General features: G+C 31.4%; 1 protein-coding gene across 1 annotated transcript; it reads left to right on the forward strand.

The window, feature by feature from the left end:
- Positions 1-24,597: 24,597 nt before the first annotated feature.
- Positions 24,598-52,573, forward strand: LOC136987033 (putative fatty acyl-CoA reductase CG5065). The gene is made up of 13 exons (XM_067284673.1): positions 24,598-24,617; positions 31,913-32,021; positions 34,137-34,250; positions 34,338-34,513; positions 36,240-36,312; positions 36,583-36,689; positions 36,763-36,940; positions 38,444-38,488; positions 42,321-42,439; positions 48,577-48,810; positions 49,818-49,947; positions 50,853-50,980; positions 52,400-52,573. The coding sequence occupies exons 2-13, from the start codon at positions 31,929-31,931 to the stop codon at positions 52,497-52,499; spliced, it is 1,497 nt and encodes a 498-aa protein (XP_067140774.1). The 5' UTR covers positions 24,598-24,617; positions 31,913-31,928; the 3' UTR covers positions 52,500-52,573.
- Positions 52,574-64,685: the final 12,112 nt, after the last annotated feature.

Below are 64,685 nucleotides of genomic sequence, written 5' to 3' on the forward strand. Positions count from 1 at the left end.
ATTTTGTAACTTATAATACCAGCAAGCAAAGGCTATACGGATAGGCTCATTACAGTCAATGATGTCAGCCATCATGGACATGTAACTAAAAAACTACTCGTATAAATTATAATAACTTAGATCGATTAAAATCCCTGATTTTATAAGGAAATATACAATATATGGTAAAGAATGGGTGCCTACATTTCTAGGACTGACCCGCCATTAAACCACCAGGATTCGCTTCTCATTCCTTCATAGGAGTAAGTTGATGTCTTAAATCCCTATACAAGATCTCCGTAGAAGACCTCACGTTCTTTTTACAATAGGTGAAGTTTACGCTTATTTTTATGTGTGTATATTTGCTTTTATAGAGAGGTCGTGGGTTCAGGCCTCACCAAGTGGCTAGCAACATGAACTTTTTTGGTTTTCTTTGCATGTACAACACCAAACTAGGAATCAGTTTCCCGTAGAATTTAGAAACGAATGGTTTATGATATTGAAAGTTGTGAAAAAGAACTTTAGGAAAAAAGTAAAAACATTTATGAATGATGCCATTGAAGTTTACTTTTAATTGTGAATCCGAACAGTTTAATTCATTTATTATTTACAGGAAATTACAAAGAGAAAGTTAATAATGAATTAAATTAGTACTAAAAGGTTTGAAAGAAAGCAGCGATTGTTTTTCTTCTTTAAAAGAAACGAATGCTTTGAGAGGCATTACTATCAGAGAAAGAAACTTTTGATCTATTGTGAAAAAGATAAATAGCAAAAGAAAGCTTTTATCTCTTCGTTTCCTTTGGATACTGAAAAATTCATTTCGCTGGGATAATGTTTCATTTATTATGTTTACAAGCAATGAATTAAAGAAATTTACACTTAAACAGCAGTTATATTTCCTAAAATTATAACTTTACAGTGAAGATCCTTTCTTCTCGTCTCGTGATCTTTACAAATGTTCCGTCCCGAGTCGTTCTTTACGCCTCGAGATTGTCCGTTTGATGGTCCGTTGAAAGTCACACCTCCACACTCGATAATTAGTTATATACAGTTTATTTACAAATATTTACAAAGATATACACTATGTAATAGCATTACGTACACTACAGTATCGAAGCTGTGATGCAGCACGTCGACTTAGCTGGCCTGGGAACACGAGTCACTCTTCCGGAGATGGCTTAACCTCGTGGCCGTCCGTCTCTACAACAACCTTTCTCCAGAGGACTTTCCAAGAGGAGAACACTCTCTCTATCCGCCTCAAAGGTCTGCCTGTTGTTAGAGACCGCCACGTACCAGGTCCCTCGCCCTTTCTCCTCGCTTTTTTGCCACCCTTCCAATTTAAGGGATTCTGGCACTGCCTCCTGCGACCAATCACTTCCTTCCCCTTCTTAGAGCCTTCCAAGACGTCCGCCCTATCCCCCGCCGACGTAGCTCACATTTGCGTCCGTGCTTTATTTATTCTTGTTTTCTCAAGCTGGCCGGCACGTGGCCAACACATTGTCCCTTAAGTGGAGACGCTCCACCTTTGATCCTTCCGGCCGTTTATGGCCCCGACCCCAGGTGGGAGCAATTACCTCAGTCGGGCGGTTTCTTTGACACAGGCCACCAAAGGCGACCTTTACATTTACATTCCTGCGTATGACCCACAAAAATTTCTAAAACACAGCATGAACACTTGAAATTGACTTTAAGACACAAATGCTGTATATGCAATTTGATAAACATTTCCTTTATTAGCTGAAATATATTCTTCAGTGACAATATGAGTAGTCTATAATGACAATCATGACAGGCGACAAGGCGACACTTGGGCGATCTGCGAGGAGGATGCCTCTCGAGAGACCATTCTATGGGGAAACTGGTTTCTATTTTGGTGTTACAAGGTGAAGAAAACCTGGAAAATCTATTCCTTTATTCAAACGAAAAATTATATTTATTATATTTAAAATAATTATTATATATTTTGAATTTTCAACTTAGTTAAATCGTAAATAATAATTCATTAATGTTAAGCATGATAATTTTTATAAATATACATTCTGCAACACGTCATCTTACAGAGCATAAATCGATTTAACAAAAAATAAAACCTTCGAATTTCTTTTAAAATTTCCTCAATATTTTGCATGACAAACCTGTTAAAGCGGTACGTAAAATTGTAAAAGTACATATTTCCATAATACCTTTTTATATTCAGTGGAAAATAATATTATTATGATCGATCCTTCGATTTAATTTTGTTCCCATGCATAGAAGTATTATGTTTATCTTACCAATATTTTTAACAAAGTCTACTTTTCATACAGTTTCGTGTGAATTACTGTTTCCCCCATTTATATAATGTTAAATTTATAAATATGAACTTAACTTTGAACTATCGATGTTAGATTTATCAATTTATGAAAATACTTTAAACAGTACTTGAGCAGTTTCTTTTTCCTCGTTTATTTTAGGAATTGCCTCCTTTAATAAGATACCTCCATCCCTCTTTGCCTCTTACATCTTCATCTACAATGCTAATTCTTATTCTATCTCTTCACCCCAATTTCTTCTCTATTATTTGTGTTTTCTTTTTCAATTTTCTATATTAAATGTACCATAAAATCTCAATTTTTCTTTCATTTTTTCAATCAATTTACTATTCACACTATTTATAGGTATTTTCGCCGGCCTGGATTCGATCCTGGATTCTTCTTAGAATTGTAAACTATCAACCGTAGCAGTTTCGCCCATAAGGCAATCTAATTAACTACTTAAAATTTGTTAAACTTATAATTGAAAGGGGGAATTCAGTAAATTATTCGTATGTAACTTAAAATCTTAATGAATCCATGCATAACTTTAACATGGTAAAGTTATGCATGGATTCATTAATGTTTACAATAGAAAAGTCACTAAATTTTGACTGTACTTGAATAAAAAGTTTTTAAGATTTTAAGAATAAAATCTCTTTACGAAATTGGAGCTGATATATCTGATATTATAAAACAAAATTTAAATCCATATCTATTATTAATTAACACAGAGTTTTTATCGAAGTTTTCAGATAAGCTATCGTACGTATCGATCCAAAGCACGCTGCAATGAATAACAAATTGCTTTTTAGTGAATTTTATGTATTTTATATGAAAAAGCTCTTCAAAAATCATATAATAATTATTAACACAAACTATCCACTTTCCTAATACGATATTTATATCTTGTTTTATTTACCAGCACATCGATTTCTTCTTTAGTTTCAGTTTAAACACCGTACATAAGAGAGTTCTATTTGGGAGATGTATTTCTTTTTTCTGTTTATGCAGAGAAATATAAATTTAAATCTATTTTCGAGTACATACTATTGACGTGTAGCTGCAGTTTTCATATATTTACACGCGACTAAATAATTGAAAGCGTGAAGGAATGCCTTTCAGAAGCCTTTCTATGGGAAAGTGGCCTCTATTTAGGTGTTAGACATGTGAAAAACGCCGAAAACCGGAAAACACATAGCCAGCCTGTTGGTTTAAAACCATTAAACACACAACCAGTGTTCATTGCTTTATACAGGCTGAAACTAGGATTGTCACGGATTTTTCCGACTGCCATTTAGAGACAGGAAAACTTTATTTTAAAAACTCTTCCTGCAATGAAGTATATTTTTCTTTTTCCACAATTTAAATTTATTTTTGCCACTGGCAGAGTAAAAATACACACCTCTATATCCTGGAATTGAAGTGTATATTTCGGGAAGAACTCGTCTTGTTCAGGATTTTATCCCGGAGTATCTGGCAATCCTAACTTAAATCGAGTGATGATAAATAAATTACCCCTATTAAACGCTGTCTAGAGAGATAATTAGCAGTCCAAGTGCAACCAAATCCGACGGGCTTGCAATTTAGTATATGCAGAACACATTTCTGTAAAAAACATGTTCCAAAACTTTCCACTAAAGGACTTATGGCGTTGAGAACGATATGAAAAGTCTTCGGTACAATTTCTTAAGATAACTCCCGAAATGTACTAGCAGCATTTTCATTATTTTCATGAAGCAGCTTTGCAAGATAAGCGCTTTCAGCGAGGGTTCGAGTTCTGCTTCAAACATGAATAAATATTCTTATTTCAACTGAAATTTGAAAATTGAAGAGAAATGCTTTTATTTCCACCCTACAATGCGAATTATACTACCCTATTATACTTAATCGAAGATGTATTAAAAGAGGAACCGGAGCAAATAGCCCTGTTGGCCTCTTCATAGAAGAGACTGACTTATTAAATTAAACAATTAATCATGAGGCAGAATGAATATTTTTAAAATTGTAAAATCCAGTAACAAATTTCGTAATTTCTCTGGTTATTAAGAAATTTTATTTAAAAAAAAAATTAACTTTTATATTTTCAATCATAATAAATAAATTTGCGTGCGGCGCCATCTGTTATGAGATTTTATTATAAAAATCCATTTACATAATTAATTATTATAAAATGACAAAAAAAAAACTTAATTTTGAGGGCAGAGATGAATTTTATAAAAAATTGTAGAAGCTAATAAAGATTAAAATCTTCATTACGTCTACCCCTCGAGATATGAAACATGACACCACTCTATCTTCTCACCCCTTGACCTTTAACTACCAAAATTTAATATAATTAATGCTCCTTATATTCAAGCTATCATGTCAAATTTCGTTCGTTTCTTAATCATCACTTCTAGGATATTAACGAAATGGATATGTATGTGTATGTGTGTATATATATATATATTAACTTGTTATATATTAAAATATGATATTCACAAAGTACAGCTATTGTTAAACGAAACGTTTCTTTTTAATGATACAACATGAAAATGTATGATTCTTTCCATTACGTATCTGATCTATTGCTGAAATATTATCCTATAAGTATAATCGAAAAGTTTATGTAACATCTTTCAAATAAGAAAGAAAGTTCAATGGAGGAAATGCAGAGTAAATAATACTCAGTAAACAAAATACACTATATCAAAAGGGTGTATCTGATTACTCAGATAGAAAATGTAAAAATATTCAAATTTTCAAACATTAAAACTTGATTGGCTGGAATTGGATTGATGGAAACATATCTGAGCGATCTGCCAAGAGGGTGGGCCTCGCGGAAGAACTTTCTATGAGAAAACTGGCCCTTGTTAAGTGTTAGATACGTGAAGAAAACTCGAAAAACAGCGTGGCCAGCCTCTTGGTCAGGCACGACCTTTCAAATCGGATTTATATTTATGATCTTATACTCGTATAAGAGGCCCTTCTTCTGCCAAATAATAATAAATTTAAAAAGTAATAGTCTCGTATTACACGGTTTTATAATCTTTTATTACCTGACATTACAGGCCCTAAGCTGTAGTTTTGTATTATCTCATGCTAAAATCTCTAAGTTGTGGTCTCTAATTATTTCATATTAGAGGTCTTCAGCTTTGGTTTATAGATTATATATAAACCTGTCTTCGTATACATATATTATTCCTTATTTTGTATCGAAATTTATGTTGAGAATGGCAAAAATTAGAATTTCTTTCGTAGTATCAAGTTTGAATATAGTCTAACAGATGAGTTATGTTTGGTATTACATCAACAGTAGGAACGATCATCAATCATACGAATTCCAATACTTTTATATGACCAAAATATCTTTTTAACCCCTCCGATCTAATATAAGTGTCTGACATAATCTATAATTGACCTAAATTCTTTATCATCAATACTTTTCCGATAAACTTTCATTTCTTTTATCTAATCTGATGATCTCTTATACAATCAGAACTAACTTTATAAGAATTTACATTGTTCGTATTGTATGTTGTAAATAAATGAATACAAATTACTTTAATTTCAAACTATAAATAAATTTAATTGTATTTTTATATCTTTTTAGTTTTAAATTTAACTTTTTCTAGCATTAAGAAGAGATCATCGCATGCAAGATGAATACCAAGAAGTAAGTCATCACCACAAGATATGACCGCAAAAGAGGAACCAAGAGACAATGGATCTCATAAGGATATAAAGAAGGCCTTTGTGGATTTAGTTAGGTTTGCAATGAGCATGGACAAATGGTAAAGGATGGGCCGAACATTTCCGGGTTAACTTACAAATGAAAATTTTTGAGGCGATTCGAACTCGATTCCGGATTCTTCAGTTCGGCAGGCTAGAACCATCTAATAACCATTTTCATAGCTTTAAAGATAATAATTGGTTGGATTAGATTGATGAGATAAGGCAACGCAACGTTTGTCGCTCTGTTCCTTGAAAGTCTCACAGAAAATTCCCATTGATAGTTCCTTAAAAATCCTACAGTGTTTCCCGTATAAAGTCCTCCCGGAAGAACTTTCTAAGGAAACAGGTCCCTATTTATGTGTTGAACATGTGAAAAAACCCGGAAAACTGCACATGACTAGCCGGTTAAAGAAAGAGATGTCATCCATTTAGCCAGGGATGAACTATTATAAATTGAAGAAATTCAAGTAACTTTTGGAAATAAAGTTCTTTGTAAGGAAGAAGAAGTTCCTATATTTTAGCGGAATTTTATACAAATATTACATAAATTAAATTGTTTCAATTTTAATTCTAAAAAATTTATTGAAATACTTGAATTTATAATAAAAAAATTTCACCATTTTGAAATACCCACCGTGTTTTCAATGATGCAATTTTTCTTAAAATTCTGTATTGATATAACCTTAAAATAAAAATTTAAATTATTAATAAATAAAACTTTAAATTAAAAATATTAAAAATTTCAGCCCAGCATACTTCAACATCAAAAATATCAAAATATTGATTACTAAGTAATTTTATGCTAGCAGTATTAATAGTTTAGTATTAAAAAACTCTTTAATGTTATAAAACTTTTTAATTTTCTCTAAAAATAATTTTAATTAAAACTGAATATTTTAAAATAATTTTCATTAATTGACACCAGATGGCACGACGTAACATTATTAATTATATCTTTTAATATTATACATTAAGTATTTCCAAGTTATTTTTGTCATTAATTTTTCCAAACATTTAATTATAAAAAATAATACGTATTTTTTTCATTTTTATCTTAAAATCCGATTGTAAAACGTAGCGTTATTAAATTGAATATTATTAGTTAAAGCAGCGTTGATTAACTACTTCGCCATCTAATGGATAGAATATGAACTAAAATGACATAAAGATTATTTTTCATTTTAACACTCTAAATAATAATAATAATAATTTGATTAAATAATTATTATAGAGAATTTTAAATGTTTTTAAAATATAAAATTATTCCTACTTTATATTAAAAAATGTTTTAAATAATATAATTTTCCTTCATGTTCCATATATTATATTTCTTCTGTTTAGTGTTCAACTGTTGCCAGTTGTCCCGATTTTTCAGGATTATCTTGGATTTTTGCCTCAAGTATCTGGCAACTCTGCTCCTATTTGTAATATCGAATTTAAAACTGTTCTTGCGAAAATTTAACAAAATTTAAAACGTTTTCACCTCGATTTCAATCAAGAAATCAATTCTTAAAAATTAGAAATAATTGAATAGTTACCTATTGAAGAAACTGTAAAGTTGCAAGTAAGTATTTACATGACATGTACAGTCAGGTTTCAATATTCGCGAAATTAATTACACTAAAAATATGGCTACTGTTTGATACATTCACATTGAGCTATGAGGTAGGCGAGTGTTCGAGCAGTGTATGATGCCAAATGCCTTGATGACTTACGAATACACGGTCATTCATGTAATGAAGTTGATTAAAATCTTGATATTTTTATCATCAAACACATCGCTTATAGCGATATTCAACAAGTTCAGACGAAAAAGAAAAAACACATCTCTTTACAATTTTCCTGAAAAATAGCTTTTGCATCAACTTCTAAAAGTCCTCATAATCCCCAGGAAAACGAGTTTTCGACAAGTTTCAGACTCAGCGAAGTCTCTCCTTCTCCACCCTCAGACTTTTTTTACTGACAAATATTGAATACTGTGTCAAATATTCGGATGCATGCCTTCTTCTTAACTATTCTTTGATATAGTATTTTCAGGAACACGAATCTATAAGTGTAATTCACCTGCATAAGACGATAATATTTAGACGTGCGTTGAAAATATCTGGAATTATTTGCACTAAAATATAGATATGCTAATATGCTAATAAAACTAGAATTACTTTGATGCAGGTAATTCCACTTTTAGTTTTAGTAAACTAAAACCAGTTTTACAAAACTAAAATCAAAGTTTTAGTCAACAAATATACTAGGTGGGTGGAAAGTAACTAGGCATTGAAAAATTGCTATAATTTCTACATTTCTAAAGTAAACGGGATGAAAATTATTTTTCTTGTACCTTATTAAATGTAAACACGAAAACATACCTGATAATGTTGGTACCGAGCCATCCATTAACTTTCTTAAAAGACTGGATATTGTGGTGTGTGTTACCGAACATTTAACATTTTTGTAAAAACAAAACTGTTAAATGTATGATGGCTATCGACAACTATATGAGATGTTTATTATCAGTGATGTAGTATTGTATGTTTTGTATCTTAAACAAGTGGATGTTGTATTGTACAACCTTTGTTTAAAAAATTGTAGACAAAAAATTCTAAGTGAAAAGAGCCGAAATGTATTTTAGTACTGGTCTAAAGGATGTATATGCCTTATAATTATTGTTTTATATAATGAAAGTTAAACAGTTCAACGTATGATAAGCTGTACGGATATAATAACAGTAATATAAAAAAATTTTAATCATAAAACAATTGCTTTTGTTCATTAGAATAGGGAACTTAAATGTTGAAGAAGCTCTAAAAGAAAATAATTCCGGTTTACACAAGTTTAACTGTATGACACTGTAATGTATGAGTATTAATTTATTATATTTTTGATACAACCAATATTTATATGAATAAGAGTACAAGGATGGTCCTGACACACAGGAATAAATAATTAAGAAGCCACTGAGTGGTCTAAATATCTAGGGAGTGAGTTGGAAAAGAAAAATTCAATGGATATCGAGATCAGAAGGAGAATCCAGAGAAATTCCGTCAAGATGTGAAAGGATTTTTATGGAATAAAGTGACAATGAAACATAATATGTTACTGTACAGTACGAATAATACATTATTCTAATATTGATTAACATATTGCTTGTCTTTAGCAACTGTACGCGGATAGAATAATGTGTAGAATGTAGGCTGTAGGAATGACGTCGGTGACAAACATAGCAGAGAATACTTGAAGAGATAAAATCAAGGGTAAAGAGTGTGATGAAAGCTTGGCCTTTAAAAGTTTGCTACAACTAATTAATAAAGATAACAATTCGGACGTGAAAATAATGAAGGAAGGAAGACTTTTTTGAAAGGGGTACGAATTTTCTTGCTTTTGTATGAATAATTGATTTAGAATCAAGGCTGTCGAAAGCTTTTATGGAGCCTGGGGTAGAGTGGATTCCTTAAAACTTTAGTTTTTACTTTCTCGGCGCTGTTGTAGGCCTATTTGACAGAAGGATATATGGCGCTCGATCGAAAAATAATCCACAATATTTTTGGTCTCAGGGGACCTTAAAACGTTGAAAAATGCAAAAAATTTCAAGTTTTTTTTCTATATATGGACGTTAGTGTTCCTTTGTTTGGGAGGCATGATTTTGTACACCCATTTTGAAGCTTAATAATGCTTGTTTTTTGTTTTGTTTTTTGTCGGAAATTTCTGAAATTTTGCAGGGAGGTTTCTGTATTAGGGAGATTGATGCTATTAAATTTTGGTGATTAAAGGTCAAGGGGGTGGGGAGATAAAGGAAGTCGCGCGTCATATCTCCAGTAGCGTCGGACTTAATGACAATTTTATCGTAAAAAATATAAAAAGGTTTTTTAATAAAATATTGTAACAAATGGCGCCACATACGCGTTTTTAAATGTTGCCGGGAAAGTTAAGCAACTCGTTGCTGGATTTTTTGAACAAATAAAATACGTAGAATGTTTCCGTATTAATGAAAAGCAACCTTAAAGATTTTATTAACTTTATGTAGGGAGTAGGAATAACCAAGAGCTCGAGGAAAAATCCTAGCCTTTCCCCGTCGACATGTGTAGAAGTAAAATTTCCACAAAATAAATACTTTGTTTTCGACTAAATAATAAAATAATTGGCTAATTGAAAACCTGAAAACGGTAGCTTTTGGCAATTGATAGTGATTTGTTATTGTCGTTGTATTATATACCTTATCATTTGATTTTATCACTGTAAATTTCGTCACATATTCACATATTTTTTGTTTTTTATTATTATTGAATGCTTCCTATCCTATAAAATTACCCTTATTATCTATAAAATCAGAAAAGGGAGAAAGAAATTGCATTATGAAAAGGTATATAATCATTGCTTAAACAATGGGTTACTTTTTGATTGGCATAGCAAATATATTTTTAAATTTTCTCATTGTAAAATTTAAGAGATGACCTCCAATTGACGTTAAAATATACACTTTCTTGGCGAATTGAATAGGTTTAACAATTTCATTAGGAATTTCCCTTATATTTTTATTGTTATGAAATAACCACGTTATTTTTCGCTTTTAATAAGTTATACAATGATAATTATTGTCCAAACAATATAATATTAATTAAATGATCGATATCATTTAATTAATATCAACGATTCCAAGATCAACTATTAATGCCTATTATTATGTGTTGTAAGTCTTCAATTTTTTTTTTCTATAAAATAAATACCTTTTGTGTTCGAAATGAATAATTAGTCTAGTCTTTGTTTTAGAAAAAAAAATTAAACAATTAAATATATTCTATCTTAATATAAATTTCTTAGGGAAAGGTCTATATTTATATTTTTTATATATTTATCTTCTAGTTTATGATTTTGGAAAGACAGGTAATGTGTATAAATAGTAGATTTTCCTACTCCTCTTCTCCTTCGAGTTATCCGAATTTGTTCTTTGAACTCGAATAACATATCCATAGTTCAACCGAAATTCATCAAATTCTGCAAAAATATGAAGCAACTTTCTGTCTTTATATTCCAAAAAACAACAGCTAAAAATGTCAAAATATCTCTTTGTTAAGCAAAGGATAACTTTGCTTAACAAAGAGATTATCCCTCAAAGATTTCACATTTACAACAAATTATCCAGATTTATAATTTTAATAGGATTAGCCAAAGTTGTAAGTCTGTTATTTACGTCAATATCAGTTTATTTCCTTGTATAATAAAAGTAATGCCTTTTCATTAAATGATATTTAATTATGTAATTATCTTAATTACAATACGTGCATTTCCTTCATTAGAAGTTGTATTTTCTTATTTTTATTGTTTGCTTGGATTCTACAGCATCGTTAAAACCTCTCCGATAGGTCTATTAATTAGGCAAAATAATATTTATTTTACTAATATTATGTCATCGTTCTAGATAAAATAACATAATATCGACATTTTATTGCTCATTAGAGCTGTGTTTTTTTAGTATTAAATATTCGTAAATAGAAAATAACTCTGTTTTCTTTATCTAATCACGTTTTTTTTATTTATTAATATCGAAATTTATCGCGGTGTTAACCATTACATGTCTAAAACCGGGTACACCCGACAGGTATATCGGTACATGTGTACCAAACTTAGAATACACAGCGTAATTAATAACTAATCATTTATATCTTGCTAATATTTTCCCTATTCTCTTTAATTAACAAGTTACATTTTATTGTTATTTGAAAGAATATAAACTGGTAGAAAACCTTGAAAAACTAGTTTCTTATTTTCCTGATTTTTAAAAGGTGGAATACAAAAATAGCGTTAGGATCAGAATTTTTAATCCATAGACCTAAGTTTAAGGTAGACAAATAACAGCTTTTTCTTATTTATTACAAGATAAATAAATATGTAAACAAGATCATAAACTATTCACACGTAAAACCATTAATTGGTCTTCAGTAACTTCTTGAAAAGTACACTTAACCCTTTCTTTTAAGTGGGAGTGACTCTTAAATCTGAATTAATGGTGTATTTCTTAATGTGAAAGCACGCAAATGATTTTACTGGTGTGAAACGTGGTGAAATTTGTCCTAATTTCCACAAAAATATTTCTTATTTGCAGTCAATAACGCTCTCAAAACAAGAATTTGTTTGACAGACTTAAAAAATATAAAGACTTGTTTACTGGTAAATAAGTAATTTATACATTAAATAATTTATTATTTGAGCCTGAAAAATGTACTCTTTGACGTCAATTTTATGTCAAATAAAAATATCTTGTATATTTAAACTCTAGAAAACAGCGTATAAACACACCGTCATTAAACGAGCCGTCGTAAACCGAACACCTAATTTTCCATAGACTCAGTGTTATAAATTAAGGTTTCGTTGGTGGAAAGAAATTTTAAAATATCTATTGCCAAAAAAAACTGGTCATTAAAAATATATAAATACTTAAGTATGGCATTTCGTATATCTAATTACAGTAGAAAATGTACTGTACATCATCGTTAAAGCGGGGTGTGTAAAATAGGCATGCACTGTACACCCTTACGCTTCCGATAATTAAAATAATATAAAGCTTATAATTTTATTTTATTATATAAGTGTATATAATGCAATCGACACTTATACGTTACATTATCGCACGATATTTAATATAAAATTCCAGTTTAAAAGTGTTTTTTCCCCATCATAAATAAGGCCAAAATCAAAGTAAATTTCGTAATTTAACCGTTCTAATTTTATATTATTCGTAGAGAATTTTTTAAAATTATTATTATATTTTATATTTTCTCATTCGTTTGTCCTTGGCGTTCCTTAAGACACCGTAAAGACGGTGTCTTAATGAACGCCAAGGACAAACACCACTTACTTTTTAATTTGCTTTATTATATTAAGAGTTACAAAAAATATGGTGGTCAAACATAGTCATAACTGTGCCATAAGTAGTAGTTGCACCCAACATAGTATTATAGTATACTGTAGTTAGGCCCTATACAGTATTTTTAAACATATATGAAGCTGAAGTATACTTATTCATCAATTTCGATGTATAAACTTAATATTCCTGACATTGTCTTTTGTTTTGTTTCTTTTTCTGGACATATCTGTTGGGTTATCAAGTAGAAAATTGTCCCAATGTGAATAATTTATAATACTGAACCTTGAAAAAGTCACGCAATGAATAAGAGAAACGGATTAGTCATTTAATGGTCATTTTGTATCCCACGTGATGATGGCCTTTACTCTGGCGGAAGGCGTTTTTATTTTGGAACAGTAAATCCGGAGCCTCATCTATGCAGAAACGGCAATTTATGGCGAGGGAATCGAACAGGTCAAACGTCTGTACGATCAATTCAAGCCCAAGGACAGTATTGTGAGAGCACCGAAGTCTAAAAGATTCGCATTCCTAACAGAAGACGTCACAGGCCCCTATCAACATTGCTAACAACAAATGGGCCTATCTATTAATGCCAACGTTAAGCCAACAATTTCAATTGACTTAAGTTGTCGATGTTAATGTTGTAGATGAACAATGGTGCAAGATGGGTAATGAATATTGGTACAGTGTTGGCTCTTATGTGTTAATTAAGGTTTTCACAGCATTGTCATTTAATTGCCATCCGACTTATGTACTGATATTGCTAATATAAACCACATAGTGGTAACCATCAAATTTTAGCATACAAAATAATGTACAGTACATGAAGGTCCTTCTACCTTATATTTTAAAATATAGGCCTATAGTTTTAAACAAGCTGCTTTACACGATCTGTACTCTAACTGACAGGACTTCTTAAACTTTTTTATGACTCTGATTTTTTTCGTGACCCCCCTAAAAAATAATATATAATAAAGATATATAAATATTTTTCAATATACAAATTTGCAAAAACAATAATGGTGTACCACAGTGGCGTGCCGTCATTAGAAGGTGGAAGCGGCGTTTCCACCTTCCAATGACCTTCCCTTCTATTTTATGAAATATAAATTTTCATATTTTAACGTACTTTTAATTAATTAAAATTAATATTTTATTATAACTGCATTATGTATCTTTTACAAATTTCTATACTACGTGTGAAAAAAAACGATAAGATTGCTATTGTATATTCGAATAATTCGGTGGCAAAAGGAATGTCGAAACAGGGTCAGTTTCCAATCAGCCAGATTATATAGGCATTGGCACATGCGCTTTACAGAGCACCAACCTCACCCGGTTTAGCTGGTAGAAGCGACACACGCATAAGCATCCAATTTTATATCCCGGAGCGGTTGTGGGCTGTTAGCCGCCTGCTAGATATTCGGCCACCCTCGCCCGATTATGTGAATCGTGAGCAGACTAGAACAACTGCGGGCAACCCCGCGGGCCAGCTACGGCTGGCGAAAAGTTTCTATCCGGCCCGCGAGATCTTTAATGGATTATTAAATTGGAAAAATAACTAATTAATAGTTATTTTTCCAATTCTTTGTAATTTTCGAAAACGATAAGAGAAATAAATGTAATAATTAATTATTTATTTATTTATTTCATATTTGCAGACTAAAAAAATTACGAGTCACAAGAAGGCGTCAATTAACTACTACGGCCCGTGGAAAAAACGTAAAATTTATTCTGGCCCATGTTATAAAAAAGGTTGCCCACCCTAGACTAGATTTATAACTTAACCCAACCGATAGGAGTTTACTGGCATGTTTTTATAATAGTTCTGTATAGTTGACAGGAGTTAAAAAAACTCCATTAAAATATTTGATATACCGTATTAGCCCGAATTTAACGCGACTCCAAAATTTTCATAAAGATATTTAGAAAAAAAAATAATACACATAAAAGAATTCAAAGAAAGTAAAATTCAATCAGATAAGCATTTATTTAGGTATTTATAGCTAATAACACAGGTTACATTCGTGTCAATAAAATTAAGTAATGTAAAACAAAATTAATATTACGTAAGTAACAACAAAAAACGGAAATGCTTATTCAGAATCTGAACTGTTTTCAGAATGAGAACTCATTGACTTCCGTTATTCATTATTGACTTTCGCGTTAGGGGGTAAAGCGGGTCTATTGACAAATTTTCTCGCAGTAGTACGAAATTTCTACTGACTTAACTTGAATGAGTCATATTTCTTCCCCATTTACAAACAAACCCGATGGCAATCGGTGAAACATGAGATAAATTACAGCGAGTTGAAATTTGATATGTTTATTTTTAGCGTTTTACGTATAAAATTACATTAAATTCGACACAAATAAAGCATTTTTGTCAATATAGAAATATTTTACATTGTTTAAAAGTAGAGAAAATAAAGAAAAGAAAGATGTAATAATAATTTTTCGAGCGACGCCAAAAATTTCACAATTTTAAGATATAAAAATGGCGTCTGTGAGAGCCCACGTGACTAAAAGGCGGTCGAAAAATCACGTGACTAATGAACTTCGAACAAGCGGAGACATAGCCTTACTATAGTAGCGCTATGCAAACAAAAGCGCAGGCCTACTAACTAGATCACATGGTTGTTTTGAAGTGGTCGGTCGAGCTAGGTCTGACGTTCAGTCGCGTTTCAATCTCTGTAGGAAAATGTTTTTGTTTATATTACATTCCATTACTTAAACCCCGAATTTAGCGCCAGTCGATTTTTTAACGGAAAATAAATGGTCGAAAAATATCGCGTTATATTCGGGCTAATACGGTATTTATTCTGCGTTTATTCCGCTCTCCCATCTTATATTACTTACGGATTTCAATGTTAAACCGGTGATATTACGATTTAGTATGTCCCATCTGTAAGGGGATGCAGAAAAACGTGTACAATTCCAATACAGTGTTAAAAAATTAACTGTTACTTTGGCAGCATCATTTACAACAAAATTTAATGAATGAGACATATAATGGTACAAAAAGAAGCTCTAGAATTTATTTTCGTTAAATTTACGATTTATATATCCATTGTCATAAAAATTTGTCTTTCCAATGTTTTCCCAAGACTACAGATATTCAAATACAAAGTAACTGGTTTCGACTTATTTCTACTAAGAAGTAGTTAAATAATTAAGAGATTAGGAAATGGGAACATAAATAAAACCCTGCCGAAAGAGCCAGAATTTTACTTAAACAAAAGCTTAACCGAACCAATTACTAGCTCAGTACAGTGGGGAACTGATTTCCGTGTACACCTGGTACTAAAACGAATTACAGTAGTTAGAAAACAAATGACTATTAAGTTTAACATATTTACATCTATGGTGAGAAACGTTTAAAAGTTACAACAGCCCTGTGGCGTCTTTCGAGATATGCTAGTGATGCGACAAAAGAGGCATTTGACATTGACCGGTATCGGCACCCTCGGGATTTGGCAGCCTGCGTGCATGCACGCGCCACACACCTACCAGGACGTCTCTGATTCCATTCATTAGCCACTCGTAGGGAGCTATTTCACTAAGTGGATTGTTTTAAGATTTAAAAAGGAAAGAATATTTTGTTATTTTTATGTACGTTTCTTCACAAAGTTATATTTAATTATAAGTTTCTTTAAAAGTATATTCGTACAATTGAAGAATTTTTTGTACTAGGTATGTATATTCATCACACATTTTGTTTTACCAAGTAAGGGTTGTTTCACACTGTCACCGACTGGTCCGACCGGTCCGACCCGACCGATCCTATAATCGGACCGACTAGTAGTAAAAGAATTCACACTGAGTACGATTATGTCGGTGGCCGACTCGTAAGGACCAATCGGAACGCGTCTTACAGGTCAGAACACTAGCCAATCGTGGTAAGTTTTTCAATTTTAAACAGAAAACATGGCCGTCATTGAAAGGTTGTCGTGTGTACGCGTGTTCGCGGGCTAACGACACCATTTTAGCATTTTTAATGTCGCTTTCTCTTGTAAATGAAATGTATTATGGTGAATTAAAGTAATTCGTTTTGTTAATATCGATGAGTGCCTGCGTATTTCTTAATAAAGTTGTTCTTAAACGAAGCAAATAGACGGAAATAAAAAATCGTTCGTAACTTTTAAACGGTTGATCGTAAGTAATATTTTTTTAATACCAATCGATTCAGCGTATCAAATTACATTTAGATATGTCTACGTCTATTCGTTAATATGAAGTTTAAGACTATTTTTTAGCTGGATACCTTTCGCTTTACTCTAACCAATTATTTTTTTCAATGTCGCCTTTATAATCGGCTCGCCGAATATCATAAAGCCATGGATATTTTCTGACTTCGTTTATTAAAGCTTCCGAGAAAACTTTACCTTCCGCCATTTTCTAACTTCGGATAAATCTAAACTCTGATTGGTTATAGCTTCGAAGCTCTCATTGGCTGTAGCTCACCGACTGCTCCGACGCGACTACAAATATTTAACTTTTTAAATCTGTCCGACTGGAACGACCAGTCGGTCGACCGACTGCTGTTGCCATGGCAATACGACTAGGAGTCGGACCGGTCGGCCCAGTCGGTCATAGTGTGAAACAGCCCTAAGTCTTTTTTATAATTTTAATTTTAGTCCTTATATCGTGGCTAGTGATTCAACAATTTATTTTTAAAAAGTTTTGGCTCGAGACCATATAATGAAAAAGAAAATATTATTAAAAGAGAAAGATCAATGTCTAAATTAAATATAAATACGTCGTCAAAAAATTTTGACATTTTGACGATAAAATTTATGACGAATGACGATTCTTTCGTAAAATTGAAGCAATTTGGAAATCAAAGCGGAATAGAATTTAACATTGATAGACAATATAAAATAAATATTGAAAATGATAACAAGATAATTACGATTAATAGATATGTCTAAATTAATAGATGTTATATGTTTTTTCTCAAAGCAAGAATTGGCATTTAGAGGGCGTAGGGAATTTATTGAATCTAATAAGAAAGTTCAATATAATTAATATACCTTTGTTATTTATTAAGTACGTCAGATAATCTACTAAAAATACATTTAAAGAAGTATACGGTTTTACTGGCTTATCGAACAAACGAATACGAACGGGCCCTGACGCGCAATTAATTGATTGCCCCTGTAAGTCGGCTTCTTACAGAAACACAGCTTCCCTATCATCAAATGTCACGGCACGCCACTGGTGTACTACCACAGTTCCCTCTTGTGTTACAATGGAACAGAGACAACTGAATACACTGAAAAGCAACAACACTACACTAGTTCACACTACAATCAGTGTTGCTGAATCGTTGTCTTGCTGCATCAGAAGTGACACAAAGTGCAACTCACGAAACCTACGACACAAAGCATGCCATTTTCATACTCTCACAAATTATTTTCAATATTTTGCATTAAAATCTCGTGACCCCAAGATTTCGCTAAGCGACCCCAAATGGGGTCGCGACCCATAGTTTAAGAAGCCCTGTTCTAACATAAACATGTATAAGGCTTAAAGTTAAGTCTTTTCGATGCATACTGGTTCTTTATTATGAAATTTGCAGAGAAGGAAGGTTATGAAGAAAAATCTGTGACATGCTTCGAAAGAATAATAATGTTCAAACTTTACATTGAATGTTTACACAATTTATTTTTAATTTATACATTACATTAGAAAAAGATAAAATTGAAATATCAGTATTTCATACACTGCATTACTATTAAAATATTGTATACGATTTTATAGGTTGTACACTGTACATAAAATCTGTACATGATCTAATATGTTGGTCCAATAAAAATTTGATAATAAAAATCGGAAATTGCACAGTGTCTACCAATTTTTAATCTACACAAGTCCTCTATCGAAGTTAAAGAAAAATTCTAAGGTAAAGATTAAGGATTACAATATTACTTTGACAGTTGATCTTGTGTTTTGTCAACTTTCGGCCAACAATCGTATTAGAATTGTTCCGGTACTGACTTAATTGATTTTCTAAGATGATTTGGCTGTAGTTAGTTGGCTGAAACGGTCGAAACGATGTTCAACCTATCACCAAATGTAGGCGCGATACCGAATTCTCTACGTAGGACATGGTTTGTGGATTTGGTGTCACCAGCCGGCGAGGAATTGGATAATTGACACTGGATGAACGAAGTTTGCTTCCAGAATAACGCATTTTGTGCGTAGAAAACCCATACGTGTTGCAGGAGTCTCCTCTACTCGCTGAGAAACTTGGTATCTGTTTCGCCATATTATTCCAACAACTGTTTATCAAATTTTTTCATGAAACAGCGAATAGTCACGTTGACTATTTGCTGTTTCATGCATTATTCATTAACGTTAGCATGATGCAAACAGTTTGTGGCACTCCATCTAAACAGATTTTACGAAACATGGTTTCACAACCTACACACCAAAAGCTTCCATGTCTTATCTGGTATTCCAAAATTGCTTGGCATCCAATGATCTGTGGTCCTCCCAGATCGCCCAACTTGACCTCACTTGTCTCTTGTAAACACAGCCTTTTGTTGTGTCCACATTCCACAGTTGTATACACAGCCTTTCAAGTAACCTCACAAAAAACATACACTTTTTGTGAGATTACTTGAAGGGCTATGCATACAACAGTCATCCTCTCTCAGGCATCCAACATCATGCTAACATTCAGAGTATCTTTAGTAATTACCATATAAATAGGGGTCAGTTTCCATAATAGACCTCCCAGGAGGCATTCTTTCACAGCAGATCGTACACGTGTCGTATTGTCGTATACAAGAAAAAACTATCGAATGAGGGTAAATATAATTTTTAGAACCAAACTCAGATAAGATTTTAATAAATTAAGATATTTTTTTAATTTTATGTAATGTCCAAAGATTTTCAAGGTTATATATATGACTTTATTTTTATATTTATTTCAATAGAAATTTATGTATATAACTTATATATAGAGTAAATTGGGGAAAAAAGTCACGCATCAGGGTTAGATGTCATTTTGAAAAATTTCATATTTGTCAACATTAAACTCGTTTGATCTATTTATGACCTGTTTACTTAAACGACAAATTTAGTCAACTTACCGATATAATTAAGCTTCTGTTATGATAAGAACTGTATAAAGAAAACGAATATTTTATTTTATTTATTTATTTCTTATTTGTTTGTATGCGACAACGCGACACGTGGGCGATCTGTCGAGGGAAATAGCTTCCAGAAAGACTTTCTATAAGAAAATGGTGCCTGTTTTGGTGTTACAAATGTGTCACGTGGAATTTACCAGATTTTATTCACGTAAATAGGGGCCATTTTTCTATAAAAAAAGATCTCATGGGAGGCATCCTCCCTCGGAAAATCTCCCGCGAATCACGTTGCCATAAACAAAAGTAATCAATTATCCTAATATTTTCGTTTGGGAGAAAGTGCGCAACGTATAGTTGGGCAAAGTTCCTAGTGTGCAACTTGCCGTTTCTAACTAGAACAAGGCAACTTACTGTTTGGCCGTAAATTCTGAATGTTTTCTGTATTTATTTTATTTTTTATAGAGTAATGAGGCGTGATTACAATAAAAGACTAACAGAGGAAGCTGGTAGGTGAAATCTCTTCAAAGCGCTGAATCTGCTTTTAGAAAAGAGAGTTAAGTAAATAATGACAACACGCTCTTGATCAGTTTGTAGAAATCGAACTCAAACTTCTTAACCATCTTTTGGACTTAAAGAATTCCCATTACTGTGACAGGCTAGTTCTCTTGTTCTTTCACAAAATGTCTTTCTTTTTCTTAGGTGCAAGACAACCCCCGTAAAACATGTTTAGTTTCACTTGTAGCAAGACCATCTTACATATACTTCCTTCGTTTTTGTTGGGGCAAATTGTGCACGATTGTATGCGTATTATCCCGTATACGAGGAAAATACATATTAACGATGGCTTTCGAAAACCGAATTTATGGTGTAACACTATAAATTTTCTTCACTACTGTTGTTTAACGAAGAAAGAATTTATGTAACTAGTTGATTGAAATCTCTGCATATTGCAATATTTTCCGCGTGTGGTGAAATGTTAATTGAACGTGAATTTCCCCAATCTACTCTATATTATATTAAAACAGCAAGATGTAATTCAATTAATAATAATAGAAAAGTATCATAATTGTTATATAATGTTAGAAATGTCGAATACACTGTTATTACATTTGTTTTCTTGTCAATTAATCTTTCGTAGATTACACTCCAAGAGCATTTATCGAAATTTTTCATAGATATATTGGCCGTTCTCGTTCCCATTTCCATTTCGTGCCCATCCCTTCAATTCCTTTATGATCCGTTTCTATTCTCCATTATAATGAAGAAAATTATGGACAGGATAAAACAGATGTTTAATCAGCATGTTCCAATAATTAACATGTTCTTTAAACAACAACAACAACACAAATTGAAACCAGAAAGCCGAATTTATAAAGTAATTGTAATCAACAGAACAAACGGTATTTTTTTGCATATCTACTGCCCAGCCCAAATTTGCCTCGTTGCAACGTGCAACATTCTCAGACAAGCTTTAACCCAACTTTAACTCCTTTCAGGATAAACTTTTTGAATTGAAATAACGTGACTTCCGGTGCAAACTGGAAGTGCTTATATAGTTAATAGAAACTTAGAGCAAAATAAAACTCCCCTTTTAAGCCGGGATGGCCGATGTAATTAAGATTTCATTCTATCGCTTCGGGGAGCCCGGAATCGAATCCAGGTGAGCAGTGGCGTAGCGTGGGTGTCAGCCGCCTCCTTATTTAGGTATCTCAACTTAAAAGACTAAAATATACAGTAATTCTAAAAAACTTTTCAGCAAGAACAATCATCATTATTGTGTATTGTACAGGTTCAAATTTTTACAAGATATTATTATTATTTATTGTGAAATTTTGCCGCCCCCTAAAAGTGCCGCCCCTGCCGCCTCCACTACGCTACGCCACTGCAGGTGAGCAACCACAGGAGTTTTTCATGGACAATCAGCTCCCTCCTTCATCACTCTGACACCCTCCATTTTTGCCTGTCAGAACTCGCAATGGGTAGGATTAAAATAGGATTTTTAGTACCCACAGGGAGAAAAAAATGAAAAATGAAAAAAGTTAATCTATCGGGAATGAAAATAATTCTAATTACAATGAGGGGCGCCAACTTCTCACGAAGAAAAAGACAAACTTCAATAAAAACAGAACTTCTCCTTAATTTTTCAGGACATTTCTGGATAGTTTCGCCCACCAGTGGTCGAGTAGATAACTCTTTGCATCCTATGGACATTACGAGGACATTTTCTACCAAGCTCACTATGAGTTCGACCAGGCCACAATCGAGCGGAAAAGTGGTGAGAGACGAGGTCCGACATACCTGGTACGGCCATTCCCGAAAAATTCCATAAAGTGCTATAAAGATTCGAGGACTGTCGCTGATATCCGAGTAATGCTTTACTTCATTGAGGTAAATGTTCGTTGAAATATAAAATTATTTGTAATATTCTGCCAAGACAAACATTATCATTGATAAAGACATTAAATTGTTTGTTTTTTGTGTACGGAAATGCCACGCGTGGGCGATTTGCCGAGGATAAATGCTTCTCTTTTCTATGGAAAACTGGTCCTATTTAGGTGTTACAAACGTGAAGAGAACATCTAAAACTCCACGTGGCAGGTCTATTGTAGGCAAGAACCCGTGACTAACTACCAGTATACAGTGGTTTCATCCCCTCGGCCTCTTAAATAGTAAGAGTGCTACTCTTACTATTTAAGCCCACCAGATCCTTCAGGAATGCCATGTGTGATTTGAAATATGTGAAACAAGATTATTCTTACAGCATATCTTCTATTTTTTATTAAGCAATCTAAAGGCATACCTCTTATTCCTCTATTATGTAATTTATCTTTTAATTTAGAAACAGACATTGATTCAAACGACTTCGATAAATCGATACACCTACTTACGACGATGTAAAAAACTATCCAAATTTAAGATTAATTTGTTACTAAGTATTCCACAGTACAGCATTTTTTTAAATGCAAATTTATTATGATTAATTACCTGGCATATTTTATTATCAATTATGTGATTAGTGAATTAAATCGAATTAATTAATAACCGGAGCTTCCTGGGAAATGTGATCAAATAACTAATTTAAATACATCATCGAAAATTACGTTAAAAATAAGGAAAAAAGTTTTTTAAACAAACTGTTCTATGTTAATGTTATGGATATTTTATGCAAATACAGTGGAAGAAACATTAATAATTCCAGCAATTTACAAAATATTTTTGAGTTGGGGTGTCTTCCCATCTCCCGTCGACCCCATTGAAAGTTAGATTAATTCGTTAATTAAAATATTTTAATAAAAATACATTTCTAAGAACAATTTCGTCTATTAAAGAAAGCATTAATAGATTTATCTTTAAAAGCATATCAAATATAACAGACAAAAAAAATTAGGTGTTGAATTTTCCTTATATTGTTAAAAGTAAATTTTTAAGTTTTTTATATAAACTAGGAAAACTTTTGCTTGTTATTTATATAAGTGCTGTGCATACGAATAATATACTCATTTACAATTCTACAGCCAGTTATCTTGTAAGTGTTTTACATTAGAGAAGGAAAATAAATGTAATTATAATAATCGAATCAATGTCAGGAAAAATGTATATATTTATCTATAAATATCAATTGTGTTGTTATAATAAATACGGATATTATTTCATTCCCTATTATATAATGATTGTCTAAATGTTCACTTATAAAAATTTTATACAATTGATCAAGCATTACAAGCGATTAAATTTTATAAGCGCATTATTTACTAGAAACTTTACATGTTATAAAATATATAATATATTTAAATTTTGAAATTTTTTACATAATTATTTATAATATTTTCTTATCGGGAAATAGATCTAAATTATATTATTAACCTAAAATAGTTGTAGCTAAGCATTTCTAGTGTTATAAACAATATAAATCTATCCCCTCGTAAGACACTTAAATAAAATTTATTTCAAATATGTACAGTTGAACCTGCAAAGACGACCATCTCTAAACAACGTATTTTCGGAGTTATTCTTTTATTACATATAAAATAAATTCCATAAAAGGTCACCTAGGAGCATCAATAAGTTTTTGTTTCCATCAATGCCATTGTTTAGAGATTTGACTGAATTAATATTATTGTATATTATTTACTACTTAATAAATTAAATCATACACTGTATAAATACACAGTGAGTATATTAATAAGTATACTTAATTTATTACTACAAATATAATGTACAAATACTGTACAGGTGCATGCTATGCATTGTACACTATATTTTATAAATTTAAGCATAAAATATTTTTAAAAAATTACTAAATTATTATTATTTTTTATTGCTTTCTTTCAAAAATAGGCATTAAATAATTCTACATTATTTTATAAATTAACTGTATCTAAGAATTTATAGTGTTATAAATAGTACAAAAATGAACCTACTCCTTTTAGAGTTAATTATTAAAAATAATTATTTTATTTGCCCTCTTATTAAGAAACTACTACAATGCTATGATAAATTATCGATAAATATAACTTGCTAAATATTAAAAGTGGAGGATGAAGAAACTTTCGAGATCTGGGACGGAGCCAAGTGATTATAAAAGCAACCAATCGCTTGTCACCTAGTTACGTAAAATTGGCTGTAAATTTTAAAAGCGTTACAGAAAATATTTGTTTAGCAACTAATACGGTAGGTTTACTTATATCTTAAAAAATAGATAAGAAATTATTAATTTTTTAAAAATATATCTCTAAATTAATTTGCGTGACTGTAGACCTATATATTTACATACGTAACGGAATGATGGAAAATGAAAGTAATCCATCAATATATTATTTGTAAAATTAATTATATATGCATTAATTTCTATGATTTAAACTTAATATATATTGTTATTGAATTGCTACCACTCATTCGTTGATTTCCATCGTCTTTGTCCCTGTTATTGTTGCTGTTAATCTATATATATAATCGAGGCGAGTTGATAATAATAATAATCAGCGCAGAGCCCAAACGGTTAGGAGTTGAAAGTTGAAATTTGGTACACAGTTAGGGTACGTCACGAGAATGCACACTAAGAAGGGATTTTTCGAAATTCCTCCCCACGGGGCAGAGGGACTGGATTAAGTCTTAACACTTCCATCAACAATAGAAGTGTTACGTAACAATGGAAATTGTTAAGAGAAAGCGATGTGCAAGACGCAGGTGCAGTTTTTTTCGTTTTTGTGGGAAATCGAACATATTTTTAGACCCATCTAAAAATTCTCTAATTAGTCTGGAAACAAAGGGACCCAATTCTTGCATTCTGTGAAAACGGGTAAGGTAATATTCTTAATCTTCGGTATCGTTACTTTTGCCCGAGCCCACCCGCTAGTTCTCATATAAGCTACATTTAAGTATGGAGTGAGAAAGTGGAGTAAGGAGGCATTAATTATGTATGTTATAAAAAATAAGTATATAATTATTTTAGAAAACATCTTCAAGAACCCGTCAATTAAATAGTACATAAAAGACAAAGTTGCACAATATTTAACCTTCATTTTTTCGTATTGTAGAATAAAAGGTATGGTACTTCACGCCTCAAGACATTTTCCCGTAATTAAAAAATAAATAGAATATTTAAAGTAAAATCATGTTTTGGAGTAGGTATGGAGGAAGGAATAAGGAAAGCGTCAACTAAATTGCGTAAAATAATTAAAAATAGATTGCACATAATCAATTTAAGTTTACCTTAAAAGATGGCATTGAAAAATTATTTTATTACTAATGAATATTAACCGATCTAATAATGTTTAAATACGGTTTATAAATTTTTCTACCAACCTCTTTTTTATCGTTTCGTAATAGGTATATATTAACTTAACTTCGTTCTACGTATAGTTTGTTACAGACAATATTACTTTTTACATGATTAAACTTCTAAAAACTATTCTATATCATTATTATACAATAGAATAACACACGGGTGTAGATAGAGAAAATGCCATAAGTGCACTTGATTGGGACTCCATGCACATTGAGACATCCAAAATTTAATCTTTTCTATAATAAAAATAAGAAATATGATATGAAAATAATATATATTAAAAAAATTTTTTTATAAGTGATGAAAAAATCTCGTTTTTATTTCTTTCGTTGATTTCATCACATATCTTTACGACTAGGTAATAGTGAAGTCCTACATCTGTGTCTAGTTCAGGCCCACTTCACTTCTTTCAGGCGTAATGAATGGCATCACTCCTGAAAGAAGTGAAGTGGAGCCTCATTTGTTTTCGTATGTGATAGGTCCAAATCTCGTCTGTAATCATTAAAGTAATATTTTAATATAAAAAAAAACAGTTTCGAGAATATAAAAAACTAGTTTAAACGAGAAAATTTATTTTCAGTTACAAATTATTATAAAAACAAAATACAGGTTTAATAATCATAACGTATGTAAATCATCTAGCATACCAGGAATCATTCGTCAGAATTGATAAAAATAGAAACCATTACCGAATGTAAATAATTTAATTTAAATAAAAATTAACCACAACTGAATCATTATTACCATAAAATGATTAATTAATAATGATTCGGTTCGTTATTTAAAAAGATTTTAATAGTTTTACGCTAATTACAAAATCAAATCTTATTCCTAAACAAGTTTTAGATATAAAATATAATATTTATTTTATTTGTCTTACGAAATAACCTATAAAATTTATTATTTTAACACTTATATAAGTCTCATAGTTTGTATTAATTTCAATATCCTTTTATAGCTAGGTAATAATAATAATAAGTATGCAAGTATTTCTGTATTCTAATTAAATAAATAATTATATGAGAACTTAATAAAATAAAAAAACTAAATATTATTTGCGTATAAAATACCTTTTTTAAATGTTATATAGCAAAATACGGTGTGGCCCAAAAATCACTTAATCATGATATGTAATTGTTCTAAGAACGGAGTTGACTTAATGACGAATTTGTTCTTAAGATATACCTCAGTTAACTGATGTTTGGTCCATCCTGTATATAATAATAATAAGCCAATAATTGTATAATCTTCAGAATAAAGAATATTAATTTGGATCTGTAAGAGAAAACATTTATAGACTATAATAGATTCTCCATATACAAAAGCACCTCCATATTTTATGAGGCGTATTGAAAATTATAAATGCGGAACCTTTTAGATTGCCGAGAATCAAACCCTAACCAACCGCGAGGCCCTTCTAAGGTCTTTTAAATGCAAAGCCCTGTTGAAATCTAAACGCGTGGGTCCCTGTAGTTCCCTGAAGTAGGCTCGGTATATATTGAATATAGAACGTTATTTTTAAAAATTTTACTTGGTATATAAATTATTCGTAACATAAAATAAGAAATTACTAATTTTTCTAATTATAATTATTATAATTTCTATTATAATTATAACAAGCTGACAATGACCCATTTTTTTTTTTTTTTTGTAATAAGTTTGCAAAATGGGAACTTAAATAGCCTTGTGTTATTTTTTTTAAATTTAATTATTTATTTATTCATTATGAAACATTATATGTGAAGCTACAACTTGGCTTACTTTCTCGTGAGTTTACTTTCTTGTCCCATTTTTGACATTTTATTTGTAGGGTATCGGGTCATATAACACATTAACATAATAATTCCTGTAAATCTTTATTGTGTTTTAATAATTCTGTATTATGATTTAAAAGAAATTATTATTATTTGTTCAGGTTACATCATCATTAAATAATTTATTGCTTCGTTCTTCCTTTTATTTATTAATTGATACATAATATTAATGCGTAGTCTTCACGTTCTTATACCCGGTATGTCTGTTATTTTATTATATACAATAAATCCGTATTTGTGAATAATTAGTTATAAACAATTGCAAAAGAATGTTATATCTAAAATAGGTTTTTAAATTCTAAATTACCATTCCATGGCCTTTCGATACATGAATTTTAATCGTTACCTTTATTTTTTAGGCGTTGATACGAAGGTTTATTTAAATTTTATATTTAAAAATAACGTGACTGTAATTAATAAGAAAGCTTATATATTACTTTCCCGCTGTTATATATAACAGAACAAATGACGACAGTCAAAACATGACCTCCTTTACCAATATTTTTACGTTTTTGGGCTTAATTCACGTCGATACGTCGAGAAATTAAAAAAAAAAAAAAAAAATGCGGGATTTTTCTATGTATGGATGTTAGTTTGTGTATAGGGGGGCGATTTTGTTCATTCACTTCGAAGCTTAATAACTCTTGTGTCTTTTGTCAAAATTATTTAAAATTTTGCCAGTTGGTTTAAGTATTAGGGGCATTGATCCTGTTAATTTTTGATGGTTAATTAATAGAATTCTGCTGTTTTAAATTTATCAATTATTTATTGTGACATCGTAAGGCTGTAATTTTTAACCATGTGTTAATTCAAAAAGTCACAATACTTTCGGTCCGGACGGGAGTTTGTCTGTTCCCTAATCTCTCCATATCTGTTTCGACTTTCATCTATCTAACTCCTTTCTCGAGATTAAAGAACTGACAGACAGAGGGACAACAGTCGAAATTTATAGGACTACAGTTTTTTTTTCAAATTACAGCCCAATAACATTTCCACAAAAGCGATATTTACAAAAATGTACTTCCACGTAGTTTATACAATCTGTTGCCAAAATATAAACATTTTATTATTACATAAAATCAATTATTCTGGCATTTTACAAGATTTTTTTTTATTTAAACAACTCACGACGAAGTCTTTTGAACGTTAATAAGATTAATAACCTCGATCGCGTGCGAAGCCATCACAACAATAAATCATTTCTCAAATATTAATAATAGACCAGTATTAATTAGTATTCGTCGATCATCCTCTCTTCCGGAAGAAGACCAACTACTACTTTTGGTCGAATTTACTTAACCCCCTTCCGCAACAGTCCCTTCATTCTATCGGACTAGCTGTATGGTGGCATTCTATATGGTACTGTGTCGGTGGCATTAGGAAAAATTGCATAATACGAAGTTACCAGCAAACACAAAATATGATTTAAGTTGTTTTCCGGGGTGTTGAGTTTAAATATTTGGTCCGTTTTTCGCGATTGGTTGGCAGATTACCATTTGATATTCGATTGTGAATGGTACAGTTTCTTAGAGTTAACATTAGGAAAAAATATACCTTAACAAATATTAAAACGAAAACCAATTTATGTTGTAGTGTTTGATTATACAAGGTAGTTTTAAACAGTTTCCAGAATTGGTTTATTACTTAAAAGTACTACAATTGATAAATCAAGCAATATGTCTTTCAAAGTATTGTCCTTCGGCAACCATACACTTTTGCCAATACTGGTATAGCTGCTAAAAACATTCTTGAAAACCGTGTCGCAACAGCGCCAGCAACGCAGGTGTCTCACTCTGTGTAACCTCATCCGCATTCTTGAAATGGCATCTCTTGATGGCATCTTTCAACCGGAGGAAGAGGTAGAAATCGCGTGAGGTTCACCGTGAACATTTGAAGCACCGTCTGTTAGCAAACACTGTGCATGTTTAATTGATCATGCAGAATAGAATGATAACTTTCAACCGAAATTCCTGCTGTCTTGGCGATCTGCTCAATTGACTGCCGTCTGTCTGACCTCACAATCTCGCATACAATCAATACTTTCTCCTCAGACTTTGATGTGTCGACGGACGACCACTTCGCAAATCAACAGCGATACATTGTCGTCTCTCATAAAAGCGTTTTTTTTCCAGTCAGAAGTCGATAAAGAATAAGTCATTTTGACTTCTAAAGTATGAGCTAAATTAATAAAAATATTTACGATTATCTACGTAAAAATACTGTACAGACAATCGTTAAGTTTAATTCACAAAAATTAAATAAACATAACGTTTATTTATTAATTAAACTTAACGATTATCTTCATTTAATAATATTACTCAATCATTAAAATTTCCGTGAATATTTGATGTAATATCATTTTAAATATTTTTGTAATTTAATTGCTGCAATCTAAGGTAATTTTTCTAGAATGTGCGAACAGGAATTCAGAGAAATTTTATATGTTGGATGGTTGTAATAGGAAATAATAAAATATGTATAACAAGGCAAAAAATCTGATTTATTTACAAAGTATATACTTGATTATTATGAAAGATAAATATCATTAATATGGAAGAAGTCCAACAGCTTTCAAGGAAAAGTTAGGAAAGAAAGTTGCCTTCTTACGTTTTCCTTTCGTTTTTTTTTTAATTACGATTTAATGAATCAACCATTTTTTTGTAAAAATTTAACTTCAGAACCGTTACACTGAAGTAACTACAATCTGCGCGATTAGAAAACTCCTCCTCTTCTTTAAAGGTAAGCGCATATTTAAGCTGGCGGACAGACAGCGAACGAACGAAGAAAAATCTACCTGTATTATAAGTTATGGACGTGCGCACACTACACGGTCGAGCGGACGGAGAAGACTAGTCGCACGGATGGAAATCCATCTTGCATTCTCCAAGAGGCAATACGTAAACCCGTCTGCCGCCAACCAACAAGATCACTAATCCAAGTATATAGGTCAAGATTACTCATCCGGGTATCCAGGTAACTCTTGGCACCCTACTCATTAATAAAATTCTCTTTTTTGAGGAGGAGCACTGTCGTTTGTAACCATTTGTTTTCCTATGACAGACCCGAAATTCAAATCTTATAGTGCAAAACTTTAAAGAATTATATAATTTACAGCATCCTCTTCTAATAGTAGACAGGTTACTATCTCTTTATGAAGGTTATTCATATTGCAAAAGCCGCCCACAAGTAGCCGATTGGATTTAGCACTGAACACTGGTAGTCGTCGGTTCGTGCCTGTCCAATACGCTGGCCACGTGCAGTTTTCCGTGTTTTCTTTACGTTTTTAACCCTTCCATACGAAGAAAGGGAATTTAACCCTTCTGAAATTTTGCAACAGGGTTCTCATATATTATTTCTGCAGGAAATAATATTTTTAAATTATAACATCTCATTTTCTGTGAATTCTTTTGTTTCCATCGCTTCCCATCGATACTTTCTTTAAGCTATTCTGAACTCTAATATGCAACAGGCGTACCATTCTTCTGCTCTATATATACAGTAGCTTTACGTGCCTTTCTCTCCATGCTTTAAAAATTTCGTTTGTTTTTCCTTATTTTAGATTCCTATAGTCAGAGGATCTCTTCGTATACATTATAAGCCCCAAAACACCAGCTGGAATTGCTATTTCTTTGATAGAAGAGTTTAACAGGTAACCCACGACCATGCAAAGTACCATGACTTCACTTGTAGAATAATTTGTAAGGAAAGTTTAGCGACTCTTTTCATATCCGAAATTCGTTATAAAACGGACATATTGTACACAGATTAAGAGAACAGCAACGCCAAATTTCGTCCTAGCGGCTGAATTTTGAAGTAAAATATCTCTCTCGAAAATCAAAACCTCACACTCTGGATAGTATATAACATATATACCAAATTTGATTAATCAATAGTTTTTTCTAGAAAACTCCCTGAACACCTGCTCTTAGATTATTACCTGTATTATTCATTTTACACGTGATTATAGAATTATAGAATATAGCAGATTAAATAACGTGTAATTAAATTCTTCTGTTGTATTTTATAATTCTATACTGTTCTACTGCTTCAATGACACATTATAAGCTAGACTACTTTTTCAAAGGATGTAATTATTTTGTAAGGTGAACGTGTTTTAGGAATTGCCATAAAACAGGTTACTTCTTTTGCAATTGATACGAATACAAAGAAAACTTTCATCGTGTCTTATATAGTTTATCGTAAGGCTCGTATATAATATAATAACAAGTAAGATTCAAGTCATATTTAACTATTTACAATTGTTAACTGGAAATTTTTAAAGGAATTTTGTTCTTCTTGTGAATCAATTTATTATTATTGAAGTTTTTATAACATAAAACTAATTTTTTAATTATTTTTTACAGTTAGAATATTTATATCATGATTGATATTGATAAGAATATCGGTGATGTTAGAGACTTCTATAGTGGGAAATCAGTTTTTGTAACAGGAGGAACAGGATTTGTAGGAAAGGTAATGTAAAATGATCTATTTTCATTTAAGAAATTATATATTTTTATAAATTTATAAGCATCTTAACGAAGCCATTGATATGTACAAACTTTCTTATCATTATAGCTTCTAATATTAATGAGAGAAAATTGTGGAAATATGTTGAGATTTCGTGTGCATTTTGATGAATGCTTTCCTTAAGTTTACAATTATTTAAGTTATATTTATTTTACAGATAGACAAATGAACTTGATTTAATAAAAATGTAGAATAAATAGATTACAGTATTAAATAAATAGAAATTTATCAAACGTGTGAATAATTCAAGAATAGATGGCCACAGTTTTTAAAATAAATAAATGTTTTAGTGTTAAATCAGATATAATTTATTTTTGATCGAAGTTTACTTAGCAAACATTTAAGAGTGAAAATGAATACACGTGCGGCAATAAAAAGCACTAATAGAAAATCATCGCATTGGCCATCTAACCCAAACAGCATGGGTGAGATGGCCACAATGTCAGTGACAAACTCATTTACGTACTGTGCAGTACAAATCGAGACTTGAGGGTGATTGTAAGTTATATTCAAAAGGACACAGTCAAATGAGTTACGTAAGAATGTTTTCAGATTTAACAAACACCATTTGTTTATTTTTTTCCACTGTGGCCACCGATCTCAGAATTGGTTTAAGCGGGAATAAGCTATAATTAAGTTAATATTAAGTGACCAAATAGCGTAATTTGGTCAAAAATTAGATGATTAGACTACATTTTTGCGAGTTATATTAGTTTATATTTATTAATCTTAGCACAATAGTGTTTCCTATCTGCCCATCTTTAGGCCAAATTACGTTATTCGATAACTGACTTATAGCCAGAATATAGTTCGACTTTATAGAAATTTAATAAAAATATATGGGTTAAAAAATTAATTTCGTTTCTGTCATGCCACACATTGAGCTTTCTCTGTTTGGTCGCCATTTTTGCTCTGATTATTGTTGCCACGTATCTGAACTTTTACTCTCAAAAAATTCTTTTATATTACAGGTTTACAAACCAACTTTTTATATAGATTATATATTCACATAAACTTTTTACATTGAAAAACAATTTTAAAGACACCCTTTATATGTCTGTGTATATTTTTATTACTAAAATTAATTTATGTGAATTTCTGAATTTATTTTCTATAACTATTGTAATATAGTGATTTTAATTTGTAATTGCAATATTTATGCACTATCCAAATTCTTTTACTGTAGAAATTCCTTAGGAGTAATTAAAAGAAATTTATTATAAATGCATGTAATACTAAATAATTGAGAAAATTTAATAAAACATGAGATTGGGTCTTCATTCGTATAATTTTAATTTTCTTTCATAGTTTAATAATATAAGTTATAACAACTTACAAAGCATACTACAAGAAATACTCGTTAGTTCGAAATTCAGGGGATGAAATAATCGCGACTTCGAATTATCGAGTTTTCGAATTATCCGAGATTTACATATTTCTGTGCATGCCAAATATCACGTAATCGATGTAATTTATTAAGCACGTGGAATACGGTTACTTATACAGAACACTACTTTCGTTAATTAATAATTAATAATATAATAATATAAATAACTGCAGGCAAAGAACACGTGTCCGGTGAGAATTTGACAGATTGTCAGATAGCTTTTATAAAAATAAAGCAGAATTCCTTGAAATGTATCCAAAATTGTTTTTAAAATGGCCCAAAAAGTACTAAGTTGTCCGAATTTAGTAGCTTAGAATCCTACAAATATCTCAATCTCTATTACTCGTAGCCTAATCTTGCAATCCCAAAAACCAGCCGTATTTTATGAGATAAGATCTATAAAAAGTAGTCCGTGGGAAAGATGACACCCGAAAATGTGTTACTGTAAAAGTAATACCATATTGATCAGATTAGAGTTGTTCTTGGTCTATTGTTCTCTTATAGCCGATTGGTCTGCAATTTTAAGATATAGCAGCCATATGAATTATATTTCAATAAAACTTTATAATCACTCGATAATAACAAATGTTAACAAATACAGAAGTGTTTTCAGAAAATAGAAGGTACAAAATTAAATTTTTTAAAGTCTAATATGTATTTTATTTTTATAGGTTTTGCTAGAGAAATTACTAAGATCGTGTGATTTAAAGAATATTTACGTACTAATTAGAAACAAACACGGTGTAGACCCCAATTCGAGATTGAGAAAAGTGTTTGATAATAAGGTACATATCTTCATTATTTTTTAAATAAATTATATCAAAATATATTATTTTAAATAATTTGATATAATTTTTTCAATGTCTATTTAGCTTTACGACCGATTAAAGAATGAAAAACCTAATTTCTTCGACAAAGTGGTGTGTATTCCTGGAGATTTCAATTCCGAGAATATTGGTATTAATTCTGATGATTATCGAATGTTACGTAATAATGTATCAGTGATATTTCATATTGGTGCAACTGTCCGATTTGATTTAACTTTGAAGTAAGTGAAAATATTCTAATATTTAAAATATGTATATTTATTTATATAATTCTTTAAAACTGGACTCAAAAATTGTAATTATTACTTAAATTTAATGGTATATTAGTTATAAATCGCTATTCCCAATACCTTCTTTTTTTATCACACATCGTTTATCGACTCTCTTCTTCAAGAACGATAACACTGAAGGAACATGAAACCTCAAAATGGCGGTCTAATTACTTTTGCCATCTCTGAACGTTTTACATTCTATGACATTGTTGCCATCCTGCAAAAACACCATATTATTAACTCTTATTAAAATTATAAAAGCTGAGAAGCTATGGAAAATAAACTCTACGATTTACAATAAAACACTATGTGTTAGAGGCGTTGCGAAACAATAGAAAAATGGCGGCCAGTTTTTACCAACGTATTTTATTATTAAATTATATTGATTAAATGTGTCAAAATTAATAAATTGGTTCTGTTACTTCGTATGCTCTTAATATTTACTGCTTCGACACAACAGAAATTTGCATCTGGGATTAAAATAGAGAACTAAACGACGTATCGTCAATTAAAGTGTAGAATTGTTCGGGGAAAACGAAGATGGCGAACGTAGAACGCCCACATGGTTCCATTTACGTCAAAAAATAGACGTAACTGAACAAATCTTTATCGTTAATAACACTGGAAAAAACTTCTCAGGTGTATTCAAACAGTAATGGTGTTAGTATAAATTTCTTCGTATCGATACAGAAGCTGCAGTAAGTTGCAGTATTCGGAGAGCATATTTAAGAAATTAAGGAATTTTAAGCCATACGTAAAACCAGAGTAAAACTCGAGGGATCTCAGCTTTAAACTTTCTCTTAAAAATTTCTCAACTTTATATGAAGATGAAACATGATGTTTAAAGGGTTATGAAGTTAGTTTAAAGATGGATACTGAAACTAAACCTAATTTTTGTATAGATAGAGCCTTCTCATTTCCTCAAAAGAGTAAGATAGGAAGCGAAATTCATGTAAAGGAATTTTGGAGCCAGTGAGCACCTCTGAATGGGTGGCTCCAATAGCACCTGTTGTTAAAAAAGATGGACGTATTAAATTGTGTGATGATTTCAAGTTAACAACTAGTAATGCGTTATCCGGTGATTCGTATCCACTTTCTAGAATAGAAAATTTTTGCTAACCTCTCAGATGATGTCAAACATATTTACAGTTATGTTTAGATAAGCCTTCTGAAGAATAGCAACCATAAACATTTTTTAGGTTCACATCTTTGCCTTATAGAAATGAAATAGCAGAAGTATATTTCAAAGAGTTTTAGTGAATTTATTGAAGAGTTTTTATGGAGTAAGCACTTTATTCTGGTGATATATTAATTATTGGAAGAGGTGATACGCGGCACCTGCAAAACTTAAGAAAACGTTTAGGAATCTTAAACGCTTTGGTTAAAAGCTCAATAAGGAAAAATATACATTTCTCTTACTAACAAATGAGTATCTTGGATTTAGAATCGATAAAGAAGGGCTTCATCCTGTTATGGAACTTATAGAAGCTATGTATTGCTTCTATAATCCCCATAGCATACAAGTTCTAGCACCTATGTAACATAAGTTGCAATAACTATTATTTTTTACATAAAATGCTGTCAAATCAACATTATTAAATAACTGAAAATTCTTTAAGTTCTAACTGAAAATGAACTATATATATAAATTGATATTTACACTTTATTTTTACAGAGAAACCCTAACGCATAATTTATATCCAATGAAAGTTTTGATCGACTTAGCGAAGAACATGACTCATCTTAAAGTAAATATTAAATGAAATGTTTCTAATTAATATTTTATTATTTTATTTATTTGTTCATTGAGTTTATTTTTGAAGTAACAAACAGAATATAATAATAAAATTTTTTCCAAGTAATATATTGTGGCCAAAAGTCAGTCAACCGAGACATAATTTTAGGCTTATTTCCAAATATATAAAAATTTATTTAATAAAATAATTAAATTTAATAGTGTTATTATTTTTATACTTGAAAGTTTTATAAAGAATAAAAATAATATTTACTTTTTGCAGGCTTTTGTATATGTATCTACAGCCTATTCTAATACACACGCAAAGGATGTTTATGAAAAAGTTTATTCTACCGATATTCCAGTCAAATGCGTTCTCGATTGTATGAGGTAAAATAAAGTTAAATAATATAAAAATTTATTAAACTTTTTTATAAAATATTATTCGGATTTCTTATATTAGTTGGATGGACAAAGACACATTTGAAGTGTTAAAACCCAAATTTTTATCTCGTCATCCGAATAATTACTGTTACAGCAAATGTTTAGCCGAACAACTATTAAAAGAAGAAGAGGAAAATCTTCCTGTTATTATTGTTCGCCCGCCATTAATTACGTCAACTTTAAAAGAACCAATTGAAGTAAGATTTTTTAAAGTTATTAATAAAATTTATTGTATATAATCAATAAATATAACTCACGTCTCCTGCATATTACGTGGTATCCATTACGAGCAGTCCGACCCGCAATGGAGTAGGCCAGCTTGATGAGGGAGAGGAGAATAATACCCAAATTTATATAACATATTAATTATTATATTTTGTCTCTAATGATTAATTGATTTAATTAATGCGGTACGTAATTAAGCACATTACGTACATTTATAATAGTATGAGTGGCGGATGGGAAACGTTATCCAAATTTTCTTGGCCTCAGAGGTGATTGATGCCTCTGAAGAATGTTCAGTCCAACTTGATAAGCTCGGGCCATGTTTTATTTATGGTTAGGATGCGCCTCTTAGGAAAGCTTCTCCTTTCCAGTGATATCATTCAAGTAGCACTGCACATTGCAATCAGTGTACATTACGTTAAACAGTGTGATCCTATATCGATACAACTTTCTGCATACGGATAATACCATTTTATAGTTAATATAGAATGCACGGCTTCCCAGAAACACCAACCTTTGCATGTCTATCTTCGGGTCAACATCCAATAAGGCCTCGACCTCCTGCACATTGATTTGATCGATAGGACAAGTTGCTCTAGACAAGTCATGGATTTCTGTCCGGTTCTTGTTAAATGCATCGGTCCACGTGGCTTCAGTTCTATAGGCAAGGCTTTATTCCCATAGACTTCTTATACTCCAGCATAAATTCTTGCTTTACACCTATCACATGTTCTCTGCATTTTTATGAAATTTTGTTGTTTCTGTCTCTTAAGGAATGACAGACAGCCGGGGAACTTATAGGTCTACAAGTTTTTCAATTTACACCTCAATAATAATGCTATATCACTTTCTATTTCTGTAGCTTTTAATTTTACATAATATTATTCTCTTGCTGGGTATGTTTGAGAAATCTCATCAACATAACATCTAACATGAGCGCTAGGCAGTTAGATTTTTCAGATAATTAACTTATTTACAGGTAATTATTCTTGTTAGGGGTTAACTCTTAAAAGATATTTGACGACACATTTTTAGTATTGTTAGACCTCCAATGCAGTATTTAATCTCGAGAAAAGAGTTGGATAGATGGAAACAAGACAGATATCGAACTTTTAGGGAAAGGAGCCCCAATTTACTATATAAGAACATCCATTGCTAACGGAAAGTCATGTTATTTCAATAAAAAATTTTTTCCCCGAAAGGTGTTAGATAGATGACTGGCACAACTCTATTGTTGGTCGATCGAGTACGATGTACAGGGGCATGCCACTACTGATTTGAGGTGGAAGGCATATATTTTAAATTAAATACATTAAAAATATTATTAAAAATTGCAGCCCGGTGTCACAATAAATAATTGCTCGTTCAATATAATTTATTAAACAATGTATGAAAATGTATAATATATTTCTAAACTCTTGATTAATTTTATAATTTTCCTTTAATCAATATTTAATTTAATTATTACTTTCCAGGGATGGATTGACCAATATAATCTTTTGGTGGCTTTCATCATTTCGGTAAGTAAAGTGTATTTTAAATTCTCGTATCTTTTAACCTTTTACTAATATAAATTTATTTGTAATTTTATAATTAATTATGTATATAACATACTGATATCCAACTCATTAGACACGGTAATGCGATGACAACAATATTATATAACACATAGTTTATTTTATATTCGAATCATGTCTATGCTTATTTTAATGCGCTGTTTTTAGAATTTTTAACAAAGAAATTTCTTCTTTCTGCATGATTCTATAAGTATATGAACACCAAAAATCTTACTGGAAGATCTGTATTTACTTAACCCTCCATTTACACTATAGATTAGTCACGTGTGAAAATCGAAATCGTATAAATTCAGCCTAGCATTTATATCCGTGACAAACGGATAGGTTCCAAAGTTTCGTTTTTTTTAACCATTATAAAATGAAATTTCCTTCTGTGTCTTCTTCGTTTGTAAATAAAGATTCTTCTCTAAATTTAAACATAAATAAACAAATCTTTTCTTCTTTCTTATTTGAGAAATGCCACTTCACTTTAATAAACTTTTTGGATTTTTTTCCTTGTTTTTCTCATTAGTTTACCGAAGAATTTGATGATCTTGCAATTGTAACGTCATTATAGTCAGCCTAAGTCTAAATACTAATTTTTATTAATGAAAATAATTAATTTTAAAATTCTGATGAAACTATTTCGTCTAAAATTCCTGAAATTATTTAATTATATTTCGGTAAAATCTTTTTTTACGTAATACAGGTAGTCCCCGCCTTACGATAAAGTTTCGTTCCGGAGCTCCAGTCGTAAGTTGAGAGTAAAAAGTAATGATAGCAATGGGGTATATTTTCCACGACATTGCAAGCCTACATAATATCGCATGTATATATATGGTAGGGGCCTGTTTCTATATTTAATTTATGCGTATTCGTGTTCTCGTGGATGACGAATAATTAAGTTAGCTCTTGCATGTACAGGGATAATTCTGAATATCACGCTACTTTTATAATGAAATTTAATGTAAGTTATATAGAAAGAACATCACTAAAACGCTTTAATGGTTTTCTGTTAAATGTAATGTCGATTACGTAAGAATCATTCGGGAGTATTTGGAATGGAGCACAAATTTACGCGGAATTTCGTTTTACGTGGTATCTGCTGACACACGACACCACAAAAAACACGTAAATGTACTGTATATTGAGCAATTATTTATTGTGATATCGTCACAATGACGGGTTGCAATTTTTAATGTATTTAACTTAAAATATACGCTCTCCACCTCAATATCATACTTGCCCCTGTACATCACACTTTCCTGCTAGCAATCGAGTCATACCGATCATTTATCTAATTCTACTCTGGAGAAAATATTGAAATCACGTGAATTCCGGTCCAGATTGGAAATTCGTATAAACTTTCCATATCTAGTCTGGACTTTCATCTATCTATTCTCGAGATTAAGGAAGGACATACAGACACAGTGGAAATTTACAGGTCTACAAAGTTTTCAAATTGCAGTTTAATCAGTCATTTTGCATACATAACGGTAGTAAAAATACAGTAAAATACAGATTTAATATTTTAATTACTTTATTGTATTTTATTAACACGAAGATCACGGATGACAAATTATTCAAAGGAATCAAAAATCATATTGAGGGAGTGTCGTAACGTTTCTATAGAACTGACTTTATTTTTATTGTTAATATTTATTTAATTTATTATTAATTTACTTTAACCATATTCTGAAATCGAAATTACTATAGAACGAGATTCACTTTCACTTTTGAATAGATAATGATGCCAATTCGAGTTCAGTTAAACGTAAATATGCTTAATAATTATATTTATATTTCTCTCTCCTTCCTCAGATGCCTATATTGTATATAATGCAGCTCCTAAATGTCTCTACTCTAGTCAGTTAAGAGCAATGTACACCGATATAATTATATACTGTATTTATTTCAACATTAAACTTACATTTAAATATCGTATCGTGCCATTCGTGCGTGCAATTAATTGTTTGGATTTAAAAATAATTCTTTTTACAGTACGAATGGTAATAAGTCGGAAGGTTGTATAAGATTGGAATGTAAATATACAATCAGCTTGTAAAATACATTAATATTTAAATAATAATGCATAAAATCCTTCAAGCGAACATTTTTAATTATAAAATCATTAATATTATCAAATATTCATAGTTAGTGACGAAACTAAAGCATCATTCATGTCAGAAGAAAGAATTTAAACAAAAGAATATATCCTATAACCAACCTATTTATAAATATACAAAATTCGAAAAAGAATAATATTAAAATTTAAATTCTTCTGTGATTATTATTATTATTATTATTATTATTATATAAGATAATGCTTTGTCGTAAAAACTGAATATATTGAAACGTTACATAGAAATTTAATGACAGATAATTAAAATTTTCAAGGAATTTAATTGTTAAAATCGTAAAAATACCCGCCAATTTTCTTAACTTTTCCGTGTTGCTGACCTTAATTAAATTTGCAAAATTGTAATGATGTATTGTCCACTGTACTTTTGTATCAGAATTCAATAGCGACAACACATTATTTATCTCGGTGACACTTAACATGGAAGATTTTGACAGTAAACCAGAAACGACATAGAAAACATCACGATTTTATCAATATTACAAAGGCGAAGTAACATCAAGCTACATCCTGATCAGAATAATAAATTCAACTCTTTTTATGCTGATGTAAAATTTTCTTCCTACGAAATATTTATGCAATTCTAGTTTCATTATATATATACAAAATAAAAATTTAAAATTTTAATTCTAAAATTATGAAAAAAAAATGTTTGATTGAAAATGTCAGTGTTTTGAAATATCTGTTGATTAGAATAATTTGTTAAATTAGTCAAGCATCATTTATTTAATTCATCGAAAAAACTCCCACTAATGTTATATCTGTTGATTTAAGTCCGTGTTAATTAAAATTAAAATAGGAACCAGCTTAAAGTAAATAAAAATCATAAATATCTTGATTATCTATACTTATACTACGATTTCTTAACCCCATTCCATAAGCATTTTAAACGGATCACCAATTCATTATTTGTGATGAAATGTTGGCTTCGAAAGTAAGCCTATGGGTTTATTTTTGAAGAGAATTTATTCATGGAAATGTTTGCTGTATAGTCACTACATCAAAGATTGAATTGGATATTGAAGAAGACAACGCAAAAATTGACAGATCTACTATGAGGGAATGCTTCCAGACAGGAATTTCTACGTAAAATTTGCGACGTTTTAGGTGTTAAACACTTCAAAGAAACCCGGAAAACTCCACGTGGCCAACACGTGGATAGCGCAAACACGCGACTATTATTCAGTGGTTTAATCCACTCATCCACTGTTGGGCTTCGGGTAATGGACAGAGGTGCCCATCTTTGAATAAACCTTTAATGTGCATAGTTGAATGAAGTGAATGTCAAACAATCCATAAAAACTTTTGAGGATCCCATTCGAACTCAAACACAATGTTTCTGGAGTGACAGCCTAATGCAGTATCTCTACTGTATCGGCCTTTACTACTTTCATATTTATTACAATTTCCCACATTTTGTTTTTACTTTATTTTTCACTTTATTATTTCACTTATTTTAATTTTATATCGCACACTGCTTTATCTTTCTCTTGTACACTGGACTCTCCTGATAGTGAGTTGAAAGTTAAGAAAATTATTTTTTGTTATATTTTATTTTATTATTTATATTTTTATATTATTTTATTTTAGTTTAAATTACAATGCTTAATCAATTATAAGTATAATTTAAATAACATTAAATCATTAATTTTTCAGTTTGGTAAAGGGTTAATAAGAATAATTCCTGGGAATTTAATAACGGTAAATGAATACGTTCCTGTTGATTATTGCGCGAACATGACAATCGTTTCCGCTTGGGATAAAGCTAAAAAGGGGTAAATATGAATAAGAACTTTATCATTTTTATTTATAAACAAAAATTACTATTATAAAGTACCAAAAAGGATGATATGATTCAAAAGTCAGGAGGTATTAAAACTTCATATTTTAGTGAACTTTGACCTTAAATATATGTGATTTTTACGGATGTGTTCAAAATGACACAAGATTTTATTCTGAAGCAAAAACATTTTATGTAGATTTACAACTATCATGTGTTTAGATCATATGTAGACTATGGATGAAATTCTCCAATTGGATATGTATGACTTATATATACATATATATGTATGTGTGTGTGTGTGTGTATGTGTGTGTGGAGGGGGAGTTCAATGCTGATACTTTTACTTAGACATAATTCCAAAAAGTATAAACTTAACAATAGAATCTTCTCTTTCTCGAATTTTTTGGACAGAGTGTAAAAGATACATCCTTACTTCTGTGTCGGTGTGTAGATCCGTAAATTGATCGTTCATATTTAGCAAACTATTTCATAAAACTGGAAAATTGAAAAACGTATTACATTATATTAAATACATTTAGATAATTCATGTCAAGGATACACGCAACATTGAAAACTTTAATGGCAAAACACTGAAAACTTAGCGGATGCCATCTACATTTAAACCTGTCTATCTCGAACATGTTTATCTCGAATTTTATATTTTTCCTCTGTATTTTCAGCCTAAATTCAATATATTTTCCATGTTTATCTCAAATAATTTTCTCCCAAAACGCTCTATATCTCGAAAGTAGTCTATCTCGAAATTTTTGTAGTATGATTCGAAATAGATGGGTTCAACTGTATTTTTATATATAGAAATTGAAATTAATATTACTTTAACTTTGAAGTTTATACATGGCGTTAATAGATTATTTCTGTTTTTTAAGTAATAAAGTAATCGTATGGGTATACTGTTTGTTTTATTCTTGTCTAAATCAAACCTTCTGTGACGACTTCGATCCAAAATGGCGAATTTACTAGCAGAAGACGTTAGATTGCTCCACTTCCTTATTTTTAAGATTAGCGAATGGTGAGAGGTATATATCAGCCTAAGTAGTATATAAGAGCTGTACCAGAGTCGATAGATAGCTGCCAATAGCTTTAATACAACGATAATTGCGTAATAAATATTTCTGCCACTTCGAGTGCTGCAATCGCTTCACGGCGTAAGTTTGGCTTGAGCATAGGGAGAGTCAGCTGTAAACATTCGAAATTCTTAATATACGAAATTTTCTCATTTTTAACTCAGATATTACTTTTATCTTTTTTAAAAGACTGCTTATAAATATTATTTTAATACGGTTTTGAACATTATTTTTCCGTAAATGTTAATACTTATATTTCTATTAGCTGTCACTTTTACGATTTTAGACTTTAAATTGATTAGATTGTTTTCTGCTTATGATTTGTGTTCATTTTTAAATATTTTTGGAAGTTTTCGTTAAGAGCAAGAAAACATATATACATTATTAATATGGGATGTCTTTGTGATTCCTGAGATCTTTCTGAATCAGAAAGAAAAAGGGAATGATGAGAATAATATATATTTAATTATGGAAATGTATATAAATGTTAAACCATGTGTTAAGATGAGATAGATTTAAAGTCTTGCAAAAAAGGAGATTTAGAATTTAGGATGGCTTTGGAGTTTATCAAGGTTAAGCCCATATTTTTATTTATTTATTAATAGCTATGATATATGTCATTGGCAATTTATATTGTGTTTATTAATGAAATAGAGAGAGATTAAAGTTGAGCCAAAAAAGTTAGGAACAGCTTAGAGAGGAAGATTAAAATTCAGTAGATTTAGTTCTTGGATTTCAAATATAGGCTGTTAGAGAAAAAAAGAAGAAATTCCAACTATTTAAACAACATATTCAACATATTTACAGGCACACAATAACTTAGAGATAATTAGAGAATGATGAGTAAGAGGTTAACAAATAAAATAGGTAAATGTAGGATGGCAAGAGTTCAGACAGTATTATTAAATATTGACAATGATAATGATTAGTGATGACATAGAGTCTAAAAGAAAGACATGTTAGTGATATTTTAAACCTATATAAATAAAGGACAGATGTAGTAGGCCATCAATAAATCTTCATTCATTTTATGTTTTGATTGGTAATTTCTATAATATTCTGCACTAACTATGTAGAGCCAATATGAGTGTCATAAGAAATGTAATTTCTCATGTTAAAAATACAAAACTATTTCATCCCAAATACTATTTCTCACTATACTGAATCAAGTCAAATTGTATATTACACTTTATGTAGTGTGAAAGTTAATAAATTATTTAAAAAATAGTTTGTCTTTATCTGGATTAAATTTCTATTGCTATTTAAATGTATCAGAGGATAAGCTATGGTTTTCCTAATTATATTGTCATACATGTGTAATAAAACAAAACAGTAAAATGCAAATTTATTTACTTATTTTACCATTACCTATTTATTAAACAGATATATTATACACAGAACATTATGTACAAAACTTTTATTCACAGTATGTAGCAATATAACAGTTTTAAACATTATAAAAGAGCTTCTTGTCTTGAAAATTGTTGAAACTAATATCTGAAATACTATAGTAGAGATAAAAGAGACTAATCACAATGATACTGGTAACATTAAAATGATAGAAGATTGCATTCTGATTATAGAAGTGTCAGTTTTATGTTACCAGTAGCAGTGTGATAAGTCTCTGTTATCTCTACTATAGTATTTGAGATATTAGTTTTAATAGTTTCAAACAGATCTGTATTTAAAACCTGGATAAATTAATCGACGTTTTCATCTGTAATTTAAAATCATGTTACTAATTTTTTTATAAACCAAATACACTTTTTCTTAATACATGATACAAAATTTTAAAAATGTAATTACGAATAAGATTTTTTTGACAGAACAGTAGAAAAAAGTTACAAAAATGCTTGAAAACGGTAAAACCACCTGCTAACCAAACAGATAAACCAATTTATTCTCACTGTAGTGCCAGCTATTGGCAACCTGACACATTAACTCTACTTGAGAGCATACCGCAAGCGCAGTATAACTATCGACTCTGGCTGTACTACAATGGGATGTGCAGCGCCATCCATTGGCATAAGTTGTAACTAAAATCTTTATTACAGATTTTACTTGAAAACATTCCATGCCATTCTGAATACAGTATAATATTTATGTGAAAATCGCATCTATTTACGGTCAGTTTACAGGGAAATAAATTTTTAAAACTGGGCCTGGCTTTTTAATCATTCTAATTATTAATTAGTATATATGTAATATATTTTATAATACTTTATTATTTCTCTTCCTGGTTATACAATATGAAGTCATGTCCCAGTTCTTAATAGTCATTTTTTTTCTGTCTGAATCAATCTTCATCTCTCAGTTTTTCTCTGTATATCTATTTCTACTTTCTCAATCCATCTTTGCTTTTTTACTTTCCTCCAGGCATATATTTAGTCTATGATTTTCCATTATAGTACTTTATAATGCTATATTTATATTCTGTATGATAAAAAGTATATTATAGATATTATTTTTTATTAAAATAATTGTGGTAGATATACACTAACAGTGTATAAAAAAAATAAATAATATATTATTTAATAAATACTGTATATAAAACTTGATATTTTGATTGAATCTTTTCTTTTTATATAGAAAAAAAACAAATACTGTACTTTTTTAAATGCCATGGCAAGGAAATTACCACATAAACGTATAAATATCATATCCTGTCTGACTGGAAATATATATATATATATATATTTGGATTGTATGGGATGTATTTGCAAATTATATGGGTAGACTCCGGCAAATAAATGTTATTGCTATTATTTTAAAAAAATTCAGCAATAAGTTGCTTAAATTTTCCAGCAATATTTAAAATTGCATGTGGCACCATCTGTTGCCACATGCAACAGATGGTGCCACATGTAAATGTGTTATTTTAAAACTCTTTATATTTTTAATTATTATAAAATTGCAAAAAGCTTAATTTTGAGGGTAGGGACAGGTTTTATATAAATATATAAATGCTAATAACGAGTAAAATCGTCATGTGTCTTAACCAGGGCTGCGGAGTCGGTAAAAAAAAACACGACTCCGATTCCTGATAATTTTAGTAGGCTGACTACATCAAAATTAAATACCAAGTCATTTTATGGGAGCAGAGGCATTCATAGGGGGTACCCTACTCTGACCACTGAAAGGAGCCCGGGGCTTTTCCCAAATACTTTTATAGTTAGTGTTTTTAATATCTAACTTACATTAATATTTATTTGTATGAAAAATTAATTTTTAACAAATATTTAATAAGTGGAGAAAGGGGGGCGATAAAATTCTGCATCTACAAATCTTTATTTTACAACATTTGCACTTCAATTTCACTCTTTCAGAAAAGTTAGTCCAACTGAAAAGTGTGCGATCTAGCTACTTCAGCCACTTGTTCAGAAAAGAAAAATATATACTCTGGTCAATTAATCAGGTTCGTTCAGAAAAATTGAGTACTTCTTTAGAGCAGGGATAATAAAGGAATGATTCAAAAATATTCAAATTTAATTGGGTCAAAATAATTTAACTTCTTCTTCATCTGGCATTATGGGCCTTGGAGGTCCTTAGCCGCAGTCAGAATCCTTCTCCATCTCGTTCGGTTTATAGCCGCCTCTGCCAATCTTCGATTTCGAGGTCTTGGAGATCTTCAGTGACCCCATCTATCCACGTTTTTCTGGGACAGCCTCTTGGCCTTATCCCTTTCTCCTCATAGTGGAGCCCTCGCGAAGCTATTGCCATTATAGGAAGCCTTACGACATAGCTCAGCCACTGTAATCTTGCTAGCCTTAATCATCTGTGTGATCATGGGCTTGTTGTAGGTTGTCTGCAGTTCCTGGTTTGTTCTCTTCCATATTGATTTACCATTGACCACAACACCATTATCGTCATAGTCTTTCACAGGTTCGAAAATTTTCTTTAGTATTTCGTTTTCAAATCTCTGTAGTTTTAGTTTGTCTTGCTTTGTCATTGGACATGTTTCACATCCATACAGAATCACAGGTCTAACCAGCGACTCATATAAAGTTAGCTTCGTCCTTTTACTAAGGAGTCCATTTTTTACTTTGTTTGTGACCCCGAAGTAGATTTTGTTTCCCTTTAGCAAGCGAGTCTCTACCTCTTTCTTGATATCATTGTTTCTATTTATGTCAGTCTCTAAATATTTGAAGGATTCTGTAGTGTTAAATGCCATTTTTTTAACGCTTTCTGCCCTGTGGGCACTAAGAGGCCTCTTTTAGTAAGCTCATTATGGGTTCGGCCAGGCCCACAATGGGGTGGCTGGGTGGTGAGGGACAGAGGCCGACATATCGGGTTGGATCACCCCAAAAAATTTCTGGGGAATTTTTGACTCATATGCATCAATCTCGGGTCCCCCAGACCACGTTAATCACCCGGTCACCGGCCGTCAACTAAATGTCATATTGTCTACGGTTAGATGTTCTTTTTGGGATTCTCCCTTTTTATAAATTTAAAAATAATTTAACTACTAAACACAAATACTACAAAGAAAATTACATACTTAAATTAAATTGCTGCATTTTGTTTTAAAATAAATGAATTATAACAAAATACAAAAAGATTTTAAAAAATTAATAAATGTAAAATAAATTTTCTTTCATTTAAATAAAAAAACCTAAATTAAATTTAAAATCCCGGAGTCGAAGTCAGAGTCAGAGTCGACACATTTTTCCGACTCCGACTCCTCTGGCCAGAAGTTCCTCCAGACTCTGACTCTGACTCCACAGCCCTGGACTTAACTCAAGATGGATCGGACTTAATAAAGATTTCACTCGTTATTAACATTTAGAATTTTTTATAATACTCATTTCTACGCTCAGATTTAAGCGTTTTGCCATTTTATAATAATTAATAATATAAAAGTTATTTTTTAAATAAAATTTCATAACAGCCGGTAAAGTTGCGCAACTCGTTGCCGGGGTGTTTTTTTATTGACGTATATTTTGAAATCAATTACAGTAAACGAATCTAATAAATTTATAAGAATGTTGTGTTAACTTAAATAGTTTTTTATTCAATTCTACTAAAAAGATTTTTCTCTTTTCAGAAAGGGTGATATTACAGTTTACAACTGTACCTCAGGAAACAACGAAAGAAAAGATGGTGAACTTATGAATTTGGTCAAAATACAAAAAAAATATCCATTTTTGAATTGCTATCGATATCCATCGATGATTATAATCAAAAATAAAATATTATATTCGGTATTCGATTTTCTATTTCATTTAATCCCTGCCATCATTCTCGATATCTTTTTCACCGTTTTCGGGAAAAAGGCGAAGTAAGTCACCATTTCAATTATTAAAATTAATAATATATTAAAAAATTTTTAAAGTCATAATCTGAATTACACATATTTATTGTATTTAAAATTTTTAAAACAAAAGTTAATAGCTAGTCAGGTTGATGATTGATTTTATAATAACTTTGCAAAATTTTAAATAGATCATACCTTTGTAAGAGAATTCATTACAATCTTTGCCTCTGATCAATTCTTTATTTGAATTATGTTAAACTTTCATTAATATTTAAACTAGTTAAAGAATTAAATAAAATAAAATTTAATCATATAATTTAGTTGAAGCTTTCTGTTTTATAAACGTTGTTTCTAAATTATATAGTACATTGATAATTCAAGAACTTATCATGCAGGAATGCATTCCATTTAGATGGACAAATCAAATCCTTGAGATAGTCATTCCGCAAGATTCTAGATCTTCTTCAGTTGCAGACTATACAAAAAGGTCACGCTGGTTCTTATTTTAAAAACTTTGTAATATGTAAGTTTTATAAAATTAGTTATAAAAATGGTTAAAAGAATATAAAGTTACAAAACAGTAAAGTTTCTATTAAAAGTGACACTTTTAATATAAATTTTTACTGTTTTATCCACTGTTTTACACTTTCAACTTAAATGAAATGCATTCCTATATGATAAGTCCTTGAATTATCAATGTACTATATGATTTAGAAATACAAAATTTAATCGGTAATGTATTGTATTATGTAGCGAATGATATAATTGTTTACATTAACGTCCTTTAAACCGTATTCTGCTTAAATTTAATCGACACGAGGCCTTTGAATCACGTTAAAGAAATCCACTTATCTCCATTCATACCAGAATGGATATAAGCGATGTATATAACATAAAAACAAAACCAATTGGTAAAATAAACTATGTTGAATATGTATGTTAATATATTCTTAAATCATATAACTTGAATTATTTTTAATTAACGAAATTAATTATAATTTATATATTTAACCATATAATCATTTTTGTAGAATGCAATTCATTTACAAGAAATTGTGGATTCGAATTATTGATTCGCAATTTTTCCTGTCAAATATTTGGACATTCCACGCAGATAATTCCATTAAACTCTTAAATTCCATGACTGAAGAAGAAAAAGAAGTAAAGTTTTTATTTTTACTATTTGTAAAAATATTTATTAATTCAATTTCGCTCTTAACTACGACTTAAGAATCAGTTATACTTCGTGAGAATGGGAAGTAGAAGAGATTTCGTCTTATTTTCTTTTCTATTATTCTCTTCTTATAAGTGTTCATACTTCGAAAGAAAAAAAGGAAAACGTACAAAAACTTGTGGTACTATTGTTCAAAATGTAACCGCTCAATTTTATGAAATATGCTCTTAATAAGTTTGAGAAGGAGAATAAAATATAATATAGAAAAGATCCCAAATACTTTTTCGATATTTTATGTAAGTTTTAAAGTATTATTAAATCAAATTTTATACGTGTAGTTTGGATAATAAATTACCCAAGCTTTTTTAATCATACTCTTTAGGGGCTCGACCAGGCCCACAATGAGGGTCAGGTGGTATGGACGCAACATATTCGGGAGGTTGGATCACCTCCCGAAAAGTTTATGGATTTCATTCCGGAATTCCGAACAGATGAACGAGACACTTAACTGTCTCGGTCCCTTATCAATCTGATAAACAATGCAGAATTTTATGTCATAATGAAGAGAAGAAAGAAACGATCTCAATTTTTTCACAAATCAAAGAAAAAAAATGGAAAGACGCCATGATAAATGCGCAAAATGTTGCGCATTAACCAATATACAGTCTTTATCTGTTTTCTTTGTCATTCTTACGAAGTATGAATCTGCCTTAAGTTTGAAATTAAATATTCATAAAACTAATACATTTTTAGTTGCAATAACGTTGTTACTTATTAAAATAATAAATTGTTTTCATAAAATTATTTTTAAAAAATAGTGAAATTTTTATGATTAGGCCTATATTTAAAATTTATTATTAATTTAAATCTTTCTTTCTTTTTCAATTTTCAGATTTTCGATTTTGATGTGAGAAAAATAGATTATTCTAAATATTTAGAAAAAATTGTTTTAAATATAAAGACTAATTTATTAAATGAAAGTCCTTCTACAATTCCAATGGCGAGAAATCGTGCAAAAAAGTAAGCTCAATTTTATAATTTATAAATATAATTTTTTTGAAATTTAAATACAGGGCAGTTCAAAAGTAAGTTAACTGAAATATATTTTGAGAGTCGTTAAAACACATTTGGAAAAAGGCCACATGTGATTCGTGATTCAGAGCTTCCAACCAGATTTAACTATACTTAAAGTAATCTTAAAATATATCTTAGTTAACTGACTTTTGCCCCACCTGTAGTCCATATTAGCATATATATATTTTTTTTATTAACAATAAAAATGCACATGATTTGATATACAGGGTATCTACTTAAAACATTTATCGAAGGACAAAAGACATCTTTCCAGCGTTGCGAGAATGTATACTAGGGTGTCCCTGAATAAATGAATATTAAACAATGGGATCGGTTATTATGTTAAAAACAATAATCTTTAAAAAATTGTAAAATTTCTAAAAATAAACGAGTTAAAAACAACTCTTTTTTATCCGATTTCAAAGTGAATTAAAACAGAGATGTCCCTTATTTTTCGAATATTTTTTTTTCTAACGCATAGGGCCTAGTTTTGTTAATTTTACCCCTAAATACTCCCACAATAAATTTGATCACTAGAACCCGTGCCGACTTGCATCGAATCATTTCCATACGTATGGTGCTAGAGAAGTGGCACGTATTCTCCATACGTGATAAAGATCCACCAATTTCTTGACACAGTTAGATATTGGTGGGTACGCATTGTACACCACAGGAAAAGATTCAAAAGAAGTCAAGTCTGTGGAACGTGCCACCATGCCACCACGTGTTGTTCTATACAGTCGCCAAACTTCTTTGCATCATCGACGCATGTCTGTCTACAATGATGTGGCCCGCCTTCGTATTGGTACCGAACCTGTAGTTGGCTAATAGCAAGTCATCGAGTTATTTGTCCATCGTTCTGTTTAGGATGCTCAGATATCGGTCACTATTTGGAGTATCGTCGATGAATACGGGACCAAGAAGCTGCTCAGTCCAAATTCGGCACCAGCCGTTTACAGTAAAATGCATTCGGTGGGTGTATGTCGCGTGCATCTTCGAGCACGTTCTGCCCGATCGCGCGCATTGTGACTGTATACACTTTATTCTGGGAAAATTATGCCTCGTCGGCCTATAAGTTATGCTGAAGGAATTTTTGTTTGTCATGCTCTAAATTTAACATCATGTTGCAGCACCAAATTTCTATGCGGCATTCTCTGCATGCTCTTGCATGTTGGATGCAAGTGCATGCAGATATTATGTCATGGCGGCTTATTAATGTCCGGCGTATTTATCCGCTGTAGTCAATAACCTTATCTAGCCAATACTGGAAAGTTATCTCTTGCCCATGGCTAGATGTTTAAGTGGCAATCCTGTATAATCACTCATAATACGCACATGATAGTGAAACAAATGTTTTATTTTCAGGTTATTTTATGTTGAAGCTTTCTGTTATGTCCTAGCTTTTGGATTGTTTATTATTATATGTCTTCAGTTATGGAAATACGTTTTTAATATGTTAAATTGAATATATTTTTACGTAAACAATTTTATATTTCATGTAATTTTATCATTAACCCATTATATAAAGATTAAAATATACAGTATAAATATTTAATATGTGTATCCATTTTAAAAAACGATCATGATATTCATATTCATAAAGAGACGGTCCAATATAATAAAAAAGATACAGTGCTTTGATATTTATTTGTTCTTTGTTCAGTCTAAGAAGACTAGAAACGAATATTATTACATAAAATGAAAGAAATTTATTTACAAAATAAAAATTTTTAAGTTCAGTATTGCTTTATTTACACATTTTAAATTTAATTTGTCTTTATGGAGTATGGCAACGCAACGCAGGCAATCTGTTAGTGAGATTTTCTATGAAAAACTTTTCTATTTACTTGTCAGACACGTGAAACAACCCGGAAAACTCCACGTGGCCAGCCTTTTTGGTGGGGCGCAAACCATCGACTAACGTTCAGTGCTTTTATCCACTCAGCAGCAACTGATGGGCTTGAGATTGGAATCATGCTCGAACTCATTATTTATATGACAGTGAAATATATTTAAAAGGCAGGGAGAACAAAATTCCATCGAAATTGCATTTTTAACGCAGATTTTATTTCATATTTCTTTTCGAGATACTTTTTAAACATATCCAAATATTGGTAAATCTTAGCAAACATGCTTATAATGTTTATCTATACAAGTTCGATAAAGGTCAATTGATTCCTGAGCATTGAACACGAACTCAGATTATCTCGAAAAAAATAGTGGTGGAAACCAAACTCCATTTAACTTAAATGTATCACTCTTTTATCTATTTAATTTTAATAAATCGTAATGCAGTCGCTAGATGTCATTACCTAAACGTAATAAGCAGATTGAATGATTTTGTAACACAGTCAAGAGAATTTCAGACCTAGGCAAAATTTTCGATCCGGCTTTCCAAGAGCCAATAGTTTTATTTGTTATACAAGGTATTTAGCACATATGAATATAGTAACATGCGCATGTTACTATATTCATATTGTTTATTATACACTTAAAATTTCGGTTTATTTCCATATGAATTTGCAAATCGATTTATGCCAATTGTCTGGACTTTATCAGTTCCGAACTATAAACAATTGTCTCGTTTACATAAGCTTAAGCTTGCCCTCATAAAGCATAACATATCAGATATTCATTTACCTGAAGACATTTCAACTTGATTTTATTCAAACAAAATGTGAAGCTAAAAGTTTAAAATAAGCTTCTAAATACAAATGATAGAATCTCACATTAGCAATAATGCGTTAAACTGTTTTTATTAAATTAAACATCCGTGTTAAGCTACGACAGCTATTTACAAAAAATCCAGCGACGAGTTCCACGTCAACATTTAAAACTGCTTGTGTGTCGCTATCTGTTATGATATTCTTTTATTAAAAATTTTTATATTTTTAATTATTATAATAACAAAACGCTTAATTTTGGATAGAGACGAGTTTTATAAAATCTTGTAAATGCTATTACAATAACGAATAAAATCTTCATTAAATCCGACTCTACTCGAGATATGACACAAGACCATTTTTATCTCCCCACTCCGTCGACCTTTAACCACCAAAATTTAACAGGATCCCCTCATACTCAAATCTTGGGGGTCATTTTTTAACCAATCGCTATACTTTTTTCTTTATATGTAACAGACCCTGAAAGTTTTCTGTTTAACCCAATTTAACCTTTTATTATTAACCATGGCATCCGAGAAATGTGTGGAAACAACGACGTTTGAGAGGAAGGCTGTAGTATCGACGATCGAGATGAAAAAGGAACATATCACCAAGCATTAAAGTGGTACACGTGTAACTGATCTGGTGGCCATCTTTAAGATGCCGAAGTCGACAGTGTGCGATTAGGATATGCAATTTTCATTTTATTATACGGTATTTAAGTGTTTTATTTATTGTTTTCGTGTCTCAATTTATTACCGGGTCTGTGTTATTTCTACCTTAAATTATGTGTATTTACTATTTTAAGTTTATCGTCTGGAAATGGATCTTCGGACTTCAAACGATTACGAGTTCGAACGGTCTCCAGAATGAATTAAATTCGGAGTTCTAGCACCTCTATACTTTTGATTGCTACACTCAAGCTTCATCAGAACGTTTACATAGCCTCGAGTGATGTCAATACCGATACAGGCCTACTTATTCATGTTAAAACTCTCTTTACATTTTATCCTTTCAAACACTTTAAGAACCAACAAAATAACAGTGGAGTTTACAGACAGACTTTTCCATCTCTATACAGAGATGGAAATTTCACTGTTTTCGGGATAAAAATCGCTTACTTTGAGATTGGTCCTCTTATTTTATAACGACTTTATTTCTACACGTTCACGCAAACGATGAAAATGACTCTTAAAGTCGCATCATAATATTTCGACTTTTTCCCATTCAAGTGGAGTCGGTTTAACCATGTATATGCAATTTTTCCCCTTGTTTTCCAAATTATAAAACTACTGCTAGTAGCGTAATTCACTTTTCTTCTTCTTTATTCTCTCGGGAAATTGCTTCAGAATATTTCTTTGTGCAGTAAAATATTCATCAAGCATTCAGTTAATCAAGCATTTCGAAAACTTCCGATAAGAAGGCGGCCATCTTTAAGTACTGTCCAGCCGTTCTGTCCTGAAAGTTTAACACGTTGCTAGATTGGTTGCGTGGATCCGGAACAAACGTCTCATTGGTTTTTGTATTTCTGATGTAAAATTGTTATCCTATTGGCTATTGGATTGCAATACTCTTCCAGCACAATAGAAAGATTCTGTGACTTACTATTCAGCACATGAATTTGTTATCACACAACACAAAAAATAATTGACACTGCAAGCAACAAACATTTTATTTGTACAAGATACTCGTGCCATACAGAAGGGACACTGCACAGGGTTCCCATTCTAAAGAAGCAAAAAACGGTTTCTCACATGCAGTATAATACTGTCTTTCGAAATTTCAAATTTGCAATATGTCTTCCATAAACCACACCTTTTAATAAATGTCTTCACAAATAAAACTGCTTTTCTGTCGCTTGCAGCACCAAAAATGACCTAGTAATGAGTTTTGGTACTAATTTTTAATTTTTTAAAGAAATGTCTTCTGTGTTCTGAAATGTCACTATACCAAATTTGTTAGACTTTGGACTGTTAAATACCTCTATGGATAGATTAATAGGGTAATTTAATTAGAACTACGTAGTACTTTAACTACTCACAATGCCTGGCTGCAATTTTGAATCATATTTTCTAACATTTATTCAATTTAAAATGTATGCTCTCCATCTCAAATTAGCAGTGTCTTGCCCTGTACATAATACTTCTCTTGGTAGCGAGCCCTGTACGTTATACTTTTCCTGTTAGCAATAGAGTCATGCTATTATTTATGTAACTCGTTTACAGGGAAAAAAATTTTTCAATTAAAATAACGCGACTTCCAGTTTACACCATAAGTTCTTACATAGCTAATCGAGGCCAACTGCTCCTAGTCTTTCCATATCTGGTCTCGACTTTCATCTTTATAACTCTGTTCTTGAGATTAAGGGAGGACAGATAGACAGGGAATGACGGTGGGAATTTATAGGTATGTAATTTTTTAAATTTTAGCCAAAAAGTGCAGTAAGACCTCTGTTATAATTTTTAATGGAAACTGAAAAAACGTATAAAATAAATGATAATGCTGAATTAAATTTGCTTCTAGCGTGCAGGAAAATGCCATCAAATTGACGTCATTTTGCTGCAGGTTACACTCTATACACAAGAACTTAAATCCAGCTTAAGTGGAAACTACATTTGTTACCAAGTTTTCCAAATATTTATTGAGCTATAAATACGCATCTAATAACAACCATTAGAGTATCATAATAAATAAAACTTTTATTTATTTATTACCTGCATATAGAGTAAAGCAGGGGTCCCCAACCTTTCTGTACAAAGCACATTCCAAATACCTGAAACAACCAAAATAACAAAAATCCGGTGCAAAATTATTGAAAAAATTAGTAAATTGCAATTGGCGTTAAAATGACACTCTAAATGAAAAATAAAATACATGAAAAGCTCAAAACTTCGCTGGAAATTAAAGACGAAACGGCATTGAGGGGAGCAAATGTCTCGTTTGCCCACCAAAAACTTCCACAAATTATAATCTAAAACTGATTGAGTTAGGTAACTTTGCATCTTCGATCATAAGACTACATAAATTATCAGGAGATGACGATTGTAAATTCTATTTAGAAAATAATACTGAAGTGAAGTGCGTATATAATTCTATTTAAAATGTATAGGTTTATGTGTGGCATTAAAATAATATATTAATGCAATAGGAACTTATTTCAATGCATCAAATGAATAAAATAAATTTCCAGTTCTTCCATTTGGTTTACGTGTTGGATTTTTAAAATTTTAATAATTTATAATCTTTCTTTATCTACATTGTAGAAATGTTTTTATAGGAAAAAAAAACTAGTTATAAATAGTCAAAAATTGTAGATAATATTTTAATTTTATCAAATGAAAAATAAAAAATAAATATTTCAAACATTTAATCACATTACAAGATTAAAATGTATTAATAGAAAGTTTTTCAAGATACATTTTTATCAACTTCTGAATTATGTAAAAAAATTACCTTTAAATAACTAATGTTTTATTTTTAAAAATTATTTATTTTTTAAAACTTTCAATGGATAGATACCAGGCCCACTAGTGGCCAAGCGGTTCCGTTTCGTGAACACTGGAAGTTCGATCATGAGTCCCGACGGGCTGGTCACGTGGAGTTTTCCGGGTTTTCTCCACGTCTGTAACGCCTGAATAGGGGCCAGTTACCCTTAAAAGACCTTCCATTCTTGCCCACGTAACGACCATCATAACGCATACAACTACTATTATATGACAATTTCGTCACACTTTACCACTTGGTGACATCTCCTGAGAAGCTCATGCTCAACTAGCTGATACAAGACTAGATAGATACCAAATATTTACATTCAATTATACTTAATAATTACTTATTAATTATTTCAAATATTTAACCAGTTTGTTTTTTTTTTTGAAAAATTGTTTTAAAATCATTTGGATAAAAGTAACGCAATATTCTGAAGATCCCCTGCAAATCAGTAAGCGACTGTTACTATCAGAAAAAGGATAATAGAAAAATAAAGTTCATTTTTTGCAGGGGTCAAGTACAATCTTACGTTTATCCTATTTAGATTATCTACTTTATTTATTTATTTATTTTTATAATTGCTCAATATTCCAATGAAACTTTCTATTTCTACTTTAATAAAGAGGAAAATGAAATCATGATTCATTGAGAACATTAGCTGATTGTCGACAGTTGATTGTTTCTTCTGTTTTCAGCCTACTTGTGGCCGAGTTGATAAAACTGTTGAACAACTGGTAGTTGGTCGCGGATTCACATCTATTCAAGTGCAGCTTTCCGGGTTTTCTTCACTTGTCTAACGTGCAAATAGCGGCTAAATTCCCATAGAAACGCTCCCGAGAGATACTCTCCCTTTGATAGACCACCCATGCGTTGCGTTGTGTTATATATCAATCCAATCTCCAGATCAGGCTCGCATGATCAAGCGGCTAAAATGTCAGCCTACCGCTCTGGGGAATCCGGATTGACCGAAAATCAGAAATATTTGTAGACAATTCATCCTGGACGTATCGAGCCCCATCATTGTAGGCCTGGACGTATCGGGCTCCATCATTGTAGGCCTGGACGTATCGGGCCCCATCAGTGTAGGCCTGGACGTATCGGGCCCCATCATTGTTTTAATCGAATCCAAAGTGGGTTTGGATTTGATTAAAACGGTCTCTTAGTAGTTACAGGGCAGAAAGAGTTTTAAAATATCCAGAATTAGATTACACTGTATTTTTCCGGTTGTGCAAAACTGGTTGAAAATATAAGTTTTTGGAGTTAAATAGTAGACATCCTTTCACAAGAGGACAACATGATTGATTGGTGGATTACAATTTTAAAATTTATATAATTTAACAGAAAGTTCTTGCACTTTTGGACGCATTTTATTTAGCCATAAAAATTTTATGTACAGAATTGACTTCAATCATCAATGTAATTGTTATGGACAAAGTGATTAATATGGGCATTATGAATAATGACCAACAAAATCGGGTATTGTAATAAATTTCAATAATTTATCAAATTGACTGTCATTATGAATACTGCTATCCAGCGTCGTAACTAGTCTTTTATGCGCCTGGTGCGAGCTTCTGTAACTACGCCCCAAAACTACGATATAAAACTTGGTCCAGGTCATTTCTACGCCCCCCAGGGTCTGCGCCCTGTGCCTGGGCACCGCTGGCACCGCCCTAGTTACGGCACTTCTGCTATCACCTAGTCGGGCAAAGTGATAATAATACGCTGAGGAGTGACTTAGTAATAGAGCAGACCTTCTACCTGGCAATAAATGTCAGGCTTCCGGTGCTCCACTTTATTTTCAGACGTTCTATGTTTCTCTCAATGCTTTACAGAGAGTTGGATACACTATTGCGGTCGTAGCCGCTACATTTTTTTTTACCGACATATATTCGTATATTGTTACATTCAGCATATTACATTTTATATATTTAAATTACATATTATTGAAACAATTAATATAATATGTAGATTTTTTATAATTCCATGTTGGCTGTTTTGTACTTTTTGTACAAACATTATAAATAAAAATAAATACAAATACAAAATGTAAAATATATGTGGAGTTGTTTTTTTTTAAGTTAATGATAGTATTAAAGAGTCTACATATGTTTTATGTTTTATTTAAAAGTACAGGTACTTGAGATATTTTAATTAAGGTTTCAGAGATAACCGCTATGTTTGCTTGTCGTATATTGGCACTTCCTATTATCATCGTATTTTCATATTACCACTATAGTATCGAAACGTTTCTGTACCTGTACTAGTATCACTCTCACTGTCACTGTCACTGAGTAGGTACCTCAATTTAACACTTTAATTTGTAGAACTTTCACTTATAACACAAAAAGTATCACTTTCTTGTAGTACTTTCACGTGTAGTTTCTTAAATCACTGTACAGCCATTCCTCTTGCTCCTCCGTCGTATTTCCATATTATTTGTAGCACCCTGAGGAGTGATCATCCGACATACGCTAGCCAATCAGCACTCGCATTTGAGATGCACGTGCGTATTGCGTTTACTACTGAATTTGGCGGCTGTCGCGGCTGTTTGTGCTCTCGATGGATTCTCCCGGAGGGGAGTCGCCAGCAGGCTACCAATTGTTTAACGTCACTAGTTAATTTATTCACGGTAGTTCTTGAACATACGTATCAATAACTAGTATGTATCAATATCTAGTGACGTTGAACAATCGGCGGCCTGCCGGCGGCTCCCCTCCGGGAGAATCCGTCGGGAGCACAAACAGTCGTGACCACCGCCATGATGATGCATATAGGTAAAATTTTACCATTTAATTAATATAGTTCATGTAATCTTTTAAAACTAAGTACTATTTTTTTTAAATACTTAAAATATTTCACAAAAAATAAACATTTCTAAATGAAATAAGTGGAGTTTTTTTAATCAAATTAAAATGCCGCACAATTTAAAATTCGGTACTAAACGCAATACAATCGGCAACTCAGAGTGCCGATTGGATAGCGTATATTGGATGATCACTCCTCAACGTATTATTATCACATTGCCTTTCTAGGTGACAGCAGTATTCATAATGACCGGTCAATTTGATAAATTAATCAATATTTATCACACTGCGCGCCCTTTTTGGTCATTGTTCATAGTGACCGGGCATTAAGAATAATGCCCGATTAATCACTTTGTCCATAATGTAATCACCATTGTTTTTGACGACTTCCTGCCAACGCTTATGCAAGGAATGGATGCCATCTCGATAAAACTCTGGCGGCTGCAACTCGAAGAAGTTGGTCAGGCTGGCCTCCAAGTCGGCTTAATTGTTGAACTTTTTGCCAGCATGGTGACGGTCGAGAGCGGCGAACAGGTGGTAATGGGAAGGTGCAATGTCACGGCTATACGGCGGGTGGAGCAAGACCGCCAGTTCAGGTCCAGTAGCTTCTGGCGGGTCTGCCTAGCATATGTGGCCGTGCATTGTCATGCAGGGGAATGGCGTTCTGGTGTTCTGGGTGCGTCTCCTCCAGTTTCTGCTGCAGACGTCGAGTTGTTCGCAGTAGAAAGTTGCATTGATGGTTGTATTTTGCGGCAGCAACTCGAACATGATGATTCCTTTAGAATCCCAGAAGACAGAGAGCATGATCTTCTTGGGTTATGGATCTCCACTTTTGAAACGTTCGTACCAATCGTATGCAGTTCTTCTGGCGAGTGTCCGGGCCTTACGCAGCATTGATATCAGTGATAAAATTGGCTGCTTTTTTGTTGGAACGATAGTCATAAACAAGAAGGGGGCGAACTTGCTCTTTGGTTAGTGGATGTTGGTTGGTCATGGTAAAGTAGAGTGAGAGGACTGGATTTGGTATTTTCTTATAGCACGTACCCCGACCTGTTTATATACTGTTTATATACTGTTTATATATGGATATACTACCATGGAACATTCTAGAATGTTCCAGGAAAAAGTTATTCTAGAAAGTTCCAAAAAGTGAAAGAACTTTCTGTTCAATCAGATATGTGAAACCCGAGCGATACTCGAGCTCACTTGTTAAAAATATTATAAAAATGTCAAATCAAGGGATCAAGCTTTGATTCTAACGCTCGTAAAAGTTGGAAGAAAACCTTAAATGAAATCGGGAAATAATAAAATTATTAATCGAGAGGAAAAACAGTTTTTAAATAACCTTAAAAGGAGATGCAGGGCTGATATTATGTGTCACACTTATAAGAATTCGAAACAATTAAATACGAGCAGGAGTTTCAAGTTGCGATTAATTTCCCTTGATCGGATTAAAACACAGTGTAGAATTAAACCTTTGGAAGCCCGAAATGGTCTGTCATCTGTTTTGATGCAGAAAACCGACCAATCAAAGGCTGGAGATCTGGGGAAGAGAAATCTTATAAAAACCCGGATCTCAATGACAAAATAGACTTTTTCCCTGCTTCCCCTAGTCAGTTAAATGTAGTCTCTTCCAGACTTCTCCCAGCTTCTGTCCGTGTCGACCACTGTTCAGACTTTTCACAGCTAACAACTATAATCAACTGTCCAGACTTTTTCCTGCCTCTACGAGTGGACACCATCCGACTGAACTTCGGGCTTTCACCATTCGTCACAGCCTCCCACTGTTGAGCATCAACTGTCTGCCCCGGGGCCAACAACCGAACCATCGAGAGCCACCAGGAGACAAGACACGCAAGACACACCAGATTGTAAGACTTAGTATAAATAAACGGGTTTGTTTGTCACTGTGGCTATTTGCCTCAGATTCCTTCACCCCACATACGATGTCCTGACATTTGGATATCACGAATTCGGCGTCCTCACAGATATATAATTCTACCGGCAAAAAAACTAAAATTGTGTGTGGCTCCATGTGTTACGAAAGTTTATTTTAAAACATTTTATATTATTAACTATTATAAAATGGCAGAAAGTTTTTTTTGAAGTTTGTTGCATAATTTGTATAATTTTACAGCGATCTATATTCTCTGCGCAAGCTCCTCGCTTATCGACCAATTCGCTTAACGACGTAGTCGTCGGAACGGAACTCGGTCGTAAAATGAGGAGTACCTGTATATACATTATAGTACAGTAGAGCATCGATTATCCGACCCCCGATTAACCGACTTATCGGTTAACCGACTGCGTTCTAGTCGGTAAATTCAAATGTCCGCTAGTGATGTGGCGCTACAATATTTGGTTATGTCTTGGCTACTTTAATATTATTTTTGTTAAATTTTTGCATGTTTTAGCTGGCAGCACTGGCTCGACCATGAAAGGGAGGCTAGTATTTAAACCAGGCCTAATACACTATACTAATAATGTATTTTTTCATACTTTTCGGTTATCCGACTTTTCAGTTATCCGACCAACCCCAGTCCCCAATTAAGTCGGATAATCGATGCTTTACTGTATTAATAACGAAAACGGGATATAAGACAATGTTTCAAGAACAAAAATTGAAACGAATCTGATTTTTTTCTTCTTCGGAAAAGTTGGAACAATATATTAAATAAACCAGCAACGAGTTGCTTAACTTTCCCGGCAACATTTAAAATTTTGCTGGCGCCATCTGTTATCATATTTTATTTAAAAAACTTTTTATATTTTAACTATTATAATATAGCAAAACCTCAATTTTGAGGGTAGAGATGAGTTTTATAATAAAACAATAATTGTAAATGCTAACAACTAGTAAAATCGTCATTATGTCCAATCCTATTGGAGATACACACTTTATCTCCCCCATCCCCTCGATCTTTGACCACCAAAATTTAATGTCCCTAACACACAAACCTGCCTGCAAAATTTCAGAAATTTTCGACAAAAAACACAGGAGTTAAGATTCAAAGAGGGTGAACAAAAATATGTTTAGCAATCTTTCTCTGTTAAATAAGTACAGTAATTAATTTCTTAATCTATAGTAATTTATTCTTTGTAAAGTACGATTAAATTTGGTTTTAATTTGATATTTATCCCAAGGATTTTTAGCGATTAAATCATTAACAAATTCAATTAGTTTATTCCAGAATTTTTTTTTTTTAAATAAAAGTAAGAACAAGATTCACTTTAAACATTTACGAAAAAGAATGGAAAACGAAGTTGGAAATTAAAAGAGCACTTTGCAAAAATTTCAATTGGCACTAATTAAATTAAAAGTTTCTTCGTAAAGTTAAACTTTAGTTTTTAAATTTGAAAACAATCTGTATATTAGAGTCTTGTCTATGACACGTAATCCATATTTTGCCTATCATACAAATCTAACTGCGCTCCAGCTAACCGGAAATTCCGCCATTATTTATCTCTCGCTTCGAAGATTTCAAGTACTCATAGTTTAAATACTATACACCTCTATTAATATCGTGTAGAGTAAGCATCGATTTTGTATGCTGTGAGAATTGAACTTTTTCTAGTTAATTCACGAAACATTGTTGATGTTTACTTTTCCGGCTGTTATATATAACAGAGGGAAAGTGTGGCAATCTGTCAAAAAGGCCCTCCCCAAGATTTTAACATTTTTGGACTCGGGGATCTTAAAACGTCCAGAAATGCAAAAGAATTTGGATGTAATTTTTGCATGTATGGATGTCATAATGTGTGGGTGGGTATGATTTTGTTCACCTTATTTGAAGCTTAATAATTCCTGTGCTTTTTTTCCAAAATTTCTAAAATTTTGCAAGGAGGTTTGTTTATTAAGGGAATTGATGCTATTAAATTTTGGTGATTAAAGGTAGAGGAGGTAGGGAGATAAAGTAGGTTGTGTGTATCTCCAATAAGGTCGGACTTAATGACGATTTTACTCGTTATTAACATCTACAATTTCTATAAAATCCATCCCCTACTCTCAAAATTAAGATTTTGCCATTTTATAATAGTTAAAAATATAAAAAGTTTTTAAAATATCATAACAGATGGCGCCGCCAAATGTTGCCGGAAAAGTTAAGCAACTCGTTGCTAGATTTTTCTTTTTAGCTCTCTCGAGATGAAACAATTGTATTGCCTGACTTTCGTATACACATTTTGAAACTCATTACGTTGGAAATGTGCTGTAACTGTATAGAATTAACTACAGTAAATAACTAGAAATATAAATTATAATATTTTAATCTACTGTATATAAATTAATTAATTATAAAATAACTCGTATGTTATAAATTCATAATTTACTGTATATAATATGCAAGAAAATCAAAACCATCACGTTTTATTAAAACAAAATAAATAATTTTGTTTTAATAAAACGTTTTAAAAATATAGAAAAATTAGTATGAGTCATTATGAATATTGTAATTAATTTATAATTTAAAAACAGTATAGTTTATATTTAAAATTAATAAATTAAACTAAATTTAATTTTAAAATATGCGGGATTTTTGTAATTTTATTAATATTTTTCTAAATAGAAAATAAAAGAAAAAATGTACACATGATTAAAGAATTTTCATTAAATCGACTTAATTACGTTAAAGGTTTTATTTTTAAGTTTAAAATATATGAACCACATTATTTTTAAATTGAATCTGTAAATTA

Source organism: Centruroides vittatus, unplaced genomic scaffold (assembly GCF_030686945.1).
Source record: "Centruroides vittatus isolate TY-2023 unplaced genomic scaffold, ASM3068694v2 contig_1215, whole genome shotgun sequence".
Lineage (NCBI taxonomy): Eukaryota > Metazoa > Arthropoda > Arachnida > Scorpiones > Buthidae > Centruroides > Centruroides vittatus.

Coding starts and splice junctions, on each gene's coding strand:
- LOC136987033 (XM_067284673.1), top strand. CDS start 31,929: ATGATTGATATTGATAAGAATATCGGTGATGTTAGAGACTTCTATAGT. Junction 49,948..50,852: donor TGACTGAAGAAGAAAAAGAA/GTAAAGTTTTTA, acceptor TTCAATTTTCAG/ATTTTCGATTTTGATGTGAG. Junction 50,981..52,399: donor GCGAGAAATCGTGCAAAAAA/GTAAGCTCAATT, acceptor TTTTATTTTCAG/GTTATTTTATGTTGAAGCTT.